Source organism: Cornus florida, unplaced genomic scaffold, assembly GCF_030987335.1.
Source record: "Cornus florida cultivar Cherokee Brave unplaced genomic scaffold, ASM3098733v1 CherokeeBrave_3.0.0_Hap2_Chr01, whole genome shotgun sequence".
NCBI lineage: Eukaryota > Viridiplantae > Streptophyta > Magnoliopsida > Cornales > Cornaceae > Cornus > Cornus florida.
This window is the reverse complement of record NW_026775571.1, coordinates 93,771,240-93,843,328: the sequence shown is the minus strand read 5'-3', so window position 1 is coordinate 93,843,328 and position 72,089 is coordinate 93,771,240. Positions and strand designations below refer to the sequence as shown.

At 35.2% G+C, this 72,089-nt stretch overlaps 1 protein-coding gene and 1 pseudogene across 1 annotated transcript; both read right to left on the bottom strand.

Moving 5' to 3' along the window:
- Positions 1 to 38,529: 38,529 nt before the first annotated feature.
- On the bottom strand, positions 38,530 to 43,184 carry LOC132306892 (G-type lectin S-receptor-like serine/threonine-protein kinase At1g11330; annotated as a pseudogene).
- A 1,298-nt stretch (positions 43,185 to 44,482) lies between these two features.
- On the bottom strand, positions 44,483 to 57,511 carry LOC132277741 (uncharacterized). Its single transcript, XM_059779594.1, has 7 exons — positions 57,410 to 57,511; positions 55,479 to 55,628; positions 52,286 to 52,652; positions 51,569 to 52,162; positions 47,554 to 48,080; positions 44,868 to 45,204; positions 44,483 to 44,730 (listed from the first exon to the last, which is right to left on the bottom strand). The coding sequence occupies exons 1-7, from the start codon at positions 57,509 to 57,511 to the stop codon at positions 44,483 to 44,485; spliced, it is 2,325 nt and encodes a 774-aa protein (XP_059635577.1).
- Positions 57,512 to 72,089: the final 14,578 nt, after the last annotated feature.

Below are 72,089 nucleotides of genomic sequence, written 5' to 3'. Positions count from 1 at the left end.
ATGGAGAAATGAAGATAAAATTGTAACACTAATAGATTCTAACAATTTCTGATCCATGCCTCCAAATGGAGATCTTGAGATGACTATTGGGTGAGCTAGAATTGGCCAGTGATAAACCAACTACTTTAACTGTTATTTTGATGCTTAATTGTGAATTTCACTGTCATATTGCATCTTCTAAGCACAAAGGAGATGTAGCGTGATTTAGACCTGTAAACGGGTCGCATTAAGATCGGATTATAATTTAATTTCATACCACATGTTCGGCTCGCGAAAAAGCGCTAGTTCCACTTTCCAGGTGAGTGGAAAGTAGGAGTGAATGTCGGGCGTGCTAGGAACTGCTGTCGTTCCAAAGTAGATATCCGAACAACTATCCAGTAGAAAATTGCAGGGATCAGGCGATTGAATGAAGGACTGGAATTACCACCTTCAAAGGTTCTTTTTGCCTTGAAAAAGGACTTTCGAACTGAACTATAACTAGTGGAAAAGAAAGCAGTATTGAAAGTGCAAGACTTCAAAGTAAAGTACTGGAAAGTAGAAATAATAAGTGCAGGACTTGAATTAAACATATTGAAATTGCATTACATAAATGTAAAGATATATGAATGTAAGGAATTGAAGTGTTGTTTTGCTGTGTGATTTGAATAGGGTTTGCAAACTAGCTCTAAGTGTTCTATTTATAGAGCTCCATGCATGCAGCAACTTGAAGTGGCAACTCCAGCGATTTCCACGTGGCCAGATTCTAAACTGCCAAGTGTCCCATGATCTCTTGGCAGTTGTAACTTCTTCCTTCCATCTCCTCCTTTCTCTGCTGCAGACTTCAGCCATGTCCTCCACGATCTCAGTTTATGTGTAGTTCTTGCAATATATTTTCCACTTGGTGTCTCCATAGGTTGACCTGTGTCCCACGTCTCCATATTTTTCTTCTCCCTACCGTAAATATCTCTCCCTCCAGACACGATTTAACTAGACTTGCCCTCCATGCTTTACGATAACTTCCCTTCAGTTGGTAGTAGCAGTTGTATGAAATACCACCACTTTCAACTATCGTATCCTTATTTAGCCAAGTGCCCTATGAGTCTTATAATCTCATCATTCTTTAAACTCCTTCTCTTCCTCTAATTCCATATATACATGAGTGTATAAGAATAATTATAGACCCACGTTCCCTCTTTTAACTGAACTTTCCTTCTTGAATCTTCCATAACATCGTGGCCTCCTGAATTTCAGCGTCTTCTTCATCATGGACTATATCTGACATAAATATATATGTATAAATATATATATATTTATGGATACAAATCATCTCACACCCTTTTCTTCTGTAGACCACACCTCCTTGATTTTAACTTTTATCATGGGTTGTTCCTTCTATGAATAGATATATCATCCTCCATATTGGACAATCACGTCTCCTTAATTTTAGCAGCTTCCCTTCGCCTGGAATCCTTCTTCACAGCAGTAAAATTCGTCCAAACCAAAGTATGTCATTCTACTCTTTGTTGATCTGACATAAGACGTATAATTTGTTAATCACTCAACTTATTCAGTTGATATGAGTTAACTCCAAACAACAGTAAATCCAAATGGTCACTCAACCTACTCAGTTGATCTAACCTCAACCACAAACATCAATTAATCCAAATAGTCTCACAACTTACTCAGTTGATCTGACTTAAACAAAATTAGGATTCAATATTTTACAATCCTTTCCTTTAATCCAATATGTTAGATTTATGCGTTTTGAGTTAAACCATCCCTAGTATGACACCATCCCATACCGGTGCATACAATCCTCCATACCCATGTAATTAATAGAATATATATTAATTCAGCAATTAAAATCCAAAACCATGTAAAAATTACAAACTATGATAAATAGTACAGCAATTTAATATCCAAAACCAAAAGCCAGGTAATTGCAGAATAGTTCATATAATACTTCAGCAATTTCAGTTCAAAAACCATCATCCAGTTAATTGTAGAATAATATATACGATTTCACAATTAACATCCAAAACCATGTAAATTACAACATATAAATTAAAGATTAGCAATTCACAGTCCAAACCAATATTCAAATAATTGTAGAAATGTGTTTAATATTCAGCAATTCAAACCCAAGCTTATAACCATATAGTTGCAGGAACCGATTTAATAATCCAACAACTAACATCCAGCGCATGTAAAGATCAATTCTAATAAATCATTGACTTCACCATGCATTTAAAATAAGTTTTACAATCATAATATTGTCCAAGAAATTGCTAAAAATTAATCATAGCAAATCAGTTCATTTCATCCATCAATGGCACCCTAAGTTGCTTACTTGAAAACTGTTTTATTGTTTTAGCACCGAGCCATAAACCATGCCACAAGTGATCTATTTCACACTTAATCATTAAGTTAAGAACCCCAGTATACTCCCAGTATAGTTTAGAAACACTTAAAACCATCCAAACAAACGCTCAAAAACTCCTGAAAATACACCCGTGGAAGAGTCTGCTCCTAAAATGGAAGAGCAAGCTCCAAAATAACCTAGAGCCGGCTCCAAAGGGACTTAGAGCCGCCTCTTGCTGGGGTAGAGCCGGCTCTACTCATGGGGGAGCCGGCTCCTCCCTCCATGGAGCCGGCTCTCTCCCCTTGTGAGAGCTTCGGTCCGTTTCTGATTCAGTTCCGTCCTTCTACTTCTTCTCCGGCTTATTTCTACCCTTCAGTTGGTTTCTAAAACTGATTCTAAGGGTCTTATTAATATCTACTAGCATCCCAAATGTTTGATTGCAACCATTTGATTCAATTACATAGATCAAATTTGCTACCAAACTAGACATGCTTTAGAAACAACACTGAAACTATTTTGCAATAACAGTTCTATTACAACCCCTCTATTCCTCTTCACTACTGATCTTAAGAGTCCTATAACACCCCATAATCATCCCCATGATTTATTTACAGAGGTTAAAAGCAATTACAGAAACTAAAATTGCTAACAACATAACATGCTTAAAACAGAAAACCGAAACAAGACTTGCAAGCATTAAACAGAATTGATTTTTAACACGTAAAGATCATCAATATAATATATAATAAGCATGTATGTTCCAATTCATAATTACTTAAACCCTAGAGACTATATAGGTGCACAGAACACAAGCCAAAGAGAAGGAGAAAGGAAAGAACTTATCTTTCGGTTTCGGTTTGAAACCTTTAAACGTCGTCTTCTTCCTAGACTCTCCGGCGATCGTGACCGCAGTCAAGGATTCCTCGGCTTTGGTTCTAACCCTCAAACAACCCTCAAGTTTCCTCCTTAGTCCGGCTTACAATCCTTGGCTCAAACCCTACCTTCCTCTCCTTTAGTTTTTCACTTAAACTCTCTGTTTCACTCTCTGTATTTTCACTATTCGTGAATAGGGTTTATGCTTCTAACCCTCAATAGACTTATAACAATATATATATATATACTTAACCAAAACCCTAGGCTTTGTGTAATTAGAGACAAAACCCTAATCCTTATTGAAATCGAAAACCGACGAACAGAAAACCTAATGTCGTAAGATAAAATGATTAATATATATATAATCTATAATTATATATATATATATATATATATATATATATATACAACCTGCTAAAACCTTATTATTAACATAAATACTAATAATTGTGTATAATAATACCACTCCATCTTTACATACGTATATACTCAATTAAATATATACACCATCCTTATATGAGTAAATATCTATACCCATAATTACCTCCATCCAGATAATCTATGAGACCCCTTTGGGTCGATCCATTAATCCGACTCCAATTCCTCCTTTTTAAACTAAAAATAAAACAACCTAAAATAAAATACACATCAAAGTCAAATAACAAATAACCGCAAGTCAAATAACAAATAACCGCATTCAATACTTAATGTAAACACAACACTTAAGCACACACTTACATATAAACAATTAATTCATTTAAACACATAACATGAATCCACATAATCACATAAAACACTTAAAATAAATAGTAAAATCCCAATTATATCCTTTTTAATTTTAGGGGTATTACATTCTTCCCCCCTAACAAACGGAATTCCGTCCTCGGAATTCACGAAACCTTGAATTATTTTCATTAAAATTCATTAACGTTCCATTGTGGACACTGCCTTTGCATAGAAGCTCCACTAAATTCCAAAACTTCCAAGAACAATTTATGGGTCCGATATAAAGGAAAACACAAAAAAAAAAATTATTCAACATATAAGTTGGATTTAGCAACTACTCATTCTTACCCAAATTTGTTTATACAGGGGAAAAACCCACAGTCCTCCAAATTCCATAGCATAGATTTGCAAAACGTCTATGCATCCCATCCCAATGTTTTAAAACACTAACCAATAGGCTACCGCTTAAAAGGAGAACCACCGCCCATGAAAAGTCAATTTAAGATATAAAAACTGACCTTCCTCAAAAACGCACTTTGCTTCCGATTCAGAAGACATCCTTAACCAACTGTTTCCTGATTGAGAACTCTAGTATATGAGTGTACCGATTTACAAAATCGGACTGCCACCGCCCAAACCACACGCAATCCATTACATAAGAGAGTATTTCTCCCCGATGTATCCTTTAAGGAAGCCAAGGTCTTATTATACAACCCTTGCTGCCATTGTAAACCAACAGATACACTCTCGATCCAATCCTTCGTCCAGATATATGAAGCCTAGTTATACCTCCGTTAGCAGTGTAATGAGGAACTAATGCGAAATCCAAAAGTGAACATTACAAGAATTAGATCGAGCAGCAAACTTGCTTAATCCACCACCCTAAATTCATAGGGAATTAAATTTCTAATACATGTCGATAATCTCGACCAACTATCCACTCCTGACTAGGCCCACTCTCCTTTTCTAACAGGTGTCACTCGTACAGATGTTTATATACATATCCCTTCCCAAACTTGTGCACTAGAAACTTTGATGTCCTAACATCCCTTAATCATGCGAATGTATTGAGAAGAAGTGACGAAACTTTACATCACACTCACTCCGACAACCTTAACAAAAACCTATCCTCTAGTACCTTAAGCTCTATCTGAGTAAGGTAATACTTCCACGAAGATCAACCCTAATATCATTTCCACCCCAGTATAGATAATGATGTGCAAAGATCTAATAATCTCTACCGGTCCATCTCAATTGTCTAATTATTCATCCAAACTCAACTAACTATAATTATTCCACCCACACTGTGCACCTCTTCCTTAATATAGGTGATCAGTCTCACCATCCTGTCTTTGACACACCCTCCCTTTTTACTATCAGTAAGTGTCAATTTGACTCCTTGTCTCATATCAAATGCATATGAAACTGTTCTCATTCGTCATAAATGTCATAGCAACAACTAATTGTTGCGTATTATGACCTTTAAAAAAAATTATTTCCACATTTTATGCAATATAGAAACTTTGGTTCCTCCTCCAAGTGCAACACCAACAACTCCTCCAAATAACACCCTCATGAATAATGTCATAACTACGAATAGACTGATGAAGATTTAATCAATCCACTATCCTTTCTCGGCATCATTCTAATAAGTACCTACCAGCACAAAATCCTCCATCCGAACCATAATGGCATTACAGTGATCTTCACCTACCACATCCTCACGAATCCCCAAAGCATTAACAATCACCATTATTATAGCGTTGTAAAAATGACTCCCTACCTAGCATATAGCATATCAAACTAATCATTTTAGATTATTTGACTCGTATTAGTAGTTTAACTATCCCTTCCCAAGTAGCATATCATATTGATGCATATCCAGGTCTAATAGATTGGCTAGAAGTTTGTATCTCTACCTAATCATATGACCATATATCAACAAATCCTAGCGTGCATAGCACTATTACCCATATCATCACAATAATAGTTGGTTGATCACATACGTGTGTCCCCAACCAATCCACATTCCAAATCCTGAACCAATTAACAAAATGAAACACGTAATAACAAAATGCAACACAAAATAACAAAAATCAAACACATAGATATGCACAATACAACAAAACAACCAAAATATAATTTCTACTTAAAACATCCTCCATTCCAGAGAAGAAAACCTCATTTGAACTTAAGTTCCCAAATTATGTCACAAAAGTAAATTTCGTAGTTTCGTTGGTAATCATCCAACCTTGAAACCTCTGTAACCATAGCTTAAAAGCAACATTTGTTTGCTTAAGCAAATACCAAAGGCTTACCCCTTATCCTCCTCATACGCGGAATGCAAACAGTCTATCGCGGCTTTGCAAAACAACTCATAATGTCACAGCCTAATCCCCATACTCTCCTGAACGTGAGATAAAATCACATCCTTATTCTGATAAGAACTCCATCCGATTCCCAAACTCCTAAAAAAAATACTTCTCAATTAACTCTTTAAGACATGACACTAAAATTCATCCATTTGTAGATTGGTTCACACCAACACTACCAGTATCTTTCACTATACTGCGGGTGAATGAGAGCACCCTCGTGCGATCCTTCATCTTCAAGCTTCAATATCCCTTTTCTTGTAGACGCTGATATCTCCTCCCTTAGGATCCTCTTCAGAATCCTACTCTTCGCTTATCTCCTTTTTGAGATCATCTGAAGTTGTGTTGGCCCCGTTATACGGTGACCTAACACCTACACCTTAATCCGTTCTTGGCGTATACTTCCTAAGTAATGCCAACCTCGAAACTACCTTCGATCCTAAGTTCTGCTTCTGGCAAAGAACTCGACAACCTATTCCGTTACTCCTTTGGGTTCGTATCGCTTTCACCTTGAACCCTATCCTCCTTCTCGTGTCAACCACTTTGTATTTACAAAATTCAATTGACATCAACTCCTCCCAACGAACCGTAACGAGAGTACAACGAATCCTAACATGGCTCTAAGTTTAAAGAGATGCAATGTGGAAGGCTTATAACAAAAACACTCCTAAGGACACTAGAACCTGGAGTGCTCTGATACCACTGTGATACCCCCGGATTTCTGGATGCGGGTTGGCTAGGCCCACGCCCGATAACCTGAGGATATCAAATTAATTAACAAGTTAACGAACACAGAATACAATATAGAAAACAGGAATGGATAAAATTTTGCTGAAAAAAACTAAAATGAAAATCCTTTAATGAAAAAAAAAACCTCCAAATAAACTTTATATACAAGAACTAGTTTGAATACACCAACTTCTCCTTTACTTCTAATACAACTCGGGAATCCATCTCGTGGACCCTTACTAAAAATTCCAATACTGAACATGAACAACTGCAAAGAAATCCAATGCTCATAATGAGAAGAAATACTCCTATGTCGTCGGTGGAGTGAATAACTATATCTGCTCAGCACGATCATGCTCTAAGCCTGGAATTGACGAACACCTGTAAAAATAAGAGTGGGTCAGGCCCACATGCAAGTTCTATCTTAACTGCAATCCATACAATGACCCGATACGTAGATATACCCTAGATATCTCAGCAATAGCTATCTAGTCCATACATATATAAATATCCACACTAAGGGACATTCACTGGACTATGTAGGAGGTCTCAACCTAAATAGAAGGCAACATGCAAAAATGCACCCCAAGGTGGGCATGAGTACCTAGACCTAACAGGGTACACTTCAACCTACCATAACCAGCTACGCATCCACTGCATATACGTACCCTAACCAATGAGTTTGAGACTCAAGCTCACCTCGTGGTACCATAATCATATATTTAAAATCCGTCCAAACCAGAGCATGTCATTCAATTCTTTGTTGATCTGACATAAGACGTATAATCAATTAACCACTCAACTTATTCAGTTGATATGAGTTAACTCCAAACAACAGTAAATCCAAATGGTCACTCAACCTACTCAGTTGATCTAACCTCAACCACAAACATCAATTAATCCAGATAGTCTCACAACTTACTCAATTGATCTGACTTAAACAAAATTAGGATTCAATATTTTACAATCCTTTCCTTTAATCCAATATGTTAGATTTATGTGTTTTGAGCTAAACCATCCCTAGTATGACACCATCCCATACCGGTGCATACAATCCTCCATACCCATGTAATTAATAGAATATATATTAATTCAGCAATTAAAATCCAAAACCATGTAAAAATTACAAACTATGATAAATAGTACAGCAATTTAATATCCAAAACCAAAAGCCAGGTAATTGCAGAATAGTTCATATAATACTTCAGCAATTTCAGTTCAAAAACCATCATCCAGTTAATTGTAGAATAATATATACGATTTTACAATTAACATCCAAAACCATATAAATTACAACATATAAATTAAATTTTAGCAATTCACAGTCCAAACCAATATTCAAATAATTGCAGAACTGTGTTTAATATTCATCAATTCAAATCCAAGCTTATAACCACATAGTTGCAGGAACCAATTTAATAATCCAACAACTAACATCCAGCGCATGTAAAGATCAATTCTAATAAATCATTGACTTCACCATGCATTTAAAATAAGTTTTACAATCATAATATTGTCCAAGAAATTGCTAAAAATTAATCATAGCAAATTAGTTCCTTTCATCCATCAATGGCACCCTAAGTTGCTTACTTGAAAACTGTTTTATTGTTTTAGCACCGAGCCATAAACCATGCCACAAGTGATCTATTTCACACTTAATCATTAAGTTAAGAACCCCAGTATACTCCCAGTATAGTTTAGAAACACTTAAAACCATCCAAACAAACGCCCAAAAACTCCTGAAAATACACCCGTGGAAGAGTCTGCTCCTAAAATGGAAGAGCAAGCTCCAAAATAACCTAGAGCCGGCTCCAAAGGGACTTAGAGCCGCCTCTTGCTGGGGTAGAGCCGGCTCTACTCATGGGGGAGCCAGCTCCTCCCTCCATGGAGCCGGCTCTCTCCCCTTGTGAGAGTTTCGGTCCGTTTCTGATTCAGTTCCGTCCTTCTGCTTCTTCTTCGACTTATTTCTACCCTTCAGTTGGTTTCTAAAATTGATCCTAAGGGTCTTATTAATATCCACTAGCATCCCAAAGGTTTGATTACAACCATTTGATTCAATTACATAGATCAAATTTGCTACCAAACTAGACATGCTTTAGAGACAACACTGAAACTATTTTGCAATAACAGTTCTATTACAACCCCTCTATTCCTCTTCATTACTGATCTTAAGAGTCCTATAACACCCCATAATCATCCCCATGATTTATTTACAGAGGTTAAAAGCAATTACCGAAACTAAAATTGCTAACAACATAACATGTTTAAAACAGAAAACTGAAACAAGACTTGCAAGCATTAAACAGAATTGATTTTTAACACGTAAAGATCATCAATATAACATATAATAGGCATGTACGTTCCAATTCATAATTACTTAAACCCTAGAGACTATCTAGGTACACAAAACACAAGCCAAAGAGAAAAAGAAAGGAAAAAACTTGCCTTTCGGTTTCGGTTTGAAACCTTTCAACATCGTCTTCTTCCTAGACTCTCCGGCGATCATGACCGCCGTCAAGGATTCCTCGGCTTCAGTTCTAACCCTCAAACAGCCCTCAAGCTTCCTCCTTAGTCCAGCTTACAATCCTTGGCTCAAACCCTACCTTCCTCTCCTTCAGTTTTTCACTTAAACTCTCTGTTTCACTCTCTGTATTTTCACTATTTGTGAATAGGGTTTGTGCTTCCAACCCTCAATAGACTTATAACAGTATATATATATATACTTAACCAAAACCCTAGGCTTTGTGTAATTAGAGACAAAACCCTAATCCTTATTGAAATCCAAAACCGACGGACAGAAAACCTAATGTCGTAAGATAAAATGATTAATATATACATATATATATATAACCTGCTAAAACCCTATTATTAACATAAATACTAATAATTGTGTATAATAATACCACTCCATCCTTACATACGTATATACTCAATTAAATATATACACCATCCTTATATGAGTAAATATCCGTACCCATAATTACCTCCATCCAGATAATCCATGAGACCCCTTTGGGTCGATCCATTAATCCGACTCCAATTCCTCCTTTTTAAACTAAAAATAAAACAACCTAAAATAAAATACACATCAAAGTCAAATAACAAATAACCGCAAGTCAAATAACAAATAACCGCATTCAATACTTAATGTAAACACAACACTTAAGTACACACTTACATATAAACAATTAATTCATTTAAACACATAACATGAATCCATATAATCACATAAAACACTTAAAATAAATATTAAAATCCCAATTATATCCTTTTTAATTTTAGGGGTATTACACTAGTTGTGCTAGATCATCAGCCTCCGTGTTCAAATGTCTTGGCCAATATTTTAGTTGGAAATCATCAAACTGGCAAAGTAATTTCAAAGCCAAAGAATGGAAAGGCCTCAAATGCCAGTTGCAAGTAAATTCACCTGGAAGGCTCCCAAAACAGATCTTCTTACTGCTGCTGGAACTGTTGGAGATTTCCATGTCTGTTTTGTCTTTTGCAGGAAGAAAGTTTGCCAACAAGGAATCCCCCACTTCTGATTCAAGATCTAGCAAGTCATCAGGATCTTTAACTCTTCTTTTTGCTGGAAGTTCTGATAAGTCAGATGGTTTGGTTATCTTCTTTGGAGAATTGATTCAACCATGGTCTTTTTCCCATAATCTCCTTTTATCTGCCTTCTTTCTTTGTTGCCTTCGTTTTTGTGTGTGAGTTATATAGGAATTATCATGAATAGGGAACTTGGGATGCTCAAGCCTCTTCCACCTGTCGTTTTGCAAAATGGGAGGCTTAACCATTCTTGGACGGAGTTGTTCGCTTCCCTTCTTGACCTATACTTCCGAGGCCAATCTTGGCCTAGAACCTCTGTCACCTTCAAAGGCTCTATTATGCCAATTATTGCTTTCATACTTTCTGCTAGGACGGAAACTTGCCACATAAGGAAGCCTATCCCTTTCCATGCTCCTTGGAAGAAATTCTGGTTTCCTTGCTACTGACCTTCTTTCTGTATAAATCCGGCCTTCCTTCTCTGGAATGGTTACTATAACAGGGTTCTCCACCTTTTGGAAAGTCAGTTGGTCTTGGACTTTCCTTTTCTGACCTCGGTCACTATTAGAGGGCTTTTCATTCTGTTTCTCTTTTGGAAAGCCTTTACGGCAACCTTCATTCTACACAGACCCAAAACCCTCGTGCCCGAGCTTAGTGGACACATGCTTTCATTTGAAAATTCTGCATTCACTTCCTGTCTTCTAAATAAAAACTTCTCACTTTTCGTCTTCCTTGTTGATGCAAAATTTAGTTTTACTTAATTTATAAATCAATAACAGCAAATATTTTCTCTCTCTTCAACTAACTGTATTTTGCATGTACCTCTTGGTTTAGCCATCCACCTCCTGCAGATTATCGCAATTGCTACTGACCCTATGATCACCGCAATTGTGATAACTACTTTTGTGTTTCTCCTTTTTATCTACAAAGCAAAACAAACATTGAGTGAGTTGTGTTGAAATGGATTGAAGAATTGGAATTAACTATATAAAAATAAAAAGTTTTTATGCTATATTCGGTACAAATTTCAATTTCAAGGCACCAATTTCATGCTACTAAACATAGCTTTATTGTAATGGTCTCAAAATATGTTAGCAATTCGAAACTTATTCGTTTCTTTCTCACCTGTTTATCCAAACTAAGCCAATCAAAAATATGTGAGGACCCATATCCATTTATATGTTCTGAATCAACAAGGCAAACAAACAATAGAAGCAAAAGAGGATTTATTTGAAGCACAAATTAAGTTATTTACAAGATTAGTAAAAGGAGGAAACATATTACCAAGCTTTGAATATGTTACACCATGTAAAGATCAACCCCACTATAGTAGAATTTTTGAATGTCAACCAATGCCACTATAATATGCATATATTATACAGGAACAATATTTTCGCAGTTATCCTCCAATGCAGAAGACCACTCAGCAAAGTCCGGTTAAAAGAGTACTTTTATAATTGTAATATGAACTAGTGACGGTAACCGTGGGCATGATATGACTTTACAAGTTCCGTTTAAATAATAAGGATCTCATATTCGGGTCGGATTGATTTTTCAAAATCCATTTTCGTCCGTTACATAATAAATGAACCCGTGCCTGCCCCATTTACGCAATTTTTCTTATTTATTTATTTATTGTGGGCAATTCAATAATTATTTGATAACAAAATAAATAACAACCCAAAAAAATTGAAAGCCCGTGAGTGAGTGAGTAAGTAAGGTTGTTTTAGTAAAAACTTACTATATATATATATATATATATATATATATATATATATATATATATATATATAACAGGACGAGGCGGGTTTTTTTCAAACCCCATCTCCTCCCATAACCCGCGACATGTTATCGTTTTTTCTTATACTTGTCTTTATATTGCATAAACAGTTCCCATACCCTTACAATTAGGGACGGAATGGGACAAATTGCAATCCCTAACTATTAATAATAACACATTTTGTGTGAGTTACATAACTGTATATAATTGAGTTTGGAGGGAAAAAAAAAAAAAAAAAAAGCGGTAAACATTTGGGAGTAAATGGGACCTGGCGGATGCCTACGGGCCACGGATGAAAAATTATAAATAGGGCTTCAAATATGATGGCAAGGCAATCTGTTTAGGCAATTTTAGATTGAATCAGACTGAGGTATTTTAAATGATGGCAGGGCACGGGTGAAATATTTATTGTACTTAAAATATCCTATTGTCACGCTCCAAAAATTTTAACACAAGAACCCTTGTCTTATACTAAAATCTGGTACGTGACTCACATCATTCATCCACCATAATCCATGATTAAATCAGTAAGAATACATTTTATTTAAAAATCCATCAATCAAAAGAAAATCTATTACATCCCCAACTAATTAAAATTCCACCAATTAAGTAGATCTTTTTACAAAGTGTTTGCTAAGAAACAACAATAAAACAAAAATGTGAAAAAAATTCAGAAAATCTCCATCTCCCATTAAGCCTCTTTTGCAAGCTAAATTCATGTGCACCTGAAAATGATAAAGGGGTGAGCTCACAAGCTCAACAAGAAATTGCTAAACACTATCATCGTTCAACAAGTCAAATCTTACTTATAATCCGTATATATATACATATATATAAGTGATCACGAAATATCTACAAATCATCGTCATTCTATAACATTAACTCAAATTGTGAACTTGTAACCCATCTAGAATTTAAATTACTAAAATTCCACTTACCTCACATGAGCCCCTGGCTCCCCTCAACCAGTTGGCGTTTTAATGCCATTACTTCACATGAGCCCTTGACTTCACTCCAACTAAATGTTGTGAATTGCATAGTCATTGACTACCAAATACACACATGTGGTTGGGTTGTACGTCTACTCGCCCTAATCCTTGATCACGTCCACATACTAAGGGCACCATTAGCCCAATGGCTATAACAAAAGAGTAATTCACTCCCGTAGACAGTCCCTGACTGCGCTCAACAAACTCGTCATTGGTTAAGTCCAGACTATGTACCGCTCCAACTAGTTTAATCACTTCAATTAAACACTAAATACATTTAAATAATTCTTACTCATAATATCATGAGTTTATCAAACACCTTAATTAATAATTAATTAATAAATATCAACATACTAGTACCAACTCATAGTCTTAATTACAATAAGTTGTAAACTTATACTCTAAATTTCAACCTCAATATCATATGTTCAGCCATTACCATCACTTTGCAAACTTAACTCTAATAATGCAATACTCTTAATCACTATTATCAATTCAAGTGATGATATGTGACGGTCTAACACATAACAGACGGTCCCAAGCCATGAGCATAACTTCAAGCATTTAACTATATCTAAGTACCCAATAACTTGTACTCCAGTAGTACTCCTATAATTAACCTATGTGATTAAAACTTAAAGATAGCAATAAGCATTAGTCTTGTAATTCTGATCTAACCAAACTTTCTTCCAATGAGTCAACTATTGAGCCAACAATTTGAGCTTTCATTGCCACACCCACTTTCATTCTTAGTCTAAAGATGATTCATTAATTACTCCAACTAATAATAGTACTCATCATTACATGCAATTATCTCAATAACAGGTCACATGTATTTCTTATACCTTTTTCTACACTTACTGACCTAACTAATCAAATATACATTAAGGCTACAATTAAAAATGAGCCAAAATACTAATTATGAAAGTCAATACGCATCACTGTAGCCATCCTCTGAACTTACCATTGATACACAACTTATATGTAAATGATAATAATAATTTAGTAGCATAGATGTACATTCCAGCAACCAAAAAATTGAATGATTAATTAAACACCTGCTCCACCTATATATGTATGTAAATAAATACCATTATATATCTCCAAATCCTTCATCATATCCATGTGCAGCACATGCATCACATCATGAATTCATAGTTCTTTATTTAATAATTATCTTCGAATCAATGATTCAACATTCAAGTACTGGTGTCTCAAGTAAATTTCAAACAGGTACTAAAAACTCTAAATAAAATGATTTAATCAATACAGGCAACGATCAACCCATTTCTTTCATTCTCTTTATGTACCTATGGATTAAAATTTCTGACTAAGTATACCCATGAACACGAGGAAATTATCTTTCGACACTACTTAGATCCCATGTGTGTACACACACACACACACACACACACACGTACTATCACATCCATGTAATCGAAGACTATTCCATTGGACAAATTTAAGATATTTTGACTACATACAAAAATATCAAAATTCACTTTCTAATATCCATGCAATCCTAAATAACATCAAAATAATTACTATTGCAACCTTCCGCACAGAAAACTACAAATAGATATGAATATATAAAGTAATATATTGTTGACATCCTTTTTGGTAAATTTTGTATTAATGACATGGCAACCAATTTGGGTATAAATTGACATGTGCAAAAGGTAACAAAAGCTGCATGAAAAGGTGGAATATTGGAGAAGCTTTGAATTAACTAATGGATAGGGATCAAGTGCTAGTATTTATCTGTTAATTGGTTTTAATTAAATATTTATGTTTATCTCTAGGATTAGTTTAATTTAAATTAATAGTTGGTTAAGTGATAGAGTTGTAATGCAACTAAAATACTTGCATATAGGAGTTTGTTTCTATATTTTGTTCTATAAATGTTCAAAGAGGCATGCTAAATAGAGGTCCAACACCCTCAGAATTTTTATATTATTTTGTTTGCTTTCTCAAGCTCTTTCCTTATTTTTCTCTATCTCTATATCTCTCCCTCTCTACTTCAGTCTCATTCTATTTCTCTGCCTATATCTCTCTCTACCTATCTCTTTTCCCTATCATTTTCTATATTTATATTTTATCCCCTTTCTATTCTCTCAATTATTACTATATATTATTCACTGATAAAAGTCCTTTTAATTAAGGCAATTAGAACTCAAAGAGGAGTTATATTTATTCTCTTTCTCCTCGAACCATATAATTGGTTCTGGCATGCCCCGTATCGCATTAATTTAAGATTGGCTCCAGCCGGTCGATTTTAGCATCAACATTTTTGACACGCCCAGTGGAACCTCACTATGTGAGTGATTTATAGTAAAACTATGCAGTCGGTTTCTTAGTCGATGTACCAGTATTCTAATCAGCCATATGGTCGGTTAGACAATTATCAACAACCAATCGTTGATTATCAGCAACAAGTCACTGATTATCGGCTTGTTTCAACAGTCAATTATCGGCATGTTCTAACATTCGATTATCGGCATGTTCCAACAGCCGCTGATTATCGGCATGTTCAAGCAAATGATTATCGACAGACGCCAATAACTGATTATCGGTAGACGCCAATAGTCAATTATCGGCAAGATCTAATAGTCGTTGATTATCGGTAAACACCAATAGTCGATTATCGGCAAGATCCAATAGTCGCTGATTATCGGCAGACGCCAACAGTCGATTATCGGCAAGTGATAAATCAGCATGTCACCCCCAAATCACAACATTCGTTACTTGGGGAGTAGCCGATGGCCAATCAGTTGTATGGTTGGCCTGAAAGTGATCAAGGATTAGCAGCCGATTATCGGCAGGCGAATCAAGAGATTAAAGCAATGTTGGCTCAGGTCTCAACCCTAATCCAGGCTGAGATAGCTCAAGGGCGTAGACGTCCTCAACCATTGGTACTATGTCAACAAAATCAGGATCAACAACACTTACAAGCATTGCCGATTTTGCCTCAAAGATAACCCAAAGAGATAGGGGGAAATCAAAACCGAGGGACGAACAACTCACATGCTCCATCAGTACCACCGGCGGCTGCCGGGGGACATGTGATTACAAATCCACGACGGGAATGGGTTGACCCGTATGCTCCACTTTAGCCTAACAATGATTTTGCGACTCTCAATGGTAGAAAATATCAGCCGTATGATCGGCACGATTATTATCCGTCACCAGCAAAATTTCAGGCACTAGCATCAGATTATCGGCAAGTTCCAGCAGCCGATTATCGGCAAGTGGTAAATCAGTCACAACAGGTGACTTATCAACAACAAAGTTGGACAAGCTATCAGCTTGGTACTAAAATTGTCCAGCCTTGCCGATTTCGGCAGGAAATTTTACCAGAAATTCGGCTGAAAGCAAGTGGCCTATGTACCAGAATTTTTTGCTGATTGTGACATCTAATAATCGGCAAAAACAATTATCAGCTGAAAGAATTGTTTTAACTCGTTGTCCTCAGCCCAACTTCAAGAAAAGAAGAAAAAGACTAGCCGATGTTAATTTCTCAAGGGTATTTAGAAATCGGTTGAGAAAATCGGCTGAGACAAAAATTGGCTACGACAAAATCGGTTGAAAGAAAATTGGCTAAAAACCCAGCGGCTGCTGAGGGGCATGTGATTGTAAACCCAAACAAAAGTTAGTTGATCCATACGCTCTATTTCAACATGCTGATTATAGTAAGGTCATGTTTGCCGATCAATGGAATTTTAGGCATGCTTCAGTGTTGTCGATAGAGCTGAATGCAAAATTGGCTGAAAAACAATCGGCTGAAAGAAAATCAGCTAAAAAAACTCCTTCCTAGCAAAATGTCATAGAGATAATAGGCAGATTGGCTAGAATGATGCTTCATAATAATTTAATTCCTGCCGATCATGATCATAATTTGTTAGCGGCGTTAGAAAATGCATGGGGGGCAACTCCTTCATTGGTTTACGGTCTGACAATATCGGCAAACTTTCTAAGAATCTTGGAAGAAGCCTAAATCGGCAGATTTGGCTAATGTGAAATAAAGATCATCTTAGAGGTGATTCAGAAGAAATAAAGCTTTGGAGCTCGTTGATTTGCAATTTGATTCCAAGTGACTACCGCAACCTTTGTTCAAAATTTCCTTCCAATGTACTTTAAATTTCAAATATCTTATCGGCTTGCGCGGCCGACAACCAATAAGACATTTAAAATTGGGGGGCATTGTTGACACACTTTTTGGTAAATTTTGTGTTAATGACATGGCAACCAATTTGGGTATAAATTGACACATGGAAAAGGTAACATAAGCTGCATGAAAAGGTGGAAGATTGGAGAAACTTTGAATTAACTAATGGATAGGGATCAAGTGCTAGTATTTATCTATTAGTTGGTTTTAATTAAATATTTATGTTTATCTTTAGGATTAGTTTAATTTAAATTAATCCTTGATTAAGTGATAGAGTTGTAATGCAAGTAAAATACTTGTATATAGGAGTTTGTTTCTTTGTTTTATTCTATAAATAATCAAAGAGACATGCTAAAATAGAGGTTTAGCACCCTCAGAATTTTTATATTATTTTGTTTGCTTTCTTAAGTTCTTTCCTTATTTTTCTCTATCTCTATCTCTCTCCCTCTCTATATTAGTCTCGTTCTATTTCTTTCCCTATATCTCTCTCTCCCTATCTCTTCTCTCTATCACTTTCTATATCTATATTTTTTCCCTTTTCTATTCACTCAATTATTACTATATATTATTCACTAAAAAAAGTCCTTTTAATTAAGACAATTAGAACTCAAAGAGGAGTTATATTTGTTCTCTTTCTCCTCGCATCGCATGATAGTCAATATTCTCAAAGAGATTACAAGTTGACAACTCACACTCGAACCATCTAATTGGTTCTGGCACACCTGTATCACTTCAATTTAAGATCAGCTCCATCCGGCCGATTTTAGTGTCAACATATATATATATATATATATATATATATATTAATTATAACATGAGAATTCTAGCTTTAATTGATAGCATATTAAATTACATTACATATAAGAGATCAAAAGCAATAATTAACTTGCCTGACTTTTCTTACAATGAACGCGTAAAAATCCTCACGATAGCAACATAGGTAAAAATTTAATACAACTAATTCTAGATATATAGATATATATATCCAGTGGTTGAGTTCAATAAAAACTCTTTTAAATTTCAAAATAAATTAAATGATAGATTTATCTCCTTATATATATATATAACACGAGTCTTAAAAATCACGGTTGTTACATTCTATCCCTCTCAAGAGAAATTTCGTCCTCAAAATTTTCTAGAATGCATCATTTCAACTCAACTTCCAAAAACACATCTACTTTAATCATTGAGTCATCACCTTATTTATAAAAATTCTCCTTCCACGAGTTTAGCATAAAATCAATCTAATGAAGAGATAAGATTAACTCTGGAGAAAGTTTGCCTAGGACATGCAAAACATTCCCTTCTATAAAATTCTATAAAACTCCATAGATTTTTAAAACTTCTCTCATAATCTAAAATATTATATCCACTTCCAAATGAGTGCTAATAAGGTATCACGCCTTACACTACTACAATTATGGCATACGCTTCCATTGCGCACTCTAATCACATGTCATAGCATAATATCTATCTAGTCCATTATATACTTAAATCATGAGTAAAAACTACTCTATCAAATCTACCAAATTATAATTCAATGCCCCAAAATAATCTAATACCTTTGCTCAGATACCAAACTATCACGCCCCAAAAATTCTAACACAAGAACCCTTATCTTATACTAAAATCTGGTATGTGACTCACATCATTCATCCACCATAATTCATGATTAAATCAGTAAGAATACATTTTATTTAAAAATTCATCAATCCAAAGGAAATCTATTACATCCCCAACTAATTAAAATTCCACCAACTAAGTGAATCTTATTACAACGTGGTTGCTAAGAAACAATAATAAAACCAAAATGTGGAAAAAAAATCCAGAAAATCTCCATCTCCCATTAAGTCTCCTTTGCAAGCTAAATCCATATGCACCTGAAAGTGATAAAGGGGTGAGCTCACAAGTTCAACAAGAAATTGCTAAACACTAACATCGTTCAGCTAGTCAAATCTTACTTATAATTCGTATATATATACATATATATAAGTGATCATGAAATATCTACAAATCATCGTCATTCTATAATATTAACTCAAACTGTGAACTTGTAACCCATCTAGAATTTAAATTACTAAAATTTCACATACCTTACATGAGCCCCTGCTCCCCTCAACCAGTTGGCGTTCTAATGCCATTACCTCACATAAGCCCCAAGCTCCACTCCAACTAAATTTTGTGAATTGCATAGTCCTTGATTACCAAATACACACATGTGGCTGGGTTGTACGTCTACTCACCCAGATGATCCCTGATCACGTCCACATACTAACGGCACCATTAGCCCAATGGCCATAACAAAAGAGTAATTCATTCCCGTAGACAGTCCCTAACTGTGCTCAACAAACTCATCATTGGGTAAGTCCCAAACTACGTACCGCTCCAATTAGTTTAATCACTTCAATTAAACACCAAATACATTTAAATAATTCCTACTCATAATATCATGAGTTTATCAAACACCTTAAATAATAATTAATTAATAAATATCAACATACCAATACCAACTCATAGTCCTAATTACAATAAGTTGCAAACTTATACTCTAAATCTCAACCTTAATATCATATGTTCTGCCATTACCATCACTTTGCAAACTTAACTCTAATAATTTAATACTCTTAATCACTATTGTGACGGCCCAAGTTTTTCAACCCGGTGCGTCAGTGATGAACTGAAAGTGATTCGATAACGGATCCGAAATGCCGAAACTAAAGGTAAACCAAGGTCTCTAAAGATAGGAGTCACTCCTAAAACACAAATGTGACCCTCCATGAGGTCACAGAACTTAAAGAGGACAAAAACGAAAACAAAGGTCAAAAAGGACAAAATTTGTTATCCAAGGGGCAAAAAGGTCAATTCACTATTAAAAGTAGAAACTTGACTCTAAACAAGTCAAAAAAGGTTAATACAACCTAATCTAATCATTTTGAAACATTCTAAGAGGTTCCATGAACATTGGCTAAGAATCCCACAAAATGCCTCGTCTCGGTTGAAGTGAAAACTGACACTACTTCACTAAAACATACATAACTTCCACTGTGTTTGGAATTTGAGAATTATATTGGTACCATTGGAAATCTGACTCAAAATCCTTGAGTTTAGGCTCAAGAATCACCCCATTTGGGTTAGAAACGAAGAAGTTATGACCCATTGAAGTCAGATGATCAGTGCTAAAACTCAACATAGACTAGGCTCGGGATCAAGCTATTTCGGTCAACCGAAATGGACTTTCAATTGACCAAAATGAAAGTGCTGAGACCTGAAATCATGAAGAAAAGGTTCCAATTGCTTCAGTAGACCGAAATGAAGGTTTGGTCGACCGAAATAACCCTTGAACAGTGTTTTTTGTTACTGGAATGTGAGATTGCTGTACAAATACCAAACCATTTGACATCATTTCGGTCAACCGAAACACTTCAAAAACCTACTGCTAAACCTACTATGAGTCCAAGATGCTAAGGTCTAAGCTTTACTTTGAATCCCTTCATGAATTGGTTCAAAATGCATGTGAAAAACTGACTTTTTTCATGAAGTTGGAACATACTAACATCTTTGATATGGATCCTTGAATGCAAATTAATGGCCCATGGCCTCATACACAACATTTACAAGATTTTGACCTTTAAAACCTCAAATTTTGATTAAAAGACATTTAAAGCAAAACTTTGATACAAAAAGTGTCTAAGTACAAAAATAGACATGCTTGGTCCTTGGCCTCTTTACATACATACTTAAAATGTCAAAAGCAAATATTTGAGTGTTATTACATGTCAAGAAATCTACTAAAGCTCTAAAAGTACCATACACCCATGGCATTCAAAATATGATATCAAAAGTCATGTCGTGCTAAACACTTGCATGTTAATATACAAAAATGCTTCAAATAGCTCAAAAGTTTCTAAGGATGATGAGCATCCATGAACATGGTCTCCTTACCTGAAAAACAACCCAAACCACTAGGGTGAGTAATCAAGTTACTCGTAGGAGAAGTATATGCGTATACCCTAAAGTTTCAATATCATTGCAAGATCAATATAGACGAATACAAGGGAGCATTCCACTTAACGTCTATGTTCAAAGAGTGCTAAGGGATTATCTTAAGCTAATTTGAATGATTCTTTGACAGTACAAATCAATATCAATGTTCTTAACAACATCAATTCGCCAATAACAAGAACTTCAAGCTACAATTAAGCATTGGTTGTCAACTTGAAATTTATGCGAAAACAAGTAATGGAAGACTTGGACATCACGTCTTAGACTTAACCAAGAACAATACGGTTATTCCGGGCATTAACCCGTTGGGAAGACCACCCTAGTGCGCACTATCTCTATTGGGGAGAACTCATACCTCCCGCACTAAAGCCAAACTTTAGCCATGTCACATGTAACAATGTCCCAAGAGATTCCAAAATATATATCGAGTTCAAAACTTATATATATATAATAAGGCATACAAACCACCTTCCATGCACAAGTATTTTGAAACCATACAAACCATGTCTTAGGGTTCCAAATCTAGAATGGCATGCCAAATGACAAATTCACATCATGATATTATGCACAATACAATATCACAAATTTATCAATTCAAGTCATGCCTCAATAACAAGCTCTATATACTAATTATCAACATTTAGCAATAAGCTCCTAAATAATTACAATTAGTAATTCATAAGGGCATAGAATTATTGTAACAACAAATATAGCAATTCATATCAATAGAGATTGCATATAACATCAATAATTCTACAAGTGTCCCACATCACTAACACATGTGAAATTTTTAGAATTTAGCATGCTACTAAATTATATAATCCTCCTACACATGGTTTACACATATCTTACATGCTTAAATCAATAAACCCTAAGTCAAGAAGTGAGGGTTTCCTATAATATGCAATACTATCATATCAAAAGCATATACATAATATATATTAAACCACAAGGACTATAAAACACTTAGAATATAAACATACTACCACCCCTACCTCAATAGAGAATTGAATCTCTATAATCCAAGCTACCAAGAACAAAATGGAAAACAAGGTTAGGATTCTTGAAGAGGAGAGTGATAGGAATCTTTTCTCTCCTAAGGTCAAAAGGCTAGGGTGAGTGGAAGAGTGCCAAATGTGAAGTCAAAGCTCTATACTAAGCTTTCCTCTAATGGAGTCTTTGCTAGGGTTCATGAAAGATAATGGAATAAAGAAGGTAAAGTGTAAAAATAGTGAGTGGAAGGATTAGAAATCCTCCACTCACTATGTGTTCTTGCACTACTTCTCTCACACACACAATACAAGACTAAATGATGAACTAACACTTGTCACTAATTCAATGCCCCTTCCAAGACTTAATCCTAGACCCACACTTGTCAACAATCAATGGTTACATGTGCACCAATCTAAGGCCAACACATGGATGAATTTCCACCCACCAAATGTCAAGAAGTCATGGTGCCAAGTCTCTTCACCTAAATGCTAACAAATGGCTCCATGAGAGTGTGACACTTGTCACACTTTCCAAAAATTACAAAATGGTCCTTTTTCAAAATATCTTCCAAAATAAATTGCAAAAAGGTCCCCAAAACGAAAAATAATTATTTTACATAATTACACTAAAACTTCAAAAGTTATAAATAATTACACTAAAGTATGCATTCATGCCCTTTACAAGAAAAGTACAAATCTAGCATGCTTTTCAAGAAAAGTAAAAATACCAAAGTCATGGAAATCAAATATCATGAATGCATGCAAAATTGGAATCAAATCCAAGCACAAAAAGTGAGGTTATGCAAGGAAAAATAAAAAACGACTAAAAAACGAAATAAGGAAAAGACAAAATAAGAAAAAGACGAAAAAAGAAAATCGCCGAAAATGGAAAAAGGAGGAAAAAGACCGGGTCATTACAACTATTATCAATTCAAGTGATGATATGTGACGGTCTAACACAACAGAGAGTCCTAAGCCATGAACATAACTTCAAGCATTTAACTATATCTAAATACCCAATAACTTGTACTCCAATAGTACTCCTATAATTAACCTATGTGATCCAAACTTAAAGATAGCAATAAGCATTAGTCTTGTAATTCCAATCTAACTAAACTTTCTTCCAATGAGTCAACTATTGAACCAACAATTTGAGCTTTCATTGCCACACCCACTTTCATTCTTAGTCCAAATATGATTCATTAATTACTCCAACTAATAATAGTACTCATCATTACATGCAATTATCTCAATAACAGGTCACATGTATTTCCTATACCTTTTTCTACACTTACTGACCTAACTAATCAAATATACATTAAGGCTACAATTAAAAATGAGCCAAAATACTAATTATGAATGTCAATATGCATCACTGTAGCCATCCTCTGAACTTACCATTGATACACAACTTATATGTAAATGATAATAATAATTTAGTAGCATAGATGTACATTCCAGCAACCAAAAAATTGAATGATTAATTAAACACCTACTCCACCTGTATATGTATGAAAATAAATACCATCATATATCTCCAAATCCTTCATCATATCCATGTGCAGCACATACACCACATCATGAGTTCATCGTTCTTTATTTAATAATTATCTTCAAATCAATGGTTCAACATTCAAGTACTGGTGTCTCAAGTAAATGTCAAACAGTGTAATACCCCTAATTTTAAAAGGATAGTCTCGGCATTTTTAATATTTATTGTATTGCATTTTTTATTTATTTTATTGTTTTTCATTTGTTTAAATTGGTTTTATGTGCATTATTTGTTTTAATTAATTGCTTAATGGTTTATTTGTTTAATCAGTCATGTTACTTAATATGTTTTTGGTAACTGTTTATATAACTTTATTTATTGAATTAATTGTGATTTTATTTAATTGTTATTTTAATTGGTTTTGGTTTTGTTTGAATTGATTAATTGAGTATTTTCATTTTTATGTTAATGGGTTGTTTTTAAATTGACTTAATTTAATTTATTTAACTTAATTGGTTTAATTTAAATGTTTAAGTTTTTCACGGTGTAATTATTTTATTTATCTAAATTTAGGGTTTTAGGATTTATCGTTGGCCGACTTATAGTCAGAGTTGGAATAGGATTTGGTAAATTGAAGCCTATATATATATGTACATACTGGGGTTTAGGGTTTTAGAAAACATAAAGCTACGTCTGTATCACCAAGGGCTGCTAAGAAATAGAGCGTGAAGTACATAAACTGTGGAATTAGAGTTTCAAAGTCTGAAACTCAAGGCAAGTCTTTGTTCCACTCTATCTCTTTAATCTGTGTTCTGTACATGCTTAGAAAGACTCCAGGGATTAAACCAACATTAAAATGGATTAAATAAATGTTTAAATTTATCTTGAATGCATGTTTAAACTGTAATAAATCTCGTGAACCAAACTGGTGTAAGTTCTTAAAGTTTCTGTGATTTGTTGCATGCCGTTCTTGAGTTTAAGCTTGGCTTAATTGGGATTATTGTTGTATGTCGGGGGCTTTCAAATAAATCTGGGACATTAAATAAACACCAGATTAGGAGTTTAAAATACTACAGAGGCTCTGGACTTCGCCGGAGGAGAAGAAGACGAACGGGTTAGGGGATGCGACTCTCAAAAGAGGACTTGTAGAGCCGGCTCTACATGGGGTAGAGCCGGCTCCACATGAAGTGGAGGTGGCTCCACTAAGGGGGGAGCCGGCTCCAACTTTCTGGAGGCGGCTCCAACCCCTTTTCTTGAGGTTTTGCGTGGTTCTGGGTCCGGTTTGGCCTGTAGGAAGGTTTTTAGGTTGGTTCAGGGAATGTGGATGATCTGTATAATTATTCCAGAGATGTATAAACTGTTCAGGGAGGTTATATGCCAAATTAGTAGATCAGGGGTGTTTTCTGCTTCATGGCCAATAGTTGAAGGGGGGTTTTTTGCACTTTACCCTAATAATAATAAAAGCATGCATATAGTAATGGCAATTGTGGTGGAGTGTTGATAACTCCTTGAAATTAAAGTTTTTGCTTTCTATTGAAAATATCCTAGCTAGATTATTCCAGAGGGGTCAGTGTTCACTATAATGTTGAAAATTAAGTTTATTTTCAATCTTGTTCTCCGGATGAATGTAGACAATAAATTAAGGATATATTCGGTTGCACAAAATTGAAATTGAATTGGACTTTTAATTTCATATAATTAAAATTCAATAAATTCAATTCTAAATACACCGGTCGAACCAATTTTAGAATTTATGTAAAATTAAATTACAATTTTAATTCTTTTGTTCGGACTAAGCATTCATTTGGAATTGAAATTAAAAAATAAATTTACAGAGATATAAATATGTTCTACAAACTCGTATAAATTAAAAAATAAATAAAAAGGAGCGCTCCCATAGTCTCACACTTGATCAATGGTTTGCATATTTATATACTACATACACGTTATATATAATTCTCTATTTTTTTTATTAAAAAATTAATAAAAGTATTTTTTTTTTTATTCAAATTTTATGTCCAATTTTGTAAGGACATTATATCTTATGTAACAAAGAGTATATAATTTAGTTTGGTATCAATGGAAGATTTGGGACTTAGATGGACAAAAAAACAAAATCTCAAAAGTAAGGACTTATTATTTCTCATGTTATTGAACAATTTGCAAGAGTTGAAGAATGTCACACAACAATGGAACTCAAAATAAAAAAATGTCACTTTCAGTGGTTGCTCAATGAGTGAAAGTTATCGACGTTTACGAATAAATAATTTTCAGTCTACTGTGAAAATATTATTTGTCAATACATAGTTTCTTTCTGAACTACATGTATTTATTGTAAAATAAAAAAAATAAAAAACCTACATAAAGAAAGCTGAAAAATTCAAATCCATTCAGAATTTTATTAATTAAAAAAAAAAAAAAAAAAACGCAAACGTTGTTTGGGAGCCTTAAACCATGGATTGAAAAATAGCATATATCAAGAGCAAGTTGATGAATTTTATTCCTTGGCTCGATTTTGATGGATATCTTTTCACGTTGATATTGTTTGGAAGTCCAATGGGTAGAAGTTTTGCTTAAAAAACAAAAATATCTATTTATTGAATGAGGTACATCAAATCCGATGAAATATGATTCTTTCTTATTTAGAATTATAATTTTTTTAAAAAAATATATGGTATATATATGATTCTTTCTTATTTAGAATTACGAATTTTTTATTATTTAGAATTATGAATTTTTTATTATTTTTATATATTTGATATCATCTCCAAAATACCTTAGCTCATGGGATCGTCTTCAACCAGAAAGGATCAATGTGGATATGATCAAGGGCAAAGTTGAGTTTTACGAAATTATTGACAAAGTCATTGTAAAACAAAACTGTACTTCGTAAATTCAATTAGGGTGTGGATGAGGCAAAAAAACAATTTCAAGAATTGACATGTTAATCGGGCCTTTAATAATTGAATCTCCGGCATTGTTCATAGCACACCTCTTTTGACTTTTGCTTAGAAGCAGTGACAGTGAATTTCACTATTTAAGCATTGAAATGACACTTGTTTGGAACATCAAACTGATGTTTTGAATTTAGAATTGAAAAATTTTTAAGTCAAAATTTTAACTTATCTTAAATTTCAAATTCAAGCTCCCAAACATAACATGAAAATAATTGATCCAACTCTAATAAATTCTTGAACAGGACATAATCTTTCATATATGCGATGCCATATATATATATATATATATATATATATATATATATATATAAAACTATGACATATGAGAGAGAGCCACGTATCATTCAAGATTTAAATTATGAAATTTATTCATGTATTAATTAATCCTTTACCTATCAAAATCTCTCTCTCTCTCTCTATGCCTATGGGTATCAAATATTTTCAGTCCCAGACATATAGAGAGCTGCGGTTGCTAAATAAGTCTATGTCTACTCTCTCTTTTCAATATGGATTCAAAAAAGAAAAAAATAATAAAACGTGACAAACAAAGTTGCTGCCACATTTTCCAGGATAAAATTCATGAAATAACTTTCATGATGTTTATCATTTTCCTTGAAGTTTACAAATTCTAGATAACCATAGGAGCAAATTAGATGTTAATTATTTTCAGAACCATATAAAAAATTGCTAAAATTTTTCTTTTTTAGTGGCCGGTTAAAAGAGTACTTTTATAATTGTAATATGAACTAATGACGGTAATCGTGAATGTGATATGACTTTACAAGTTCCTTTTAAATAATAAGGATCTCATATTCGAGTTGGATTGATTTTTCAAAATCCATTTTCGTCTCTTACATAATAAATGAACCCTGCCCCATTTCTCAAAATTTTATTTTTATTTTTATTTTTATTTTTATTGTGGGCAATTCAATAATTATTTGATAACAAAATAAATAAAAACCCAAAAAAATTGAAAGCCCGTTGAAGAGCAACCAACAAAATTTGAAAGCCCTGAGTGAGTAAGTTAGGTTGCTTTAGTAAAAACTTACCACGTATATATATATAACAGGATGAGGCTGGTTTTTTTCAGACCCCATCTCTTCCTATAACCCGCGACATGTTCTCATTTTTTCTTTATACTTGTCTTTATATTGCATAAACAGTTGCCATACCCTTACAATTAGAGACGGGATGGGAAAATTGCAATCCCTAACTATTAATAATAACACATTTTTTGTGAGTTACATAACTGTATATAATTGTGTTTGGAGAAAAACAAAACCAAAAAAAAAAAAAAAAAAAAGGATGCCCTCGGGCTGGAAATATGATGGCAAGGGAATCTGTTTAGGCAATTTTAGATTGGACCAGAGTGAGGTATTTTAAATGATGGCAAGGCACGGGTGAAAAATTTGTTGTATTTAAAATATCCTACTCTGGTGAATCATATTAAAATCAATGAATATGGAATTGAGATTTATGCTATGTTGTTTGGAATTGAATTTAAAACTGCAGTTGGTATAGAAATTTGATTTTCAATAAAAACACAGTTGTTCCGTGAATTAGTGTCTTCCGTAATGCCTTGCAAAATAAATAATAATAATAATAAAAGTGTAAAACCCTAAAATTTCGTACATTATTTTTTTTATTATTTAGTATTTAGTATTTTAACGTGATAGTTGAGATAATAGAGTTTTTTTTAAAAAAATTTAAAACTTTAAATAAGAGTCCTAGGTTATCTCGAATACAGTTATATTTATTCTTTATATTTTACATCGTATCCGTACGAGGATATTATTTTTCATAAAAAAAAAGAAGAAAGAAATTACCAAGAGAGGAAGAGAGGAAGCGGGTTACTGATTTTTTGTTGGCAATCTGCAGTAGCCGGAAAAAGAGACGGTGACCAAAGGATCGGCTAGAGAGAAAGGTTTAACGATATTTAACAGGCAAGTTAACCTTGCTTAATGTTTACCCATATATTATTTATAACTTGATTTGTTTCATATTCTTAGGATTATTATAATATTATGATCCGTCATTAAGATGATGAATATAGTAGTATAAGTGTACTTCTGTTATTTTTTTTTTTAATCCAGACAATTATCTTGGGAGTTAAATGGTGGATTGTGTTAAGAAAGGGATTAAAAGGAAAAGTCTAGTCAATGTGAATTGATCGTGGATGAGTTCAAATGTATGAAACATATTCTACATGTTATTAGATTACTGGGATTAGTACTTATACTTGCATATATTTTTATATGTGGAGTAATACATATGATTTTATATTAAATAAATAAAGGGATGAGAAATTTTAGTTGTGTTTTTCTTTTATTATCCAGTAAGTTTTAATCACATATGGATGAAGTATTATATATGTGGAGATTTTGACTAGGGAGGATTTAGTTTAATTGATCAACTTAAGTAATATATATGTGGGATAATTAATGATTGTTTAAGCATGTTTTTAGGGGTGAACAATTCTTAGTAATTATTTTGGGTTTACGTACTTGCCTTACATATGCACTGTTATGATCTAGACATGACAGATTGTTATTACCATTATGTACTTATATATAAATAAATTAGTAGGTATTGATCTCAATGATTCGTACTTGAGCGTAATAGATCAAAAGGTGTAGTTGTAGATTAATGAGTAGTCTGGATTATGTGTTGATCTCATAAATGTGATGGGTATGTGTTGGAGCAGTTGGAAGGTGTTCAGTATAATTAAATAAGTCAGTGATGTTTACTTATAGATACATATATGCCATAGTGACCAGTTTTTTTAACTAAGGAATCAAAAGACTCAATTATAGCACTTGAATCATTATTAGTGAATAGAATTAGTAATCATTGGGTTAAATGAATGAGAGTGCTGTTAAATAGCAAATCAATGGGAGGTTATTGTAGTTTTTTTTTAGAGTTGATTGGTAGGATATGAAACTAAGATTTTAGGTATGTGATGTATATGATAATTAATTATTTATTTATTTATAGTGTTTGTTGAACTCATGAATTTATGAGTTATGATTATTTTAAAGGTGAAAGAGCATTAATTAAATTAAGCAATGCTTTGGTTTTTAATTAGGATAATTGAACTTAACGGAGCTATAGTCAAGGTGTAACCCAATGATGAGTTTGTTGAGCACGGTCAGGGACCGCCTACGAGAGTGCACTACCCTTTTGTTATGGCCATGGGTCTAATGAGCCCTTATTGTGTGGACGTGATCAGGGATCATCTGGGGGGTAGACGTACAATCCAGCCACACGTGTGTTTTTGGTAGTCAGGGACTATACGATTCACACCATTTTATTGGACGGGAGCCCGGGGCTCATGTGAGATATGCCGATTTATAAAAAAATAAAAGATGGTTATTTATTAAGTTTATAACTAACTGGGTTATACACATTTGAATAATGAACTTATTTGAGTTGCTTATATATACAGGAATATAAGGTAAGGTTAATTTGCTGAACGATGATTGTGTTTAGCATTTATTGCTGAGCTTGTGAGCTCACCCCATTATCACATTTCAGGTACACGTTGAGTAGGAACGTGATGGGATTACATGATGGGAACGGATTTTAGCTCGTTGCGCATTGATTTATTTTAGCTCGGTTTTTCCTTTATTCTGATTATTGTAATAAAGTTAATGTTTTATGAAACTTTATTGAGTTGATTCAGTGGTCATAGATGTTTTGTTTTACTAGAGGGAATTGCGCCTCTATTTATGGATTTGTATAAAATTTGTCAGACTCTCATGTTTGTTAAGTTGAATGACGGGATTCATTGTAGTTCTATTATGGAGGATGTATGTTGAGAATTGATGGAAGTTATACCTTAGATTTTTTTTATGCAGGACAAGTAATTCTTGTATTAAAATTTGGGGTGTGACAAAAAGCATGCATATAGTAATGGCAATTGTGGTGGAGTGTTGATAACACCTTGAAATTATAAGTTTTTGTTTTCTAATGAAAATATCTTAGCTAGATTATTCCACATAGGGGTCACTGTTCACTATAATGCTGAAAATTAAGTTTATTTTCAATCTTTTTCTCCGGATGAATGCAGGCCATAAATTAAGGATGCATTTGGTTACACAAAATTAGAATTGAAATGGACTTTTAATTTTATATAATTAAAATTCAATAAATTCAATTCTAAATACACCGTTCGAACCAATTTTAGAATTTATGTAAAATTAAATTACAATTCTAATTCTTTTGTTCTGATTAAGCATTCATTTGGAATTGAAATTAAAAAATAAAAAAATAACTTTACAGAGAAATAAATATGTCCTTTTGTTCTACAAACTCGTATAAATTAAAAAATAAAAAATAAATAAAAAGGAGCGCTCTCATATTCTCACACTTGATCAATGGTTTGCATATTTATATAATACATACACGTTATATATAATTCTCTATTTTTTTTCTTTGTATTCAAAATTTATGTCCAATTTTGTAAGGAGATTATATCTTATGTAACAAAGAGTATATAATTTAGTTTGGTATCAATGGAAGATTTGGGACTTAGATGGAAAAAAAATTCTCAAAAGTAAGGACGTATTATTTCTCATGTTGTTGAACAATTTGCAAGAGTTGAAGAATGTCACACAACAATGGAACTCAAAATAAAAAAATGTCACTTTCAGTGGTTGATCAATGAGTGAAAGTCATCAACGTTCACGAATAAATAATTTTCAGTCTACTGTGAAAATATTATTAGTCAATACATATTTTCTTTCTGAACTATATGTATTTATTGTTAAAAAACAATAACAAAAATAAAGCTGAAAAATTCAAATCCGTTCAGAATTTTATTAAAAAAAAAAAAAAAAAAAAAACAAAAACATGGTTTGGGAGCCTTAAACCATGGATTGAAAAATAGCATATATCAAGAGCAAGTTGATGAATTTTAATCCTCCGCTTGATTCTGATGGAGATCTTTTCAAGTCTGACCGAGCTCGTTGATATTGTTTGGAAGTTCAATGACGGGAAGTTTTACCTGAAAAACAAAAACATCTTTTTATTGGAGGAGGTACATCAAATTTGATGAAATATGATTCTTTCTTATTTAGAATTATGAATTTTTTTATTTTTTTATTATTTTATATTGTATATATAAGATTCTTTCTTATTTAGAATTACGATTTTTTATTTTTTTTTATTTTTTTTTATTTTTATATATTCGATATCATCTTCGAAATACCTTAGTTCGCCTTCAATCAGAAAGGATTAATGTGGATGTGATCAAGGCCAAAGTTGACTTTTACAAAATTGTTAAAAAAGTCATTGTAAAACAAAACTATATCATTAAGCATTGAAATTAAGGTGTGGATGGGAAAAAAAACAATTTCAAGAATTGACATGTTAATCGGCCTTTAATAATTGTATCTCTGGCATTGTTCACAGCACATCTCTTTTGACTTTTGCTTAGAAGCAGTGACAGTGAATTTCACCATTAAGCATTGAAATGACACGTAGTGTTTGGGAACATTGTACCTACGTTTCGAATTTAAAATTAAAAAAAATTTAGTTCAAAATTTTAACATGCCTCAAATCTCAAATTCAAGCTTCCAAACATAACATAGAAATAGTTGATCTAATTCTAATAAATTCTTGAACACGACATAATCTTTCATGTATGCGATGCCATATATATATATATATATATGGGATTATTACTAATACATAAGGCCCAAATGTTACTTTAAAATAGAAACAAAGTCTTGATTTTCATTAAAAGAATTGACCTAGAGAATATTTATCTAAAATAGATTTCACTTTATAATTTATGCCACAAAAGAACTTATATTACTAAAATGACCCAAAATAATATTTTAATATAACAAAAAGCCTTAGATCATGAAATAAAATTACAGCAATATCTTTGAACAAAATATTTAATATTTTTTCTTTACTTTTTAATTTTTCTCGGTAAATTAAAATTATATAGTAACTGAATAAAGACTTATAGATTTCTTTAGACATACATGTTATATATAATTCTCTATATTTTTATTAAAAAATTAATAAAAGTATTTTTTTTCTTTGTATTCAAAATTTATGTCCAATTTTGTAAGGAGATTATATCGCATGTAACAAAGAGTATATAATTTAGTTTGGTATCAGTGGAAGATTTGGGACTTAGATGGAAAAAAAAAAAAAAAATCTCAAAAGTAAGGACGTATTATTTCTCATCTTATTGAACAATTTGCAAGAGTTGAAGAATTTCACACAACAATGGAACTCAAAATAAAAAAATGTCACTTTCAGTGGTTGATTAATGAGTGAAAGTTATCAACGTTCACGAATAAATTGTTGAGGCTGAAATTCGCGCAGTCCGATACAATACTGTTTTCCTGCAAGGAAGAGAGGAGAAGATCGATGAACCTTCACGGCACCGGTGTGGTGCCTGCCAAGAGCTCTCCAACGATCAAATTAGTCACGGAGGTCTAAAAAGAAGGCATGGATTAATAATAGTTTTTACGTCGCACCTTCTTTAATGGCTTGATGCCCTATTTATGGCTGTCGATTGGAATCAAAATCGTTCCGCTGATGTCGATGGTTGACCTTATCTTCCGCTTGTGCGAAATCATAGGAGATTTATTACCAGATTTGTCGGGATATGATTTAATCCCTTTGACCTCCTCCAGTTATAGTAGGATTATTCTTACTTGTTGAACCGCGTCAGATTTGATTTCATTATCCTTGATAATGAAATCTAATCAATCTTATCGAGGGTAGGGTAAGTTTATATTTTTCCTTATCAGTTGCTCCCCATTCCCAAGCTTGCACGTCTAGCTTTGGGAATGTAATAAATAATAATAATACTTTTTCTTTTCTTTTTTTTTTCTTTTCTTTTTTTTTTTTTTTCAACCCCGGTGAACAGTACCCGCTGGGTACGATTCACGTAAATAGTAACTCAAGGAATTTTTTTTTTTTTTTAATACCCCTGTGAACAGTACCCTCGGGTACTATTCCCGCGGGCACTATTCATGTGAATAGTAATTCAGGGTTTTTTTTTTTGGCACCCGAGGGAACAGTACCCTCGGGTTCCTGAATAGTTTTTTTTTTTTTGGACCCGCGGGAACAGTACCCGCAATACTGTTCATGAATAGTAATAATAATAATTTTTTTTTTTTTTTTTTTTTTTTTTTGCACCCGAGGGAACAGTACTCTTCCTTTTATAAGGGAATAAATTATACGAGTTTCACTCCTTAATAAGGGAATTGAACCTTACAAGTTTTACTCAGCTCACCTCTTTAATAAATGATTTTTATTTACTATCCCTTGTTGTAAGGGGATATTAATTATGGGATTCATCCAACCCAGGTCCTTGTAGTACAGGACATTCATTTATTATCCCTTATATTACAGGGATATGGATTACGGGATTCATTCAACCCGGGTCCTGATAATACAAGATACTTATCCCCTATAGTCCAGGGATATGGATGACGGGATTCATTCAGCCCGGGTCCTTGTAATACATGACACTCATTTACTATTCCCTTATAGTACGGGGATACGGATTACTGGATTCATTCAGCCCGGGTCCTTGTAATACAAGACACTCATTTACTATCCTTTATAGTACGGGGATACTGCACGTATAAACTAAAAGGAATTTTATTAAAGACCATCATTATTAAAAACAAAATAACACGTGATAGAGCTACCCTCTATTTAAAATGATTAACTAAGATGCCTCCAGTCTTTATTGTGAATGACTTGATAAGGCTAATTCCAGCCGCGAGACAATTTCTAGTCGGTATACTCATCTGAGTCATTCTCATGATATGTGCTGTCACTCTGGCTGAAGAACGATTTCTTATATTTGGTATTATTTTCATCCCTAGCGAGAGGGGCTGGCCTCTTCTTGTCCTCTCCTTCCTTCTGTGCACTCATGGTGTCTTCAGCGTTGATGTGTTTTTACGCTCTGACCAGCAACTCTATCATGCTGGTGGGAGGTTCTTTTGATAAGGAAAACAAGAATCTGGAGGTTTGGAGTCCTCCTATGAAAGCGATCAAAGCTACCTTGTCGTCCGCCTCTTCTACCTACAACATCTCTGCGTTGAATCGGGTGATGTATTCCCGAATTGACTCTTCCTTTTGTTGCTCCACGGTAAACAGGTAGGTAGCCGGCCTCCTATGCCTCTGACCTGCAGTGAAGTGGCTCACAAACTGCTTACTCAATTCTTCGAAGGTGTTGATGGTTCCTGGCTTCAACTTGTTGAACCAAACTCTCGCTGATCCCTTAAGTGTAGTGGGAAAAGCTCGGCACACGATTTCATCTGGCACAGCGTGTAAATGCATAAGAGCTTGAAAAGTTTCCAGGTGATCGAGGGGATCTTTGGTCCCATCGAAACTTTCGAACGAGGGCATCTTGAACTTGCTAGGTAGTGGACATTCCATAACGGCGGGGCTGAAAAGCAAGTTGGTCCTTTGTACCAGGTCATCTACGGCGGCAGGACCTTTCCCTTTCATAGCCTGTATTACATCTTCCATTTTCCCCTTAAGATCCTTGATCTGCAAGTCGAGATAGGTAACTTTCTTTATCTTTTCCTTAAGACAGAAGGCTATGCTTTCAGGAGGTCGGGAACTCCGTAGGAGAGATGGGTGAACCACCTCTCTATGTCGGGTTCCCACCTGGCTTTATTCCACTTCAGTCTCATTTTGGGGGGAATGATTATCCCTCTCTTCAAGATTTTCATTACCTCCGTTTGGACTTGAGAGATCTTGTCCTGGAAAGTTTTGTTGAGCCGGTGGAACAAGGTGTTGCAAGAGCGTTGCATTTTGCTGGATCAACTGGTTCATACCCTGACTCAGAGTTTGAACCTGTAGTTCCAACGCTGCAAGCCGTGCCTGGTCGTTTGGGACGTCCAGGTTTTCACCCGACTCTACCCTTTGACTAGATCCTTGCAACGGTGTTCCTTCGGTAACCATACCGGATTGCAAACGTATATACCCAACGAGTAATTAATTGATTCAAGGGGATCGTGATTCCTACATACGGCGCCAACTGTTGATGCTGAAATTTGCGCAGTCCGATACGATACTGTTTTCCTGCAAGGAAGAGAGGAGAAGATCGATAAACCTTGACGGCACCGGTGTGGTACTTGCCAAGAGCTCTCCGACGATCAAATTAGTCACGGAGGTCTAAAAAGAAGGCAGGGATTAATAATAATTTTTACGTCGTACCTTCTTTAATGGCTTGATGCCCTATTTATGGCTGTCGATTGGAGTCAAAATCGTTCCGCTAATGTCGATGATTGACCTTATCTTCCGCTTATGCGAAATCATAGGAGATTTATTACCAGATTTGTCAGAATATGATTTAATCCTTTTGACCTCCTCCAATTATAGTAGGATTATTCTTACTTGTTGAACCGCGTCAGATTTGATTTCATTATCCTTGATAATGAAATCTAATCAATCTTATCGAGGGTATGGTAGGTTTATATTTTTCCCTATCATAAATAATTTTCAGTCTACTGTGAAAATATTATTAGTCAATACATATTTTCTTTCTGAACTATATGTATTTATCGTTAAAAAAAATAACAAAAATAAAGCTGAAAAATTCAAATCCATTCAGAATTTTATTAGAAAAAAAAAAAAAAAAAACATGGTTTGGGAGCCTTAAACCATGGATTGAAAAATAGCATATAGCAAGAGCAAGTTGATGAATTTTAATTCTCGGCTTAATTCTGATGGAGATCTTTTTATTGGAGGAGGTACTTCAAATATGATGAAATATGATTCTTTCTTATTTAGAATTATGATTTTTTTTTTTTTTTTAGATTCTTTCTTATTTAGAATTATGATTTTTTTTATTATTATTTTTATATATTCGATATCATCTCCGAAATACCTTAGTTCATGGGATCGTCTTCAATCATAAAGGATTTATGTGGATGTGATCAAGGCCAAAGTTGACTTTTACAAAATTGTTAACAAAGTCATTGTAAAACAAAACTATACCATTAAGCATTGAAATTAAGGTGTGGATGAGGGAAAAAAAACAATTTCAAGAATTGACATGTTAATCGGCCTTTAATAATTGTATCTCTGGCATTGTTCACAGCACATCTCTTTTGACTTTTGCTTAGAAGCAGTGACAGTGAATTTCACTATTAAGCATTGAAATGACACTTAGTGTTTGGGAACATTGTACAGACGGTCTCTCTTTATTCTTCGTGATATTGACCACATTTCTGATCCCTATTTGCATTTCGCATTTCAGTGGGTTGGTCTGGTATGAGAAGTTTTGAGAAAGAGTATATTACAGCATCTCTAATTCGTGAATTTCTAATGATCGCCGTGTTCCGCATGCTGGATCCTCTCCCGGCTACGAACAACTACGCCATGTTCAGCGCGTTCCATTCCTCGGCTTATGACGCTGAGCTACTAACAACATCCCTTAATGCTGCGCCAAGAGATGAAAGAGAAGTCTCTCTAAATGGAATCTACACAGAATCATCCTCCTACTGTGTATGTGCTTAACTCTCATCATCGGAGTCAGCATAGTCTAAGGAAGAGTTCCTGACGGGAATGGCGCCAGGCGAGGGCGCCGCCCGCTGCTCTGCGACGGCCGGCATAGATCTCATGAGACCCGCCCACTATATACTACGAAAAAAGCCCTGCCCTTTTCCTTCGCTACTAGGAGAGTAAGCAACTTCTATTAGCGCCGGACGCTTCGAATTTAAAATTAAAAAAATTTTAGTTCAAAATTTTAACATGCCTCAAATCTCAAATTTAAGCTCCCAAACATAACATAGAAATAGTTGATCTAATTCTAATAAATTCTTGAACACGACATAATCTTTCATGTATGCGATGCCATATATATATATATATGTATATATAAATTTTGGCATATGAGAGAGAGTCACAAATCATTCAAGATTCAAATCATAAAATTTATTCGTGAGGTGTATTAATTAATCCTTTACCTCTCAAAATTACTCTCTTTTTATGCCTATGGGTATCATATTTTTTTCCTCCCAGACATATAGAGAGCTGTGTTTCCTAAATAAGTCTATATCTACTCTTTCCAATATGGATTCAAAAAAGAAAAAAAATAAAACGTGACAAACAAAGTTGCTGCCACATTTTTCAAGATAAAATTCATGAAATAACTTTCATGATGTTTATCATTTTCCTTAAAGTTTACAAATTCTAAATAACCATAGGAGCAAATTAGATGCTAATTATTTTCAGGATCATATAAAAAATTGCTAAAATTTTTCTTTTTTAGCGGACAAAAAATTTATCATAAGGGCATGTCGACATGTCCATTCGTGAATCAGTTATGATTAGAACGTCCTCAATAGGGAAAAAAAACTCAGCCACACACGCATTTTCTATTATTGACTTGTCAAATTGTTGAGAGAATAAGACTACTCAAGTTGCCCACGAAATTTAGAGTTATCAAAGAAAGTAATTAAATTAAATAAAATCAAATAATATTTCCCATGTTTGCAAATCCAAACAACATTGGCAAGAAATTTCTGAATAAAGAGAACTACTCAAGGAATATGACCTACAAGAAAAATGAATCAACCATGGAGTAGCAATGTGTTTCACGCAGTCTTTTTATTAAATATATAACATGAAGACGACCATTTACAAAAGGAATTGAAGCTTCCAAGAATCACCTTTTGATGCATGGAATTGGACCAGTTATTTGAAAGCTTGTTTTTCATATGAAATGCAAAGTAAGAAGTTGTCTGAGTGACCCAAAGATTGGAAGCCTTGGATGAATCATAGAAATAGGTTTTCTCCAAAAACCATCGACATGAATGGATCAAGGCAAAGGCTGGCTTTTGAAAAACAATGACAACAACAATGTGCAAAACAAAACTGAAACAATGACAACAACAATGCGCAAAACAAAACTTACTTTGTACATTCAATTGCAGTGTACATTAGGAACGAAACAAGCAAAAGAATACATACATGCTAACGGCCTTCAATGACTGTAACAGTGACATTGTTCGCAGAATAACTCTTATGGCTCTGTTGAGAAGAGCTTTTATTTGGGAGAATCTCTCTTTCAGTAAAGGCAGGTTGCTTTGGAGTTGGAAGATTTGCAATTTCACTACTAAGCATTGAGAGAACAATAGAAATAGTTGGCCTATCTCTGGTGAATTCTTGGACACATAACAGACCTACATGTATGTATCTCAAGATCTCCACTTGCAAGCATGGATCAGAGATGGTTGGATGTATTAGCATTACTATCCTATCTTCATTCCACAACTTCCATGCCTGGACACAATAACACAACCATGAAATGCTGAAATTAGAAAGATAAAAAGGAATTATGGAGTAACAGGGGTAACAGTTCAAGTGAATGAACTTACAAATCCCAGAAGGCTTAAAGAGTGCTCATCGTGATAAAAGCTAGTGTTCTTTCGACCACTAACAATCTCTAACAACAAAACTCCAAAGCTAAAGACATCAGATTTTTCCGAAAATTGCCCTTCCATTGCATATTCAGGGGACATATAGCCGCTGCATTGTGTCATTACAACCCAAATAGTAAAATTATTTGAGTTGAACTATCCCATGAGAAAGAAGGATTATAACACGAATGATTTATCATTTCGGACAAAGCAAAGGCTACTTACTATGTTCCAACGACCCTTCTAGTGTCGGCTTGGTCTTGATTGCTTCCAAAAATCTTTGCCATGCCGAAATCTGAAATTTTTGGATTTAGATCTTCATCTAATAGAACATTACTCGTCTTTAAATCTCTATGAATAATCTTTAATCTGGAATCTCTGTGAAGATAAAGAAGGCCTCGACCAATCCCTTCAATAATCTTGGCACGTTTTCCCCAATCAAGGAGTTTTTGCTTGATTGGATCTGAAAGAATATTGAAGAAAAAAAAAATGGTAGGTTAAAGTTGTAGGGAGAATAAAATTGTTGTTGAGACAAATTATAGTTTTAGAAGATCAGTGTGTTCCTAAAGACTACAAAAGGAAAGGCATTATGTCGTCTCAACACAAGAAGTTCCTGCTGATGTTAAGGTTATGAAGTTGTAAAAACTAGAAATAACATAAACAACATTATCATGAACTAACCAAAAAGAAATGCATCCAAGCTTTTATTTGGCATGTATTCATAGATCAACAACTTTTCTTCTCCTTCCACACAGCAGCCAAGAAGTTTAACAAGATTGCGATGCTGGAGTTGGGAAATTACCACCACCTCATTCATAAACTCCTCCAGCCCTTGTCCAGAGGATCTCGAAAGCCGCTTGACAGCTATATCTTGTCCACTTGGCAATTTTCCCTGAAAATAAATTATTATTATTATTATAATTATAATTATTATTATTAGTAAAGTGTAAAGCTCCAGATGAACAAGCTTACCTTGTACACTGGACCGAAACCACCCTGCCCGAGCTTATTGGCGAAATGAAATTTGTCTGTTGCAATTGCCAGTTCCTCAAAATTGAATAGAGGCAGCTCTTCAAATTTAGGATTCACTTCCCCTCTTTTGTGTAGCAAATTCTCACTTTTTTTCTGAATCAATTTCTTCCTTCCTGATTCAGAATTTAGTAATATGTAATATATATAACAACAGAAAACATGTGCTAATCTCTCGAACAAATTTCAATGGACAATATACCTTGTCGTCTAGCCATCCGCCACCATGAAAGATAGATACAGACTGCAACTGTTAATGACACTATAAGCACTGCAACTGCAATAACTAGTTTTGTGCTTCTCTTTTTTCCTGTAATACATAACAAACTTTGAGAGAGTACTTGAGTTAATATGGATTACAGAATTGAGAATTTATACAATTTCCATAGTTCTTTTTTCTGTTGGCAAATGGGAAAAAGTATTACACTTTCGCTTTTAAAATTTAAAATAGACTGACGCATTTTCTAAACTAGAGTACAGATGTCAGGTGGCTAACATGTTTAGTATATGCAATGGTTCAAATTCAAGTGATATTTGCTTATTCTGAATCATCAAGTAAAAGAAACAGAAGAAGCAAAAAGGGATTATTAAAAGCATGTACTATTATTATTATTATTTTAATTTTTTTATGGATGATGAAAAAAATTACCAAGTTCTGAATATGCCACGCGAATGTAAAGATCTGCCCCACCATAGGAAAATTCCTGTATGTCAATTAAGTCTGCACTCCACTGCATACAACCAATGCCACTATAATATGCATAAGCTATACAAGAACAACTATTGAAGCACTGGCTTTTGCAGTTGTCTTCTGAAGCAAGTAGCCCCGCAGCAAAGGCCGGCACTTTCACTGTCTTTAGCTTCAGAAACCCATCTTCTTTGCCTTTCCACCACTAGTGTTGTTTCTCTCACACTTCAATTGTCTCCTCCTTACACATCCACTGGTCCAATTTCCTCTACTCCATTCCTCCATATCCTTTGGATCAAACCCTTGTAAACATGTGCAAATTGGTGAACCCTGCACATTGCAGCTCCCAAATGGACCACACTTGCCATAAACATCACATTCACTATCTGGAACCCACCCCCCAATTCCCCAAGTATCCTTTCCTTTTTCCTGGTACTTCTCCCTTAGAGTTCCATCAGAACTTAAGGCTAAGTAAAACAAAGAAGACTCATTTGCATAAGTATAGCTTAATGATACGTTTCGTTCTTTGTCATCTACAACTTCAAATCTGCTATAGTACACGGAACGCATTTTAGGTACGCCAATAAAAGTCTGTCCATTCCATGGTCCGCTCCGCCAATATGGATGACTACGATTCCATATATATTGTTCTGGAATATTCAGAGGATTGATGCCAAAAGTGAACCTTCCACTGGATGGATTTGAAGGGCTTTTCCATGAGATCAGCTGAGTCTTCTTATATGTAAACTTCTTGGTACTAATTTTCATCCCCTGCAAGAAAGAATCAGAAGGGTGTTCAAAACTCTCCCAAAGTATATTTCCATTGGATTCATCTCGCAAGATAAGATTCCCAGAATCTGAAAGCCGGGCACTTGAATTCGGCAAAGAATTTGGAACATCTGATGACCAAACAATCTGTTTCTGTCCATCCAAGACTACAAGATTTCCATCCTTGGATATTGTCACTGTCCCAGAAGAGTCATTGAGAGGCTTATCTCTATTGGCGACCCATACCACAGCCTTCGCAGAGATGTCGTTGTACCAGATACCAACATACCGGTTGGTAGAATTAACAGGACCAAAAAATCCCAGTTTGAAGGTGGCACCATTGGAGACTATAGCTTCAGTGTCTTTGATGGGTTGAGTTGACGTAATTGTGTCTATGGCAGTGCAAATTTCTATGGTACAAAAATAGTAACATATGAGAACAAGGATTAGAAGAAGAGGCATTAAGCTAGCTTGAACCATGGCAAGTCCAATAACGCTGTTGAGTGCTTGTGGTGAAGATGGAAGGTGTCATGTCTTCTGATCTGTTTTCAAAGGACATCCATGCATTTCCTTGACAAAATGGGGAGCCGAAGGTTCCGCCACCACTGGATGGATTGAAGGAGGACCCATAGCTGAAAATTCAGTATTCTTTCCTTTTTTTCCACAGGGGTACCCACAGCTGAATAATTCAATTGTCAATTTCCTCATGAATCTTAACAAAAGAGCCGAAAACTTTGAACCAAATGGGGAGGTCTTCCACCACTGGATGGATTGGAGGGGAACCCATGGGCCACAGCTGAAAATTCATGTTATGAAATAAGGACGGAATAGGAATTTATTAGAACAATAGAAAAATAATGGCAAGAAAATAAATAAGCACACACACAAACGAGACAAGAATTTATACGTGGTTCACCAGCACAAATAGGGTTACGTTTACGGGTAATAATGATTCGTATCACTGTAAAGAAGAAGATTACAAATTGAAGAATATGATTCTTCCTCACAATAATCTCTCTTCTCACACCACTCACTCACCAACAAAGAAGACTCACTCAACACTCAAGAAATACCCCAAATAGTATATGATTTACACAAAGAGAAAAACTCACCCAAATACAAACTTCAACTCTCTCTTAAAGATTATACACACAAAAGAATTTTCTCACACACACAAAATTAATATACTCTCTTGATCCGAATATTGTCTTACTGTTGGATGCCTCTTGGATGATTTCATAGCATGAGATTCGTTAGACATATATATAGGCGGCAAAGTGGGCTTTAGTGAGGTGGCAATTTACTTGTTCTCCAAGAACCAAACAGCTGTCATAAATTGTTGACTAACCTTGGCATGCAATGAGCTGCTCCAGCAATTGATTTGACGACACATGATAGAAATGTGGGCAAGAAGAATATACAAATTTTTGTCCACCAAGAATGATCCAAGTTGGCAACTTATAAAGAATTTGAGCCAATAAATAATGACGCTAATGATGACGCGAGTAACACGTCATCTAACAAATAATTATTCTTTCCTTAGTATTATTATTATTATTATGTGGGTAAATGAACTCAAGGGAGCAACCAAGGCCTATAGCGAGCAAGTTGCAGCAGCAACTAGACAAAAAGAGATCCTTCAAAAGGGAAGAAGACGTGATATCTCATTACAGAGGTCATAAGGAGCAGCATCAACATCAAAATCAAGAGTCCATCAACCATCTATTTTTCACCAACCAGGCTTGCTCACTGCTGTAGAAGGCAGAGCAGGTCATCCTGGGTAGCAGTCTGCCTAAGAATGGCAGCATTCAAGAGTTTGAGAAATGCAAGCTTACTACTGATTGCCCTCCTAATCAGACAGATAATGGTCTGAGGAGAAGAAGCCTTGCCTCTGTAATCCCTGTCATTCCTTTCAATCCAGATGAAGTACATAGTTGCATGAAGATCAGCTTATGAAGAAGGGATGAACTTGCATTACCAGACCGGTTGTTGGAGAACCAATTGACAAGGTTGAACCAGTTAGTGGCTGGAGGGGAGAAGCCAGCGTTGTAAGCAAAAAACGACCATATGATGGAGGTGAAACTGCACTGAAAAAATAGATGGTCCATGGACTCAGCATTTGACAAACAAAAATGGCAGGCATTTGACCAATGAAGGTTAGCCATAGCAGGGTTGTCTAGTGTTCTCAATCTTCCCTTTAGAGCAAGCCATGTGATGAAGCTCCACTTGGGTACATGATACATAAACCATATAATGTGTGACCAAGCACATAAAGGTGCAGGAGGTGAGAAGTAAGAGAGGGTAAGGGAGAAAGAAAAGGAATATGTGGGAGAAGCAATCAATTGAATGGAGTCTCTATCTGAATTAGGTGGGGTCTTAGAGAGAAGCTGGTTGGTGAATAAAGGTGTATGGAGGTATGGGATGTTGTGTTAAATGAAATGTGCCATTGATTATAGGAGATAATGGTATCATAGTGGAGCGAAGTTCATGCTGGTTCATAGCCACCTATTCAGGGTCTAGGTGGTTGATAATGGGACCATTTGGCATCCAGTAGTCCAAACATAACATGGTTTCAGTACCACAACCAACCCTGTGCCTTATCAAACCCCTAGCCATATCTCTAATCTTCAGCAGTCTCCTCCAAAACCCATAACTGAGAGAAGAGGGCTTTATACTCCAGAAGCTCTTGGTCTTGATAAGGTATTTGAACCCAAGAGGACCACAACCTGCTGTGCTTGAAGAACAATAAATTCCAAATGTGTTTTAGGTTAGCAACCCTGTTTGCAAGGTCAAGGTCTGGAAAACCAAGGCCACCATAAACTTTAGGCCAGCATGCAGACACTTTGCCAAGCAACCTCAGCCCGTCTTCTTCATATCATGACCAGTCCAAAGGAAAGCTCTCAATATTTGATTAACCAGATCAATAGCCTTCTTGGGGAGAATAAAGGACTGAGACCAATAGGAGTGTATAGCAATTGAAATGGCCTTAATCAGGACTGATCTACCTGCATAGGAGAGGTACCTAGCTGTCCAACTCCCAACCCTATTGGTAATTCTGTCTACCATGGTCTTGCAGTCCCTGGCTGAGAGATCTTGAAGATGTCTAAGCCCACGTGCATAACTGGGAGGGTACCAGTTTCGAAGAAACGATATTGAGTATAGCAGTTTAGTCATCAGGATGAACCCCATAAAGGATAGAAGAACTCTTGGTATGATTAATGCAAAGCCTAGAAAACTCAGAGAAAACACACAGACCATTGTAAAGGACTTGAACTGATTGGGGGTTGCCAATGAGAACAGCAAGATGTCATCAGCAATACCAGGTGAGTTAAGGACAGCTTGCTACAAGTGGAATTTGAAGGATGTGGAGTTGGAAATGTGATTGGTAATAATGGAGGATAGCACCTCCATAGCAATGACAAAAAGGAGGGAAGAGATGGGATCACCTTGCCTAATTCCTCTCCTACCCTTAAAGAAACCAAACAGTTCACCATTTAAAGACATGGAATAGGAAGCAGTGGTAATACAAAGCTTAATCCAATGGATGAACAAGATGGGAACTTAAAGAGAAACAGTGCATCAATGATGAAGTGCCAGTGAATGGTGTCAAATGCTTTCCTTAGATCAATTTTCAATGCGCAACTAGGTTGAGGAGAATGCCTATGGTATCCACTCAGAAGCTCATGTGCAAGGAAGGTGCTCTCATGGATGCTCGGCATTTTGGTTTGGACTAATGATAAAAGGTAGAACTGGTTGCAGTTTTAAGGGCTATCAATTTGGAAATACACTTGTATATGATGTTCCAACAGGAGATAGGCCTAAAATCATCGACCCTGGGGGGGTTGAGAACTTTGGGAACCAAAGCAATACAGGAGCAGTTTATTTCCTTCGAGTTTTGCCAGTGATGAAGTCTTTAATAGCACCAGTGGTTTCATTACCTATAATAGGCCAGGTATTCTTGTAGAAACAAGAATTAAAGCCATCTAGTCCAGGACTCTTGAATTGGTGGAATGAGAAAAGGCATTGTTGAATCTCGAGGTCAGTTGGTACGTGTACACACAAATTTTGTAAGTCTGCAATAGAAACAAAATATGGAGCAAATAATATAATATTTTATTAATTTGGATAGATGGGTACACTCCTCTGTAATATTCTTTACAAAAGAAAGAATTTGTCCTCTGATTCGATCCCCTTTTTTTGGTTAGTTGGATCCAAGGGCTGCACAAGCTTGATCTTGAATCACCGTGTAATTTGATGAAGAACGACACGTCTTTGGCGTGCTTTTTGTTGATCACCATGGAATTTGAGAAGAACGACACGATTTGATGTGCTTGGTGTTCTTCGCTTTTGGGTTTGGATGTTGGGGATGAGAGTTTCTGTATTTCTCTTTGGAATTCTAGATTTCTGAGTTCTGAATTTGTGTACCCCTTCCTTCTTCCTCCAGGCCTCTATTTATAGGCTTTTTGGATTAATAGGATGATGACACATGTCATCTCCTGATAAGGATAAAATTATAACTGGGCCGGGCCAGTTATATTGTGATAATTATTCTTAAAAATAATTTTTTCAAATATATTTTGTTAAGAATAATTATCTTTCCATTTAATTGTCTGGGCTGGGCTAATTAAATAATTTAAGTGGACCAAACTTGAGCCAATTAAACAATTTAATTAAACATTAAACCCATATTTAATGGGTCAATTTGTCAACACCAAAGTCCATTAAATTTTTAATGTCTACAAATTGCCCCCACTTCGAGTCCCATGTTTAACAGGATTTGTTTCCTTTTTCAAGTGGGACTCGAAGTATCCAACTTTCTATTCTTCTTTTTTTCTTTTTTTCTTTTTTCGCTTTCCTATCCAACTTTGAATTATAATTCTTCACTTTCCAATTTGAATTGAATCCCGCAAATCCTGCAAATCCTTTAATATGTCACCATGCGTTCCATATCACTTCCAGTGTTTGTTGAACACTTGTATGCTAAATTGCAACATCTGCCTTGGCTAATTATATAAGCAATCAGAACACTACTGGTGGTATGTCTTTGGTTCCATTTTTTTTCCATAATGATCATATCACAAATGTACTGCCACACATAATGACCAAGTCTTTGTAATCACTTTTTTTAATATATCTTTTTTTTTTTTTTTTTCCTAAATGAAGGAGTTTTTATAAATATGAGCAATATGGTACAAAGACAAATAAGGGAATACCCTTACCAAAATAAAACAAAACCCTTAAAAAGGGAATACAAAATGCTCAAAACAAGCCAAAAAAAAGAGAGCTACAGGATATCCTGAAGGCATACCCCCATGATATCAAGTACCTCCCAAAGAATACACTTTGCTAAATCCTTAGACTCTTGCACTATATCATTATGCATTCTGTTATTCCTTTCACCCCATAAAAATTATAAGGAAGCTGTAAACAAGATCCTTGCCATCTTCATCTTCCTCCCCTTCCCTTGATATTGTTGAGTAAAGAACTCTGCCAACTCATATATCCATTACAAACTTGAGCATTCACAATACAAATTCCTTCAAAATTGTGCCATACTTTTCTTGTGTACTCACAGCAACAAAATAAATGATTAATGCTCTCCACTTCATTGTAGCAAAGAAAGCATCTAGAAACCAAAGCAAAACCTTTTCTCTGTAAATAAGAGTGAGTGAGAATGGCATTTTGCATTACCAAAACTGCATGAACTGACCACCTAGGTCTCCCCCCACTCCAGCACAAACCAGCCCAATTCAATTCCTGCAACCTGAAACGAGTAGCTTCCCAAGCAGCTTTAAAACTAAATGTGGTTACCCACTGAATTTCATCCACTTCGCCATGAATTTTCTGATTTTGGAACATCTGAATTAGCTCATGAGAAGTATTATTCAATTGAGATACATCCCCTTCTCCCTCTATAATAAGCTCATGCATACTGATATTTTTATTCCTACTTAGGCACCGTAACAGCCTATGGTTAAATAAATCACTTAGCATCTTCCCTTCACACCATAGATCCAAGAAAACTTTTACATTTAGACCATCACCAATTCTATACCTGCAATTTTCCTTGACAACATCACGAACAGCTAATAAGCTTCTCCACATAGCAGATGAATTAATCCTAGGAACAACATTCCAAAATGATGAAGTTCGCAAGTAACAGTGCTGAAACCAAGCAACCCAAATCCTGTCTTTTGAAAGTAAAGAATTGTAATACCCTGATAGTTTTAAAAGATTTATTAATTAGGATTAATTATTTTATTTTATTTTTCAATGATTTATTTTATTTTATTGAGTGCTAGATTAATTATCTTATTTTAATTAAGTTATATTTCGTGATTATGTATGATGATTGATTGTTTGTGTGGTTGATTATTGATTGAATTATTGGTGTGTTGATTTTATTGGTATTATATGACTTAGTTGTAAATTCTTGTTTGTTTATGTGCTTCATGTAATTAGTTATTTTAATTTCTGTATTTAATTAATTATCTTATTTATTTAAATTAATTGGATTGGGCTTAAGGAAAGTTGGACCAAAAGATGTGGTCTTGGGCTTGTATGAAACCTTATTGGGTTAATTAATGAAGGTCCGTGGTTATTTAATTATTTAAATGATCACTTTTGTATCAATTATATATATATATATATATATATAATTATATATAAATATAATTAATTAATAATTGTTATGGAAAGATATATATATAGATATATATTTATTGATATTTATAAGTATATATGATTTAATTAACTAATGAGTTAATTATGGAAGGAATATATATTTATATATATATATGTTTATAGATATAAATTATTTAAAGATTATTATTTTAATTCATAATACTAGTTGGAATATGATTTGGAATTTAAGGTGTATAAAAATACACATAAGGCTTTAGGGTTAAAGGTTTTACACGTTAGAAAAATAAAACAGACAGAGAGAGAGGAAGAAGAAGGGCTGACAAGGAGGAGGTCGGATCTGAAAAGGAGGACGTCGGAATTGGAAGAGATAATTAAAGCTTAAAGCGTCGGTTTCATTTCGAAACCTTCAGGCGAGTTTTCTCTAACTTTCCTCTTAGAACTCATAAGGATTTCACCTTGAGTATCAAGGCTTTAATTAAATTTATTTGTTTAAAAATTATGGTTAGATCGGAATAATTAAAAAGTATAAACTATTATATTTGATTTTTAGATTATTGGATTTTAATTGATATATATAGGTGTTATGTATATTTTAAAATCAATCTATAGGTGGATTTGTGACCCAAGAGAGTTAATTATGGTTTCTTTATTTTCTAGAATTGTTCTGTAATTTTCTGGAATTTTTCTGATATTTTTAGGAATTTATTAGGATTTATTTTCCTATTATTTGTTAGGAAAATAATTATATATATATATATATATATATATATATATATATATATATATATACTAGGTAACTGGCGCATGTGGAGCGGCGGCACAATAAAGAATTGATCTAGTGCAGCGCGGTGTAGGATAATAGGGTGTATACGCCAATTAGGGCCATTTGATTAATTAAACTTATGTGAATTGATATGGTGCATCGCGGCGCATAAAAGTTTGGTGCGCAGGTGTATCTGGACCATAGAAGTGGTCTGGTCAACTATGGGATTATTTGGTGTATTGCAGACCATGAGAAGACGGTGCACTCGCTGATCTGGACCTTAGATCTATTATAGTTAATAGAAAATAATCTAGTGTGAGCGTGTTCATTTGCGCACTCATTTATGACCAATGGATGCGGCATAAAGGAAGTGATGGATTCAGTGTGGTGAGCTCACGGTAGCAAAAAGAGCTTAGCCAATACCAGCACACAAGGAGGCTTGAATCCAGTGCGTGCAAGTGCATAGTAAGCACGTGGGCGCGCGTGGGAAACTATGTTGGCCTAATTCGACACTAGAAATTAAAACGGTCATAACTTAGTCATTTTAAATCGAAATTGGGTCATTCTTGAGCTCAAATTTAAGGATTTTTCGTCTTCTTTCCAATGGTACCAATTTCATTATCAGATTCCCATCCTACTAGGAGATATTTATGTTTTAGTGAGAAAGTGTCGGAAAACTATTTAAACCAATATGGAGTATTTAAAGGAAACTATTTCTGACATATTTAGTTGCACTAATTTGTGTAAATATAATAAATTAATAATTTGTTATGGAAGGAAGTGTATATATATATATATATAATATATATATATATATATATATATGTATGTATGTATGTATATTGATTTTAAATAATCAAGGATTATTAAAGAAGGTGTTAAACACATATATACATTAAATAACATATGTGTAGGTATATATATATATAAATCATTTAAGATGATTAATATTATCATTCTTATTTGGCATATCTTAATAGGCTGGTTGTTAAATTAATGATATGCGTATAATATGCATGTGATGGCTATGTATGATTTAGCGTATTGTTAATTTTAAAGTTAATTCATGGTTAAAGTGTGGGCATGGATGAATTGTCAAATGATTAAATATATTATCTAAATATTTGTATGAATAGAATACATATATGGAAAGCATGGATGAATTGCTAATTAAATGTATGAATAAATATACCTGTGGAGGCATGGTTGAATTGCTAATGTATAAATATACATACACGGAGGCATGGTTGAATTGCCAATGTATAAATAAATATACTTATGGAGGCATGGTTGAATTGCCAATATATAAATAAAAATATTTACAATGGCATGGTTGATTTGCCAAAGCATAATTACGTTGTTATGTGTTAGATGATTAAAATATCATCTATGGTTGTTGTATGTATGGATTGGATTAGGGTTAGATATTCTTAAATGAGAATAGTTTAGTACTTACTGGTTAGTGTATTATTTTACATTAATAAAATAAAATTGGGGAAGACGTGGATGATTTGTCAAAACTTGGATTTTGGATATGTGATTTAAACAATTAAAATCATTATCGGGTTGGAATTAAATAGAGTATTTCTTTTATTATAATTTGTTGTTTAAATGATTAAACAACTGACTAGGATGGGATTAAGGTCAAAGGAGTTTTTATAAAATGAAATGGTAGATTGGTCTAGGTATGAATATTATTTTAATAATTATTTAATAGGTATGAAAATTTAATAAACCTATTAATGGATGTGATTAGTATAGTATATATAATTATATATAGACATGTATATCGTGCTTTATTAAAGTTAAAACTTTATTAGGTTTGGTTTTGATCAGAGATGATCTGCTTATTGGTTTTCAGAGGCCTGGTAGAGTGAACTTGCTCGTAGGGTTTAACCCACGATTTATTTTTCAGGTTATTAGAGGTTCCAGTCTCGAGGTTGAGGATCCGCAGTTAGGAGACTGTCATTCGTCTATTCATCTTGTGTACTTTTAAATAGTATTGGATTATTGGATAATGTTTTAAGGAGTCCTTGAGTTATGGGATTTCCGAATTGTAATTGTTGGAGAATCATTAAGTAATATTTATTTATTAGTTTTCTTCAGCGGTTTATTTATTCTTTATTATTCATCTTTGTATTCTGTGCTTGTTAAATACTTAAATTGTTTTGATATCTCTTGATTTTGTGCGCGGACTTGATCAACCCGTGTTCCAAAATTACGGGGTATCACAAGAATCCCTAGCAAGACTAATTTTAGCAGCTTTATCAATATCAATAATCTTCCTTTATCCCAAACCTCCTTCCTCTTTAGGCATTGTAAGATTCTTCCACCGGAGCCCATGCAGCTTCTTTCTGTTTTCAAGGTGTCCCCAAACAAAGTTCCTCATTTTTCTCTCAATCAAATTTGAAACAGCAGCAGGAAGGGAAAAAACTGAAGTCCAATACTGCACCATTGGAATAATCACAGCTCTGCTCAATTCCACTCTCCCAGCCATTGATATATTCAGACCATTCCATCTAGAGGTAACAGCAATTACTTTATCAACCAAATTAAGGTATTCAACTCTTCCCAGCAATTTATCAGAAATAAGGAGCCCCAAGTAAGTGAAAGGAAGTTTTCCTACCTTACACCCTAAAGATCTAACAATAGCATCCCTTCTTCTCACTGATTTTGTAAGAAAAACCTCTGATTTGTCCTTATTAACAGCTAAACCTGAGGTTTTTTCAAACTGAATCAACAATCTCTTGACAGTTAAAATTGAAGCCATGTTAGCTCTGACAACCAATAATAAATCATCAGCAAAAAACTGATGAGTGATTGGAATTCCAGCCTTGACAGCAGCTACTAAAGGAACCACAATCCCATTTCTAACCTCCAAGTCCATCATACCTGAAAAATATTCAATAAACAATAAGGGGGATAAAGGACACCCCTGTCTTAATCCTCTTTCAGGCTGCAAAAATCCCTAAGGAGATCCATTAATAAGAATGGAAAACCAAAGAGATGAAATACATTCTTTAATCCAAGCAATCCACTGATCACCAAATCCAATTATATTATCTTGGATCCTTCTATTCTGAATGAAAGCAATTTGTTCACTGCCCACAATCCTCCCCAGAACCTTAGATAATCTGTTTGCAAGTATCTTAGCAATGACTTTATAAAAAGTATTACACAGAGATATAGGCCTGAAATCCCCTACTGTAATTGCATCCTTTTTCTTCTGAATCAAAGTAATGAAAGTGTTATTAGTACCTCTACCCAAAACTGGCTGCTTGAAAATTTGTAAAATAACATCAGTAAAGTCCTCCCCAACAATAATCCAATAATGTTGAAAGAATCGAGCTATAAAACCATCTGGCCCTGGAGCTCTGTCAGACTTTTTTTAATATATCCAAACAATAAGGAACAAACATTCTTTGTCTTTTTTTTTTTTTTCCTTGTTTATCAAGTACAAGCTTGGAATTCATTTCCTTCTCAAACAAGGAATCTTTAAGCAAATAAGAAGCTTAGTTTGATTTGAATGCGCTAGGGCCGACTTTGCTTATAAATTCACACCTACTACCATGCAACCATTAATTACCATTCATGGGAGAGAGGGAGTTCAACTTCAGGCACACTGATTAGCAAACTATAAACTCATTGTTTTGTTTTTTAGGGATCCTGTTCTATCATCAGTGCCGAGAGCATGCGAACAATATAGTCTATCTCCCCATAGGCCACCAAGAAGAAATCGGTTGGGTAGAACCGTAGAAGAAACCAATTGGCAACTCACTGAAACTGGCTGAAGTTTGGTCGACGTTGTTTGGTTGGAGCTCATGTCGGTCATTACTGAAACACGCCGAAAAACATGGAGTTTGACCGTTGAAGCTCAAGTTTTTGGGTTGAGTAGATTGAAGCTTCATGGACTTGTTTTATCCCTGAAGATCGGTGAAGATTCTTGCCAGATTTTCTCGCCAAAATTAATGTTTTGCCCAACCACGAGCACGCCGAGGCTTCTGGGTCTGTTAATGGAGGTCTACCAGAACCATTGACGAAGCTTGGTTGATCTCTGTTCTAAACTGAAGGTACAAATAGACCGAGAACGGTGGCAAGATTGTTGTTACATGACCAGTCAGGTACTAGTTGGCGATCAATAACTCCGTTCAGCCACACCTCGGCAGCAAGCTGACTTTTTTTTTTTTTTTTTTGGTTTGCAGAGATTCCTTGCATGAACAAGTCCTTGCATGTTTCCATTGCTTCCTTCCAAATTCAGAAAAGAATGAAGAGTGATATTTCAATTGAAACCCATGTTGGTCCTGTGATGAATACTTTGCTTCCGGCTTTGACTATAACTTCACACGCGTATTGAATTACCATCCATGGGGGAGAGAGTTGCACATTCAGAGTAGTAGATTCGCAAGGTGGTTTCAGAAAAGAATTCCGGCTTCAAGAAGTCAGACTTCTCCATGAACTCAAACCAAGAGTGGTAACCATGACGACGGACTACACCCCGCACTAGATCCTACTAGATTTCCATTGTGCCATTCAAGACATCCTTTGCATGTGCCAGAAACGTAGCTCATGGGCAAGCAGAAGTACCAAGGTTGTTATTTTATTTATTTATTTATTTATTTTGTACGCTTTTTTTTTCTTTCCTTTTTTTTTTTCCTTCCTACTTTTTTTCTCTCTCTTTTTTTTTTTTTTTTTTTTTTTTTGCCCTTTTTTTCGCATTTTTTTCCACAATTCTTTTTCACGCCTTTTTTTTCCTTTCCTTCTTTTTTTTTTTTCTTTCCTTTTTTTCTTCTCTCTTTTTTTTTGCACGAATTTTTTTTTCAGCCTTTCCTTTTTTGTTTTTCTTTTTTTCACACTAGAATTTTTTTTCCCTTTTTTTTCTCTTATTATTATTATTATTATTATTTTTTTATTTTTATTTTTATTTTTTTTTTTCAGGATTTGAAAGGACCTTTCCTACTAACATCAACGAGAATTTTGTCAACCGTAGCAGAAATTGAAATCCTCTTTCTAGACAACATCGATCGAGCTTCAAAATCTGTTGTTATTCCACCATGGTGGTATTCAAGTGTTTTATAAAAGCAAAAGATGACTATCTTAGAGAGCGAAAATAGTCGAAGAAGTCAAGGAACCACATTAAGCGTATTCGACTCACTTCTCGGTCGCAATGCCATTCATATGCCTGATCCTGATAATGAACATTGTTCTTCTCATTGGACACACATTCAAATGCCTGATCCCGACAATGAACATTGTTCTTCTCATTGGACACGCAAGGCTAAAGGCTATCTCACCAACTTTGGTCTTCATCAGATTAATGAAGAATCTATTGTCATGGAAGCCTTGATATTAAATTCTTTACTTCATGATAGAATAATTGAGGAAAACATCCGACTCACTTCTCGGCCGCAATGCCATTCATATGCCTGATCCTGACAATGAACATTGTTCTTCTCATTGGACACGCATGCAAATGCCTAATCCTGACAATGAACATTGTTCTTTTCATTGGACACACAAGGCTACAGGCGACCTCACCAACTTTGGTCTTGATCAGATTCATGAAGAATCTATTGTCTCAAAAGCCTTGATATTAAATTCTTCACTTCATGAGAGAATAGTTGAAGAAAAGCAGTTTTCATTCTTGGGTCTCAACATTCAAGCGAAGAAAGTATCATGGAGTATTCCCTATATACTTTCTGCTGAAATGCCACACACCGAACTATATTGGGAATGGTTAGAAGATGTCTTGGCATGCTTCCATGACTTCCTATCAAAATAACAACTAGATGGTGCTCTATTCGCCTCCCTATTTTCATATGCCCAGCCACTAATACTCTTCATTGTTCTATTGGCGAGCTGTCAAATTCCTTTGAGATTTATATATGATAGGCGGTCTCCCTCTTCAAGGAAGAATTGACGAAATTATTCCTTGTGCAGAAGAACTCCTGTCAACGTGAAGACAATGAAAAACTCCCTGAAGACTAGCGAATAACTTTGTCAACGTGAAGACCGGCGAAGAACTCCTGTCAACGTGAAGACCGGCAGAGAACTCCGTCAACTTGAAGACCGGCGAAGAACTCCGTCAACTCCAGTAACCGAACCATAAGCATCCATGTTCGCATGCATGTACAGTTGATTCCGATGCCGTCTTGCGAGCCTACCGTTCTCATTGACTTCAGTGATTCTCTCAATTTCAGGTCCTCATCACCGACCATGAATATCCATCGCCGATGCGTGAGCCAGTTCTTTGGTCACCATCTTGTTTTCTATTCTCAAGCTGGCCGTCCTCCTTTCTTGCCAATTCAGTCACGCCACCAATAGTTCCCCTCGCAAGGCATATCTTTTCTTGAAAAACAATCTGATAGACATTTAAAGCAACTGCACAAGCAGCCGCTCTCGTCACGACTCATGTCTGCACCTTCGTGTTTTAGCCCTTGCTCATCGGCAGGTCACTCGTCATATAATTTTCTGCTGCATTATTTTCCTCGGAGTTTGTTTCCTCTTTGGAATGATGCCTAATCTATCCTCCCTTTTGAGTTATGACAAAATGATGAATTTAATTTATTTATTTTGCCATTCACAGTTTATACTCTTGCGGGCCAGGAGTGATTTTTTTTTTTTTTTTTCCATCCTACTGAACTTAGAATGAAATTTTAAGCTGCCTACGTACCCTCAAACGAGGGATCAAGTCATCACGTAGTTCAAAAGAGACAATTTTTTTTTTTTTTTTTTTTGGGTGCCGTACACAATTTTAGCTCATGCGGGCCAGGAGCATAGTGCAGTTTAAGCTCGTACGATCAGAAGCATAACCTTCATGGGTAGTAGCGCTTCAAGAATTTGCCATTAATGGGCCCCACTCTTACTCCGTCTTCATCAATAATGAGATATGCGTCGTTTGTATAAACTTCACGAACAACATATGGTCCATCCATTTAGATACAAATTTACTTCCCTTACGATTCATGACAATTAGTCTCCGAACAACAAATACTAAGTCTCAAACTTGAAATGACCGAGGTCAAACTTTCTTATTGAACGCTTTAGAAAGTCGAGCTTGATAACACTCTAGCTGTTGTTGAGCTTCTAATCTCTTCCCATCCAATGCTTCCAATTCTTGAAGACGTAAGATGGCATTTTCTTCACTTGTAAGACCTTATATGGCTATCCTTAACGAAGGGATCTGTTGTTCCAATGGAAAAACTGCTTCTACGCCATAAACAAAAGAATACGGAGTTGCTTGAGTAGGTGTACGATGTGTAGTGCGGTATACCCACAATGTTTCTTCCATTCGCTTATGCCAATCTCTCTTTGTCTGGTTGACTACCTTCTTCAATAACTCACAAAGAGTTTTATTGAATGCTTCCGCGAGACCATTTGTAGGGGCATTGTACATGAAGGATTTACGTTGTTTGAAGTTAAACTTCTCACAAAGGTCAGTTACCCAACTATTTTTGAAATTTGTCCCTTTATCAATGATGATGTATTGAGGGACACCATATCGATAAATAAGGTTGGACTTGATGAAATCAACCACTGTTTCATTTTTCACATGTTTATAGGGTGCAGCTTCAGCCCATTTAGAAAAATAATCAGTGGCAGCCACGATATACAAGTGGCTCTTTGAAGACTTTTCTAGAGGACCCACTACATCTAAACCCCATGCATCGAATGGCCATGACGTCACAGTAGAGTGTAACGGCTCCGGTGGTTGGTGTATGAAGTTAGCATAGAATTGACAGGCTTGACACCTCTTCGCATACTCCAAGCAGTCTTTGACCATGGTGGGCCAATAACAACCTATTCTTTTGATGCAAAAGTGAAGCTTTGGACCAGATTGATGGGCTCCACAAATCCCAAAATGTGCCTCCTTCATTGCATGAGTTGGTTCGTCATTTCCAAGGCAGCGAAGGAAAAGGCCCTCATATGAACGCCTATACAACGTATCATTGTAATAGATGAAACGAGGTGTTCGTCTTCGTATTTCAGTCTTGTAGCGTATATCTTCGGGAAGCTTTCCATGTTCCAGAAAATCAATGATAGGGAGCCTCCAGTCTTCTTCCTCTTGTGTCCAACAAGAAACCAAATTATTTTCTTCAAATTTATCTTCCAGGACTTGTGGCAAGACCATCGTTGACATACAGGAACATCAACCAGGTCCTCATCAATTAACGCCAATGTTGTAGCTAAATTTGCCAAAACATCAGCTATCCGATTTTCTTTCCTTGGAATGTGTTCTAGCATGACGCTATCAAACCGTTCCAACAAATGAGAGGCATAACGATGGTACGGCACTAGATCATCTTTCTTAACCTCATATTCTTTAAGAAGTTGGTTAATCACCAACTTAGAGTCTCCATATATTTCAAGATTCGTAATCTTCATCTCATTCGCTATTTGAAGGCCGATGATCAGGGCTTGATATTCAGCTACATTATTTGAGCAGTTTTCAGCGAGTGCAAAAGAGTATGGAATAACATGTCTTTGTGGAGAAACAAAAACTACGCCTGCTCCGGCCCCGTCTGATCGTGCTGCCCCATCGAGGAGAAACAAAAACTACGCCTGCTCCGGCCCCGTCTGATCGTGCTGCCCCATCGAAAAACATCATCCATGGAGGGAGGATGTCCACAAGGAAGACTTCTTCATTGGGAAAATCTTCAGAAATTTCCCAATCGGCTGGAATAGGATGATCAGCTAAGAAATCTGCTAAGACTTGTCCTTTCACTGCTTTTCGTGGCACATAAACAATTTCAAATTCATTGAACAAAATTGACCACCTCGCCAAGCGTCCGGAAAGGACCGGTTTAGACATGACATATTTAAGAGGATCAACTCTTGCAATAAGATGTATCGTATGAGCCAATAAATAATGCCTCAATTTCTTAGAGGTGAAGACAAGTGCGAGGCATGTTTTTTCAATTGGAGGATAATTTCGCTCCGTCGGGGTGAGTCTGCGACTTAAGTAATACAATGCCTTTTCTTTATGTTCTTCATTATTCTGAGCAAGTAAGGCACTTAGCGATTCTTCTTGCGCAGCAATGTAAAGTATGAGCGGCTTTCCAGGTATAGATGCTCCCAATACCGGAGAATTGAGAAGGTACTTTTTGATACTATCAAAAGCATTTGGTATGATTGGTCCCAATTAAATGGAACATCTTTCTTCAGGAGTCGGTTAAAAGGCTGACAACGACCAACTAAATTTGAGATGAACCGACGAATGAACGCAAGTTGACCTTGTAAACTTCGAAGCTCACGTAAATTCTTTGGTGGCGGCATCTTTTGAATGGCCTCAACTTTATTAGGATCAATCTCAATACCACGATAACGAACGACGTATCCCAAGAATATCCTTGAAGTCACACCAAATGCACATTTAAGGGGATTCATCTTGAGCTGATATTTTCGGAGGTGATTAAAAACTGTACGTAGATCCTGTAAATAATTTCTTCGCTCTTTCGTCTTTACCACCAAGTCATCAACATAACATTCAACAATCTTGTGGAGTCTGTCGTCAAAGATCCTTTGTATGGCACGCTGGTATGTTGCTCCCTCATTTTTGAGTCCAAAGGGCATAACTTTGTAGCAATATATACCCTTAGGAGTGCGAAAAGCAATTAGCTCCTCATCTTTTGGAGTCACTCTTATCTTATTGTACCAGGAATAATAATCCATAAATGAGAGATCTTCATGCCCCGTGGTTGCATCTACAGTGAGCTCGAGGATGGGAAGAGGAAATCATCTTTTGGGCATGCCTCATTCAAATCATGAAAGTCCACACAAATTCGAATCTGTCCATTTTTCTTCTTCACTAGAACAATGCTCGAAATCCATGTTGGATATTTGACTTCACGAATGAACCCTACTTTAATCAATTTGTTGAGTTCTTCCTCTATCCTCGGAACTAGTTCTGGACAGAAGAAACGTGAGACTGCTTAATCGGATGTGTCCCATGTTTGACAGTGAGATTGTGCACTGCAATTTTAGGATCAAGACCAGGCATTTCTTTATATATCCAAGCAAAGACATCTTTGTACTCAGATAACAATTGAAAGTAATCAATTTCTTCTGAGGGGCTTAGGAATGCACTAACGAAAATTGGTTTGGGCTGATCATCAGTCCCTAAGTTGATTTCCTTAAATTGATCAACAGAAGCCTGCCCCCCGTCTTCTAATGTTGGTAGAGCTTTCTCAATTTCATCTGTTTACTTAGAGTCAGGTTCATCTTCAACAGTAATGTGGTATGAAGTAACACAAGATGATTCGCCAGTGTTTTCCGTTCTCTCTACTTTTTCTGATTGATTAGTGAATACAATGATTCGCCTTCAAGCTTTTAGTGTAACATCATTGGTGACCTCTATCTCTGTCTTGCGTATCATTCGCGAAGGTACTAGACTTTGAACTTCACTATTATTCACCACGTCGATGTTAACTTCCTCTGACTTTCCACTATTGCTGCTTCTTAACGGTATATCTTTAATAGTACCAATCCGAGAAAATACTGTCTTTCGAGATTGAGGTTGTGGAGATTTTCTTCTTTGGTTATGAAAGCTCATTCTGTTAAAAACAGAGGTACGAGGCAAACTGTTGACATGAGAATTTGAAACATTTGACTTTTGACTTGACAACCTGTTGAATACAGATATTCGATCACATAGAGCTCCTATACGATCGAAGACTGATTTTTGATGCATAGTCTGTTGGTTTTGTTCATCGTCAACTTCTTCAAACCCAATGTATAAAGTGTTTGACTTCTTATCCTTTTTTGTGATTTGAATTCGAAGTGGCTCAGAAGCTACAAAACTGAGACCGGACTTGGGTGGAATGATCTTATGCCCTTGTTCTTTCAACTTCTTCTGTGTCTCATTGAGGCCATGCACTTTCTCACCGGTGACCTCAGAATTCAGTTTTCCAAGGTTTGCAGGATTTGTAAAATCATACCCCGACTTAGCCATAAGTTGGTATGCTTTAGGATCGAATCCTTCATCAGTCCTTTGTTTTCAAAGTGATCCATGATCGACCAGAGATTGAGAAGGCCGCACAAACCCTTTTAAAGGAGACTTGAAAGGCAAAGACTTTTGAATCTTAGTGAGAGGAAGAGTTAACTCTCCTTGCAGCTTTTGCATATCTTCTTTTTCCTTGGTTTGTGACATCTTCAATTTAAATTCCTTGGTTTCAATTATCTCGATGACAGGTGACTGCCCTTCTTGTCGTTGAGATTTTGGAACATACTTTAAAATAGGCTTCGTCCGATGTGCTTTTATCGAGACCCCTCGCGTTTTAGCTACCTTTACAATGTCTGTCACTGGAACATTTAATGGATCACTTAACGCTTCTTTTGTTTTTGTAGATTGAATCTCTTGTGTAGACGGATGGTTTGGGATGGGCACTTCCGAAGGTGTATCAGGATCGATATAGAACTTGGCATCGACAAAATGAGATTCTATTTTTGTAAATGGTTTATAGTCCGCCACAACCGTTTGTACGCCATTCTTATAGAATTTGAAGTACTGATGAAGAGTTGATGGAATGACACAATTACTATGTATCCAAGGCCGTCCCAACAACGAATTGTAGGACGTCTTTGCACCAATAACATGGAATAAAGTTTCAGCTTGGAGCTCGCCAATAGTTAGCTTTGCCCGAATCATGCCAATAGCTCTTTTTCCTCCTTGGTTAAAACCTTAAATAATAAGACAGCTAAGAGATAACTCATCAACTGTGATGCCAAGATTTTTCATCGTAAATTTTGGCATAAGATTCACCGCTGATCCACCATCAACAAGAATTCGAGTAACTTTTTGTTCTTGTATGTAACCGGAAACGAAGAGAGGACAATTATGCGGCTTTGAACCCAACTGAAGATCCCCGTCAGTGAAAATAATTGGTGCATAACATGAATCAAGCATACCTCCGACTACTTCCTCATTATTGGGTTTTTCAATGATGGCAGCATCACTTGCATGATTCTCCACAGTCTGGGCTTCATCTTGATCCTTGTTATTCTCACCATCAGGGCTCGTTTTAGTGGAAACCATGTAAGCTGTCACAACTTCGTCATCTAGATATCCTTCTGGAAAGAACTCTTGCAAAGTAATGGGCTTCTGGATCCTTTGGCTTATAGAGGCGTGTTTGGTTGACTGTGTCTTCTTGACCCATTTTCTGTTATGGCTTATAGACTGCTTATGGCGATATTGAGGTTTCTTCTTCCTTTGCCCCCTATCAGAATAACTAGTCTGAAAAATGTCAGCTCGTTGCTTCGGTGGTTTCTTTCTTGTCACCAGAGTCCATCCTTCTTCATCATCATGGGGAAAGACCCTTCCAATACGTCAAGTGCACTCCCTTTGCCAAGAGAGATTGGGATTGGTTCCAATGAGCCAAACTGGATGGTTGTGCAATATACCTCAAAAGTTGAAGGTTGAGAACGAACACTCCCCACGACAGAGATTGTCAAAGTAACAGTAGTATGCTTTGAAGTTACAACTTTGTCCGTGTCCAACAAGATTTTTCCTTATTTTGCCAGATTCATCACCACCTCCTTGAAGATAAAACACTTCTTAATTGGATGACTGATAATACGATGATATTTGCAGTATTTTGGATCACTGACACGTCCCATCTCTTGAGGGCGTTTGCATTCAGGGAGTTCTATAACTTTACTTTCGAGTAAACATTCCAAGATGCCAGGGACATCGGAATCGGGGAAGAGGTATTCCTTCTTCTCTAACTCCTTTAGTGTAGGACGCTATCTTTCCCTCTCTTAAAACCGGCGAGGCTTTTTATCATCCTTCTTGTCATTTTTAACAGATATTTTGATTGAGGTGGTTGAGATAGCCATGGAATCTTTAGCAACGGTCTTTGACGACTTATCGCCCTTCTTCCAGTCTTTCTTATCCTTGCGTGGTTCTATGGCCACGGGACCTTTGCCGTCATGGGATTTCATACCAATCTCCATGTCATGGGCACGCGTAGCCAATTCTTCAAATGTGTGAGGTTTATACCTTGCAGAATGTAAAGAAGGCCCCAATGCATTCCCTGCATACACATTTCCACAGCAGAGATTTCTAACAATCGGTTATTACAGTCAAGACTGAGTGCTCTTCACCGATTAATGTAGTCGATTACAGGCTCATCCTTCCATTGCTTCGTGTTAGTCAACTTTATCATACTAATAGTACGACGAGTGCTATAAAACCTGTTCAAGAATTCTCGTTCTATTTGGTCCCAACCATCAATTAACTCTAACTTAAGGTCGGTGTACCACTCGAACGCGTTTCCTTTAAGAGGACAAACTGTTTAACTAGTAAGTCCGCCTCTGTTCCGGCATTGTTGCAAGTCTTGACAAAATGGGCAATGTGTTTCTTGGGGTTACCTTTTTCATCAAATTGTTAAATCTTCGGAGGCTGGTATCCTACATGCATCCTCATACTGTCGATTCTCCTTGTATAGGGCTTTGAGTACATGAGAGTGCTCTATAAGACGCCTCCATATTGGGCTCGGATTGTATTTGTTATCATATCTTGCAATTGTGCGACAAATAATGAAGAAACTAAAGAAGCACGATTGGTTTGACTAACTGCCTGTTCTGTCACCGGCGTCTGGTTTTGACTAGCCGCTTGTTCTGTCACCGGCGTCTGTTTAGGTCCTCCATGCGAGTACCTTGTGAGGTAGAATTAGGATTCTCCGTCGGCATTGCTGTGAAAGATGTAGGATTCCCAGACGGTGGTGGTGTGAAAGTTGCACGATTCCCAGTTGGTGGTGTTGTGGAAGATGTAGGATGCCCAGATTGTACTGGTGATTCACCGAAGCTCTGAACTTCCAATTTGTTCATCAGTGTAGCGATTTGTAAGTCCTTCTCTTCAACAGTCTTTGTGACGTTCTCAATGGCACGAGACATAGTTGCTAGTTGTTCCTCTACCGTGGCAGCTCCAGTCATCATAGCAGCAACCACATCTGAGTATGATAGGCCTTGAGAATCAACGTTCCTTGAAGTGATTGATTGCTCTAAAGTCTGACGTGGTGACTCTGGGGGTAAACCGACACTAGAGTGAGCGTCATAAACGGAATGAGGTAAATCTGGTGGCGGAATCTCCTCTGGAATGACGTCAGGGTTCTTGACATGTTGAGTTTTCACGTTCGCCGGCTTTGCAGGATAGGTTTTCACTAAGTCTTGCTGATGTTTGGATGACGTGATTACCTGGGACTTGCTACGTGTCACAGGGCCCGCCAAGGTACTTCCATCACTTGATTTGGCCTTCATGCCACTTTTCATGGTGGATTTGGCGTTGACCTTTGTAGTAGCGATGTTCTTTTGGGCTTTCTTCTCTGTCAGAGTCTTAGGGGGAGCCATAGAATCTAATAGAAAAGAAACTTAATGGCAGAAGAAAGAGGAGAAAGAGATGAGAGGCAAAGAATGTCCCACCGGACGTGCCACAAATTTGTACATATAAATTTTGTAAGTCTACAATAGAAACAAAATATGAAGCAAATAATATAATATTTAATTAATTTGGATAGATGGGTACACTCCTCTGTAATATTCTTTATAAAAGAAAGAATTTGTCCTCTGATTCGATCCCCTTTTTTTGGTTGGTTGGATCCAAGGGCTGCACAAGCTTGATCTTGAATCACCGTGGAATTTGATGAAGAACGGCACGTCTTTGGCTGTACTTGTTGTTGATCACCGTGGAATTTGATGAAGAATGGTACGATTTGATGTGCTTGGTATTCTTCGCTTTTGGGTTTGGATGTTGGGGATGAGAGTTTCTGTATTTCTCTCTGGAATTCTAGATTTCTGAATTCTGAATTTGTGTACCCCTTCCTTCTTCTTCCAGGCCTCTATTTATAGGTTTTTTGGATTAATAGGATGATGACACGTGTCATCTCCTGATAAGGATAAAATTATAATTGGGCCGGACTGGTTATATTGTGATAATTATCCTTAAAAATAATTATTTCAAATATATTTTATTAAGAATAATTATCTTTCTATTTAATTATCTGGGCTGGGCTAATTAAATAAATAAGTGGACCAAGCTTGGACCAATTAAACAATTTAATTAAATAGGTCAATTTGTCAACACCAAAGTCCATTAAATTTTTAGTGTCTACAGTATGGAGGTTAAGCTAGGAACAAGGTGGGTGGGTAGGAACTGATTAGGTAAAGAATTGAGAGACAGGAATCATACCTGCGTAACCTTGTGATGTGTCTGACCAAGCAGATTCTGGAAGTGATTGCTGAAAGCATCCCTTAAGCCATTGCCTTCCACAGAGATGCTATCACAGTTGTAGAAAGACATGATCTTCTTCCTATTTGCTATGCTTGAAATTCATAAAATAAGCTGTGTTTTGGTCCCCCTCCTTGAGCCAATATATCTTGGATTTCTAATTTTAGAACACCTCTTCAGCAAGGATAAGCTTAGACAACACTTTAGATAACTCTGTTTCCTTAAGCCTCGGGTCTGAATCCAAAGGGTCAAGGTCAAGACTGGTTTGACAGAGGGAAAGTTCATCCCTTGCAGAAATAACCCTGGAAGAAATGTGACTAAACTCATTCTTGTTGATAAGCTTGAGGGGATGCTTCAACCTTCCCAGCTTCCGCACAACCCTGTACATTTTACAACCATGGATTTCCAGACTCCAAATCTGAGATACAGTAGGTAGAGATTGGACTCTCTCTATTGGCAACCCATATAACTGTTTGCTCAGAAACCTTGTTGTACCATATCCCAACATACCTAGATGTTGAATTTTCAGGACTAAAAAAACCCAATACAAAGTTTTCACCTGAAGAGAGAATTATTTCTCCATCTCTCACCAATTGGCCTTGTGTGACATTGTAGGCTGCTTGAGAACAAAAATTTGAGAAATAAATAGGAATGAACAAAGATAAACCCTAGCTGGGTTTCTGTAACTATAGCTCATCATCTCTCTATCTGAAGTAAGACAGAGTCTGCAGTATTCATCTAGAATTACAATAGATCATAAATATGCTTTAAGAAGCACAGACCATGTTTTAAAAATATCAATGTTGGTTTCTCATGGGGGTTCCTTTTCTTGATTGGTCTGAATTTTGTGTTGGGGCCCACTGTTGGGGGTATTTATATGCCCTGGCATAGCAAATTCCTGTTTGGATTAAAGTGACATATGTTCCTGACGTTTCTGAAATATTTATGTTTTATACAATTAGTGAATTCAATGTATTATATTTTGATTCATTATAGAATTGATAGTGTCCATTTGATTACAAGAGATATTTATATATATGTATGTGATGGCAATCAATGCATGATATATAAATAGTAATCATAAATGGTTCATAGTCGGTAATTATGGATGGACTCATAATTAATTAAGATTTGAACTGGATCCGCGTTAGGTAGAGATATATTGCGAGAGCCGTCATATGCAATTGCTCCCTATCACCGTCATGGCATTTGACTCTTAAGCATGAGAAAATTATAAACTCTTTTATTAATTAATAATTACTTTGATTTGTTCGGCGGATTCTTCGGGATCCTTAGACCGACACTTTGGGTAGTTATGTAATTAATAATTAGAGGGTTATATTTTCAATATTTGCATCATTGCTACTTGTATTTTTTTTGTATTGATTATGGTTGATCACAAAGTAAATTCAAAGGCCTTCGTGTGTTTTTAGACAAAATGATTTATTATATATTTATTTATTTAAATTATTATTTTTGTCAAACAAATGTTTTATTGTGATCAAGTCAGAAATAATCAATGGTACCAAAATAAATATATTAATTAAGTAGTCGGATTGATGGCTTTATTTATCCGATAACTAATTAAGCATAGAGGGGTCAAAGTGCAATATTGACTTAGAGGTTATTTATTATTTAATTGGAGTTCAATTAATTTCTTTTAGTGGAGTAGAAATTAATTTATGAATTAATTGAATTGGGTTCATGGACTGGGCCAATTATTAATTGATTGTAGCCAATAAAATAATAGGCCCAATGGATTCTCACTCATAGCCAAACTTGATATTGGAATCATATTAGCTTTGAGACATATGAATTAGAGATTGAGAAGGATTTGTTGTTTCCTTTTCTTTATTTTTATGTTGCCTATAAATATACATGGTCTATGTATATTTTGGTGTGATTTTTATGAGAAGGAAAAATAAATAAATTTTCTCTCTCTAGAAAATTAGGGTTTATGTTCTCATCTAATGGAGGCTCCCACAAGCCTAGTTTTCTAAGGTCATTTATGGAGGCTTATGAGTGATTCCTAAAGGCAAAACAATTACCAAGAAGATGGAGATCCAAGGAGAAGGCATCTTGCTAAGGGATCTACAATAAGTGAGAACATTCACTTTAGAGGAAAGATTTAAAGATTTACTCAGACCTTTGATGTAAGTATTCAATCCATTAATTGAATGATATATCATATTTTTATTTTTGCATAAAACTTGTCTCTATGTGATGAATCAAGATCTATGAATCAAAATCCCTCGAAAATGTTTTAAAACTTGCACGTTTCCCAACACCCACCACATCTACTGAACAATGCGTGATGCGAGCCCTTCAATGCAAAACACTGTAAGTGATGTGTGTTCTTATTTGTATATTAATTATGTGTAAAAAATATAAAATAAAATAAAATAAAAAAAATTGAAGTATAGTCAATAATATAGAGATTTTGTATGTTGTGAGACGCAGTACATTGTAAAATTTTGAATAGTTGAATTTCATATGATTATGTATAAAATATGATAAAGAAATTGAAGAAAAGTTAACAATATGAAGATAACCCATGTGTAGTGGAATCATTGTTGTATTTGTGTACCTATTATATTCCACAAGTGACCTCTAATTTTAAATGTTTGACTCATTTCCAATTATCAAATGCTACAAAGACGGTTCGGGAGCGCAATCAAAGTCTTCACTGTAGGTCCAAAACCATACTTAAATACCATTATAGAAAATTGATGTTACAATATGATATTGGTCATGCACCTAATGCTACCGACTTCTCTATTTCTCAACAGAAGACAACTTTAAAATAGGTAGTGTTGACCCCACCTGCATATAGCTATGTAATGAGTCGAATACTAGAACAGTGTATGTGTGTGTGTGTGTGTGTATATATATGTATAGCCGGGTGATAGTTGTGGTCAGTGTTTATTGGTTAGAAAAACATCAAAATTCAAAAACATTATTAAGTAGGTACATGGTGGTGGCCTAGGTATGACATTAACGTGTCATGGGTTTGGAATGTAATTTCTCGTAATGCAGGCCATTGTCCTATTTTTCTTTATTATTATTATTATTTTTCTTCAGGAACAAGAGAGTCATGTGTCCACATTGTGACAATGAAACATTTTCATCTTTCACGCCTCCTGTTGTCACTGCTGATGAAGTCCCTCATCCTTCTAGAATTTGACCATGAATTTTTTATTTTTTATTTTTTTTTAATTATTATAAAAAAAGGTTAACTTCAGTTATGTTCAAACTTCAAGAAGACTTTTTACATTTACAAAAATTCAATCAGACCCCCACTAACAAAAACAAATAAAGGAATGAAATGACTAAATTACTTTTTTGTCATTTTCCTATATATAATAGACCAAACAGGAACCAAACATGTTTTATAACTCTCTGTTAGCTTTATCTCTTGAACCAAACAGTCAATCTCTCTCATCCCTCATATCTCAGTAGTTAACAAAAAAACTGGGTTTGCATGGCTCGCCGGAAAGCTCGCCGTCGACGAGCACCTCCATTACAACCGGTTCCAGCTCACCGCCGCCATCCATTGTGCTCGTTGGGCAGTAGCCCGTCATTTCAGGGGAAATTTTTTGCTTCGTTTTCAACAAGCTTCACAGTTTGTAAAATGTTGCAGCACTCCTAGAATTCACAACATTCTAATCGAATCTGTAAAACTGTGTGTGTGTGTGTGTGTGTTTACAACCAGGAACCAGCTATAAATAAACTGGAATAATTTTTAATAAAACAAAATCACCGAGATATTGATTTTGAAGTTTTCAAAATGACAAAAATCTTTAAATCTAAAAAATTGAAAAACCTCAAATTATTAAAGTTCAGGATAAAGGAAAAAACAGAAATATGCCAGACAATATATTAAACAAAGATAATGAATGAATCATTCTGCTGAGAAGAGGCATTAATCACAGACAATAGTCATATGCCCAGACATAATTTAGCAACTTCATCATCATTGCAGATGGATCAAAGAAAGAAACAAACCAATACTTCAATGATTATAGTAATGGTCACCATGACAAGTTTAGTTTCTAACAAACTAAGCAGAAAATATATTATAATTTCAAAAAACACAAATAATCATTACAGAGAAGCAAGGTTGTGACTCAGAGACATTCCACAAGTGGAAAATGTGCAGACAATCAACACGGCATCAGATTCAAACCATTCGTTGGGCAGTAGCCCGTCATTTCAGTGACTTGATCCGAAGTCCTGACTCTTCTTGGAGCTCTCTATGTTCTCCGACAGAGTCGTAAAAAACGGCGACGACGACACCCCATCACCGCCCTCATCATCAACACCATCACCACCCTCCCTCCGCGGCTTCATCATCATCCCCACCTGATCAAAACCGTACAATCTGAGAGTGCATAGACGAGGATGTAGCACGATTTTCACCTTATCCGTCCCCGTTGATGATGCCGACGACACATCGGAGGTCCTCACCCTCTGAACCGGAACAGGAACCGTTGGTTTTTAAGACGCGAGCTCGCAGAAAACTGGTTGAGCCACCTTAGCCATTGGAGAGAATATTAGACCAAGAAAATGGGTTTGCAGAGAGACAAAGTTTAGAGAGAGAAATGGGTTTGCACAGAGAAAGAGAGAGAGAGTTTTCGGGGGAGTGTTTGGTTAGATGGATAGTATGTAGCCAAACATAACCGTTGAGGAATAATTTGGATATTAAAATTTATTTTTTTTTGTTGATGTTGGCAAAAAGTAATTCTGATCAGTTTTGACAGTTGACTAAAAGGAGTGACTGATCTGTGTCAGAAAAAGTAAGAAGTCTGACTGAATTTTTATAAACATGAAAAGGTCTTTTTGAAGTTTTGACATATCTTAGGAGATGTAACTGAAGTTAACCTTATAAAAAATTACAAGTTTTTCGGTATACAAATTTAAAGAACGTTGTTAAAATATAATAATAATAATAATAAAATGACTACTCATGTAATTAGATTTAGAAAAGAAAAAATAAAATAAAATTTAAGCTGATAAAAAAAATTAATAATGAAGAACAATTGTGTATCTGATATTCTGTACACTGTGATTTACATCTATGCTGGGTGATGGTTCGATAATCAAGCAGAGTATTTAATTTAGAAGATAACAATTACAAAAACTTAATATTCAAAAAAACGAAATTAATTAGGAATTCAGAGCATTAATTAGCAATTATTGAGAATTGAATGTTCCTCCATGGAAGGAGAGGCTTGAGGATGAAGCTCGTCATCGATCTTTGAATAGAGAGAGAGAGAGTGATACAGTTTAGGGTTGAGCAACTGATTACTAAATTTAGTGTTAGGGTTTGGAGGGTAGGTGGGTGATACAACTAATTAAATTAGGGGAGGAGGATTCACTGACAGTAGAGAGCAGAACAGAAGGTGATTTGGGTCTCCTAGTAAATTAGTAGTAGCAATTTCACAATTTTGTTAAATAAAAGAAACCTAAAAAAAAAAAAAAAAAACAAAAACAAAAACACACTTCTGCTGTGTACATATAAATTTTTAATATTTAAAAATATGTGCAAATTACTTTTTTAATATGTATTATTTTTTAATTTTGATCAATTTATATATATATATATATATAAATTTTAAAAATTAAAATTGATGTTTTTATTTTTATTTTGTTTGAAGAGTATTTAAGCTATTTCAATCTTTAAATTCATAAAAGGTACTTATTTACTCAATTTGAAATACGAGTATATAGGATTTTATTATTTTTATTTTTTATTTTTTTTGAGGTTGAATCTTAAATTTTGGATCAAACTAGATGTAATAAAGTTCAGCAGTTGTTTGTTTTCTCATATTTTCTGGACAACCAAACATCCAAGATTGTAGGACACCAATCCCAAAATTATAGAAATTAGATATTATAAACACTGCAATATTTCAACCTTATAATCTTATTTCTCTATTGTGTGTGGAAAAAAATTGCTGGTCAGTCTCCTACTTTGGTGGAGGTTTTTGATTGTCTTAAACCCCTAATAATTGGCAAATCATATTAAAATATGTATTTATTCTTAATTGCTTATTATATCGTTTAGATATATTTTACTTGCACAATCAATACCGAATTAAGAGAGTTATGATCTGTTGATTGGAATTAAATTTAAAATTACAGTTGGTACAGAAATTTGATTTTCAACAAAAGCAGGTGCATAATTAATAGTATAAAAATGGCAACTGTCATGGTAGTTCTAACAACACCATGAAATTAGGTTGTTGCTTCCAGAAATAAAATATCCTAGCTGGATTAGGGGTCATTGTTCACTATATTGGTAAAAGCCTGGACAAACAGTAAACGCGGATTTGTCTGTGGTCAAAAATTAGGTCTATTTTTTAAAAAAAAAATTTAATTTTTTTTTTTGAATTTTTACAAAAATTCAAAATTGTGAGTGCAAATTTTACAAGAGTTGAAGAATGCCACAAATCAATGGGACTGAAAATCAGAGTGTTACTTTCTAAATTTTTTTTTGAATTTTTACAAAAATTCAAAATTGTGAGTGCAAATTTTACAAGAGTTGAAGAATGCCACAAATCAATGGGACTGAAAATCAGAGTGTTACTTTCTAACTTCCAACCTTCTATTCAAGGAAGGCTCCGAGACTGGTAGAGAAAAGAAAAAGTTGCTCAAGCACCACAAACGGTTTTTCTTTCTTACACCCCTCCTCAGTGCATTACTATTGCCCAAGTAATTAATTATTGTTTATTTATTTATTATTATTATTATTTTACAAAAATTCTCCATTTTGAGTGCACATTTTCCAAAATGTTGAAGAATACCACAAATCCAATGGGATTGAAAATGACTTTCCAACTTCAACCTTCAAATCAAGGCACCGATTTCAAAGATTGCTCAAGCACCACAAATGATTTTTATTTCTTAGAGTAGTGCTATTGCGAGCCTAGCACTACTCTATTTCTTATACCCCTCCTCGGTGCATAAATTATGGATAATTTTTTCCCCTATAGTTTTTTTTGTCCGAGTCAATGAACATTATTTTGTTTTTGGTGAGTCAAGTCGTTGTCTAAACAAGTCAGTTAAAAATTCACCCTAAGTTACTTATTATATAAATATGTAAATAAACCTATCTTAATACAACCTGTATATCACAACTTTCTCTTTACCAACTTATCAATATCTCACTTATTATATAAATACATAAATTAACATATCTTGGTACATACAGTATATCACAATATTTTCTTAATGTACATTTCAACTTTTTCCTTACCAACATCTCACTATTCATCTATTTATCTTGTTTAGGATACATGTTAGACGTTGGCGTTGCATCACAACATTTTCTTAATGTATATCCTAACTTTCTCCTTATCAACATCCTACTATTCATATCTTTATCTTATTTGGGATATATGTTAAGAAAATATTGGGATGTTAGCCTTGCATTGCATTATTTTTCTAATATACAATACAACTTTCTTCTTACTAGTATCCCACTATTCATATTTTTCTCTTGTTTGTGATGCATGTCAGGAAAATGTTGGGACATTAACCTTACATCACAACATTTTCATAGAGTATATTTCAACTTTCTTCTTACTAGCATCCCAA

Coding starts and splice junctions, on each gene's coding strand:
- LOC132277741 (XM_059779594.1), bottom strand. CDS start 57,511: ATGCTAGAACACATTCCAAGGAAAGAAAATCGGATAGCTGATGTTTTG. Junction 52,163..52,285: donor GATTGCTTGGATTAAAGAAT/GTATTTCATCTC, acceptor AATATTTTTCAG/GTATGATGGACTTGGAGGTT. Junction 44,731..44,867: donor TAGGTACCTCTCCTATGCAG/GTAGATCAGTCC, acceptor CATGATATGAAG/AAGACGGGCTGAGGTTGCTT.